The 66299-nt window shown below is 40.6% G+C and overlaps 1 protein-coding gene and 1 long non-coding RNA gene across 2 annotated transcripts; one reads left to right on the forward strand and one right to left on the reverse strand.

Annotated features, from left to right (window-relative positions):
- Positions 1-27602: 27602 nt before the first annotated feature.
- On the reverse strand, positions 27603-56932 carry LOC138065830 (uncharacterized). The gene is made up of 5 exons (XR_011138898.1): positions 56826-56932; positions 55679-56015; positions 45992-46059; positions 41985-42048; positions 27603-27732 (listed from the first exon to the last, which is right to left on the reverse strand). It is a non-coding gene; the product is annotated as an uncharacterized lncRNA (long non-coding RNA).
- MMP7 (matrix metallopeptidase 7) lies at positions 49565-54146 on the forward strand. Its single transcript, XM_009686766.2, has 6 exons — positions 49565-49807; positions 50364-50587; positions 50701-50849; positions 52555-52680; positions 53200-53361; positions 53923-54146. Exons 1-6 carry the CDS (start codon positions 49580-49582, stop codon positions 53943-53945), a joined length of 912 nt encoding a protein of 303 aa, XP_009685061.2. The 5' UTR covers positions 49565-49579; the 3' UTR covers positions 53946-54146.
- Positions 56933-66299: the final 9367 nt, after the last annotated feature.

The following is a 66299-nucleotide window of genomic DNA, read 5'->3' on the forward strand; positions in this document are numbered from 1 at the left end:
GTTAGGCAGGATTTCATTGGACTTGTGCCTTAATTGCAGCTTGCCAAAAGTAATGAATGTCAGCAAAATGCTCTGGTTTTGAGGAATTGTCATGTTGCCATGAAATCCTGTTTCAGAAAACAAAGAAACTTCATAAAATAAAATGTGATTTAATATTACTTTTCATTTCATCTTTTCATAAGGGAACTGAAAAATGTCCCAGATTTCATAAAATGTTTCCCATATCCTTTGTGGCCTGTGATTCATCTCCTAGATCTGTGGCAGGAAGATTTTGAAAAAAAATCTGGTTGCTGCTATCACTCAGTTTCTCACACCGAGGCTGATAGAGGAGATACTTCCTGTGAAAAGTGACTGAGAAACAAGAAGTGACATGACTGTTGCTAGATTAATGCATTAATCAGTGCTAGGAGTGACCTCCTGCTACAGGTATAACTGATACGACCAGATCAAACAAAAACAATAGGGCTGATATATTGAGGTTGCCAGTTTGTGCTACATAAGATAGCACTTCAGATGGAGACTACAAACTAAGGCAACAACTATAGCAGCAAATAAAATATGCTGGAGACGATTTGCTGACACAGAGGCTGACATGCACATAGCAGCTCATGCTCATGCTGTTAACCTGTCTTACCCTCCAAAACAGGATCGCTACAGACAAACTGTTTATAGGGAATGATCTCTGACCCATGACAAGTCTTGAATAGGGCCTGGGAAATGTTCAGAGGGCTGGCCCAAAACAAAATCAGCAATCTAACTGTACCCAGGATTGAGTTCTGTTCTTGGCATCACGCTATTTACTAATACTAGGCATAGCCTGAGTAGCTATCTGTCTCTCTCAGACTCCTTTGAACACCAAATCCACAGGTGCCAGAGTAGTAGCTTCCACTGAGGCTCACAAGGTAAAGTGCTTTCTCCTCTTTTCCTTCTTCTCACCTAGCCTTCTTTCTTTTAACATGTTTTTATTTAATTTTATGCCTGGAAGTCATACAAGAGAATTTAGATGACTTGGACAAGAATCTGAATCAGAGTGACAGCTGCTGCAAGAGTTTCAAGGGAGATAAGATAACAGCGGCTCACATGAAGCCACAAGACCACAAAAAAAAAAAAAAAGGGAAGAACTTGTAAAGGGGGATATCTTTTGGAGAATGCTATTGCTCACTCTAAACAGAAGTGAAACACATTTGTCTAGTGGTAGGATGAACAGATACAAGACAGAGCTGGTCCAGTAAGATTGCACAGGATCTTTTTATACACACGCAGGATCTTTTTATACACATACAGGAACATATGCATCTAGATATGTGCGCACACACACAGACACACACGCACACATGCATACATTTGTATATATACACATTTTTATGTATATATGCTTATACGTATAAATGCATGCAGATGTATATATATGCCTGCAAACAACAAGCGCTGGACACAACATGTTACTAGAGCCACAGCAATATGTTTAAGGGTGACCCAGCCATATTGCAGAGGTGCTCTGTGTGTGGTAGCTGCACTAGAAAGCTACACGCTAGGCAAATCCGTAGCCCTCTTCTATTCCTTCTCCTCCCACTCCACCTGGACTTCATCTTGGTATGCATGGGTTTACTATTACTAAAGTAACAGTCTTGGTAATGATAAATATACTGAGGATCATCTATGGAATCCTCTCTATGGATTCTCTATATGGTAAATCTGGTTTTCTGTCTGCAAGAAGGCCTTAACAAAATCAGTCCTTCACATACATCCCCATGAATCCACTCACATCACATGTTCAGATGCAAGCATGGAAAAGGATGCTTTCTGAACGTGAACCTTGTGCTGCCACATGTTATCTATGATTAAGAGCCTTGGCCTAGACCATTTTAGCAGCAGAGGGTGTAGAACAGACAGGACATTGGAGGGTGACATCCATTTCACCTAACTATAGATATCTAGTATATACCTGATTACATGAAAGTTAATCATCTACACTTTAATGTCAATGAAGAAAAACAATCACTTTGGGGGAATCAGTCATTTCATTGTAAAGCAGACAGCTAAAGTCAGGACATAAGAAGCCATCCTTGACGTCAAAACCTGCTTGTGACAGTATGACAAAAAGACTCATAGATAATCTACATTAGTGTCCTCCTTATTACTAGCCCAGTGATACAACTCTGACAGGTTTCTTGAACCTATAGAAATAAGGCCATTATAAACAAGGCACTAGCAGGCAGAACTAGAGGGCAACCTAGATACAAGGTACCAATCTTCCCAGCCGCCCCATGGCTAAAATAAACTTTACATGTGCAAAGGACTAAGCTCATGTCAAATGTTGATGCTGCTTATGAAGTTGCTGAGGAGGGTGTGGCTTATTTTTTCAAAGAACAGTCATTTCCAAAAAAACTGAGTGAAATTGTTTAGGAGAGAAAAACCTGTCAAGCTTGCCAGCCTCTAAAAGATAAACACAGTTGTCCACTGCTTAGAGCATTAGTTTGAGCCACTAGAATAACCGAGGAACAGATCCAGCATTGCAAGTACGAATCTCTAGCGCTGAACTATCAATTCAATGTCTTCTTGTGTGTATCAGCTGGAAATGGAGAAAGATCTGAGAGATAAGGTTATATTTAACAAACACAACAGGAAATTAAAGCAAATCTTGCCTTATTCCAGGTTACTATTTATCCATATTAGCAAAGGACTGTTGCCCATGCTTAACTAATTCATAGCAATATACTAAAGTTGTTACTGGAAGAGTTATACTTGAGCTAGGACTTTGTGTCTTGCAGCGAAGCTCTGTCTTTCTAGCAACGTTATTCCTGCAGAGGAGAACGTACTGCAGAGGAGACAATTACTGAAGGATGGTTTTTTAAGGAAGAAACCATTTGCAAGAGTATTTACATGTAAAAGGGACTATTCTGTCATTTCATTTGGCCTGGGGAATTCTTTCACAGAATTCCTCTACAGAATTCCTCCAGTAGTTTCTATTTTAAATCTAAGAAGCCTTACCACTGAGTATATGTTTTATATATGGATCCAAGGGGTTCAGTCTTTATCTAAAGACATCAAGTGATGGAGAATTTCCTAATTCTTTAAACTAGATGCTTTAGCACTTGAACTATTCTCTATTTATTTTCATAGAACAGTAAAACATCTTTAACGAAATCCAGGGCCGTTTGGGGCTTCAGATAGTATCAATCAGATCCTAGAGCTGTATAAGAGCACCAGTGTAGACTGCACTGGTAACACAAGAACTCATTCCACCAGTTGCATCGTGCAGCAGTTTTATTTTCATTTCTGCTGAATTGTAGCAGTCATGATATTTTCCTTCAAGTTCAGATTCAATAATTGTATCTATAACTCAATTTCTGGGAAACTGACAATTTTTATATAATGCCTTTCCTGTTTTTCAGTAACTTCAGTAGTGAGTAACTCAAGGGTTTCAGATGCAGGGCCCACCTTGCACGATGTCTGACTTTGAGTTTTCAGGAAAAGTGCAGCTCATTGATGCATCGTTCTATCTAAAGGATGAAAAAGAAACACTATTCTTTCATTACGGGTGCATTTACTACTGTCTAACACTTTTGGACTGGGGGTCCTATGGGAGAACAATTATTTTATTCTCCACTCCAGAAACACGGACAAACTAAAAACACTAGAAGAGTAGGATACATCTGACAAAATGTAGATGTCTACAATGTATATGTCCATATCTGAATTTTTCTTGTGAGGTTCCCATTAGGACCACAAAATACTTATTCCACACACCTCCAAATAGTCCAAGACACCAAACAGTCCTGTAACAAACTATTCAGGTTAAGATCTTTTGTGAACACCAAACGGCACTGAGGAAGACAGCAAGAGACTCCTTAGGGATCTCCTAACTTCAAGGCCCCAAAAGAGCAAAGAGTTTATTAGATACATACAGCAGATTCCTTCTTAACACGAGCTCCTCTTCCTCCCTCACTACTGTTATTCTCTCTCTAGGAAGATGCTGGGGAGTAATTTGAACAGCCTAGAAGCCAGTCGGATCAAACCTGAGTTTAACATAGTATCAATCATCCTTAAAATTATCTGGCCCGCTTTTAGTAGAAGGGAGACTTGAAATACTCATAAATGGTTAAGGAAATAAATAATTAAAACATCTTAAAACCAGTAAAATGATGAGAATCTCAGTAGAAAGAATGAAATATTGAATGAAATATTTTCAGAAGTCATTGCCTTTCTAAACAATTTTTGATTATTTATTTCTCTTATCTAATGAATCGAGGTCTTTCTCATCTGTCCAAATAATTTAATTGGTTTTTTTTCCTGTTTCCTAATCAAATGAGGGGGCAATGGTAACTGAAAACTGAATGAAGAGATAGATACCCAAAAAAACTCAATTAAAAAAATCCACAACTTTTCCAAAAAAACTTTTCTGGAAAATTCTGACCCATCTATCTTAAAGTCAGCTCACACTTAGTAAACGTATAAAATAAGGCAGAGTGAAAGCAATATTATTACAGCTGTTCAAACCACTAAGCAAACACATTGATTCATTCTAAAGAAACCGCATACGGAAAAGCTGTAAAATCCTCATAGGAAGTACTAAAGTCATTTAACTTGAGGAATACAGAGCATATGTATTTTCTGGCACAGGCATGGGTGATAAAATCAATTAACGATGCAACCAAATCAAATGTCTGTGCTACTGTAACTAGCACTTACTAAAGTTATTCACCTTGTAAAGTGCATTTGACTTTCCATGAAAACCAGCATTAAAAGTAGCACCAAAGCTTTCAATCTGATTTTCTATTTTATTGACTTGATAGTGACCATTTTCTTGTCTTAATATCTGTTTTCTTGACTTAACATCAACTCAGTGTCCATTTCTTTAGGATCAGTGAATACTAGTCCACTGATCTTGGAGAAATGGGCACTGAGTTGATTCTGATGAGTCTTTTCTACCTGTCCTTGAAATTTCCATTATCCTAAAACTAATGATGTTTCTTACTTGTGGTTTCTACAACTCTTTGATCAAGCAGTTCCTTATGGCTTCCTGTAGATTTTCTATTTAGCATTTAGCCTAAATCTTCAAATATTTCCTCTTCTGGCTTACTCAGTCCATTTGTGTAAGGTATGAGAATGTCTCACTGCGTTCATACAGACTACATCATGTAAACAGCACAATCCAAGTGAGACTATCTTAATTCAGTTGCATGGGTGAGGAGTAAAGACTCCCGTATGTCAATTAGGTAACCATATTAGGGGTACAGGGGAGTACACAAGTGGGAGGGTTGCATGCTATCCTGGGGGAAAGCCAGCAGGAGGAGATTGTTTAGCAGTCCTATTCCTCCTCATTCGCCAGCAAAAGACTGAAAACAGCTGCTTCTGCCCACTTGCTGATATCCCATATCCAAAGCTCCGTATTAAAAGCACTGTTTAGATCTCATTATATCAGTTGCCTCTTCTTCCCAAGCTATGATGACACAAGACAGATGGGAAAAGACTGTCCAAAGAGTATTGATGAAGAATTCATAATAAGCAGCAAAATAGATGCAGCAGTAGAGATGAACGGTGAGCATCTAACGACCACGCAAACAGGCCTGACCCTGCCAGTCAGTCCCCTGTGGAAGCAAGGAAGTTAATATAAACACAATGTCTGTTTCCAAAAATAACATCTTGTTTGATTTTTGTGAAGAAGTTGAAGTAGACTTCTGATAGAGTTATGTTAACAGGGTCTCTGAAATGTATCTGTTCAGATCTGTGCTCCTAAGTTATCACAGGATTTCACTGCATTTAATTTCACATTTGTCTCTGTTTTAATTTTAAATTGCTGAGGAAAACTTAATATTCTCTTTTGTCAGGTTTCTGCTGAAAAGCTGCAGCATGCAAAAAAAAAAATCAGGTTCCAGTTAGGAAAAAGTAGTATGCATTTTATTGCATGATTGGAAAATTTACCTTTTTTGAATAAGAGAGTCTTGCAAATGGCTTGAAACTCTCATACACATATAGCTCCAACAGGGAAGCTGCTAATTGTAAATACCAGATGTTATGTTTATCTTGGTGTAAGAGTTGCTATAAAAAAAAAGTGGTGACTGGTCCCCACAGATGTTAATAAGAAGTTGTTCGTTTTGAATGATAACAGCATTTTAGAATCAAAAGGGTTAATTGACAATGAATGTATCTGTGCTACTGGCAGCGCAGCCTGGTACACCAAGCCTGCGCTACCTGTGGCCATTATCTGCCAACAGCCCAGGTATTGACAAAATCATGGTTGGGCCTCAGAGATCTGAATGCTGGCCAGCTGTCTAACTTCAGGCTGTGAGGCAAGGTAGTGGGGCGATGGCCACCACTACAATAAAGGAGTAGTCAAGGATTTCTCAGATTGAAAGTCTACAAAATGAACAGCCCTTAACCAGTAGAAGCAATTTAGCTAAGAGCAGATATGTATATATGTAATCAAAATATAAATGACCCTGTGGTTATATAGAGCATGAAAACGCTGAAGAGATAGAAGACTAGAGAGTATCAGTAACAGCCAAGGGAACAGAGGTTTTCCTGTGGCAGGTAACAATAGCTATTCACATGCATCCAACGCAAAAAATACTCTTCAGATATGTATAGGTATCAGTTAACATCAGATGATGCTCACTGAGGTTCACAACTCACACTCTCCAACGGGCCACAGCAGGAACTGTTTCTGGGAGCTCTATCTAGTGGTGATTGTGAAGCTCTTCTCAATAACTCAACAACAAATACATACATGTGGGTTTGCCAGCAGATGTTTTTGCCTGCAGATAGCATTGGGAACATTGTATGAGTAAGGATGAGATGTGGCAAGAATGGGGTTTGATCCCAGAAATTCTTCACTAAGATTCTTCTTCATGATAGTAAGTTAAAGATGCATGACAGTGAACTTATCTGTCCTGGCCCAAACATATCACTGACATTCAACTTACGTTTAGATGAAGCACCTCAGGAATAGCTTAGTTTTGCAGCCACACTGAGCTCATCTGCAAGCCATATTAGAAAAACAGGGCAAATGCTTAGCTACGCTGACCTCCAAGCTACTGATTTACACATTTAATGGTACCCTGGCAATTCAATTTAATTGAACTGGTAGAGAGCAAGCCTGGGAATACAGGCTTGTGTTGAGCCACTCCGTTTTTTTGACTAGCATGTAATATGCATATGTAGGTGCACACTGTTGCAACAGAGTCTTTACAGTGAGCTAGTTTCTATAATCAGCATTTCCTTTTCTCCTTTTTAGGGATTTATTTACTTTTTTTCTGCCCTAAAATCTATAAATATTTCAGAAAGAGGAAAATGTGGTTAATATTGTGAAACCCAGTTCCTGGACTAGTTGCTAAAATGGTCTTCAGTAGACCATCAAATGCAAGTATAAGAAACTGAAAATTGGACCATGAGGACCAGAGACAAGGTTAATACTTTTCTGAGCTTTTCCTTTTACGTTAACATAGAGCAGGAGGAACACTACAACTCCGCCCATCAACATAAAGCTAGTCCGACAAATACGTCATTGTAGGCGTTTCAGAGAGCTTCGGTCTCACCTTAGAAACACCTAGCCCAGAGTTTTGTTACTTTTCTCCTACCTGAAGGATCCTAAAGAAATTCAGTGAGAATCCCTTCTTAAAGACCTGCATTTCCAGTGAACAGGATGAAATGTTGGGAAACCATTGCAGAAGCTGTGACTAACCCTTTCCTGATGGTCCAAGCAAAAATCTTCTAGAAAGAGAAGCTATGGAAGAAAAACCAGCCTTGTGGTTTAAGCAGTTCTGTCCAAGATGAGAAGAGCAAGTATTCACGCCCATTCAGTGTCTGATTACAAGAGTTCAGTCTGCTGCCTCTTCTGTCTGATATATTATCAGCACAACCTGTCTTCTTCAAGGAAAAGACGAGGACAGAAAGGAAACCAGTTTCCACTTCTCCATTTTAGTTTGAAAATAACTTACTGTGTGATATCTTACGAGTGAGGCTTGACAGAGTGACTATACAACTATTCAATCGAAATAATAGGGGATTTTTCATATCTCATTCACTGAAACACTAGGGAAACAGTAAAAAGTATCGATACATACAGAGTCTGGTACTATCTGTTGTCGCAGTTATTTGCATTAAACCAAAGAAAACCTGTATTTAAAAATAAGTACTTTTCACATTCCTTCCTTTCTTTGTGCCTTTGTATGCCAATCACAAATTTTATCTATCATCAGCTATTCTGGAGTCCTGTTCTGTACATAGGTTATTGAATAAAACCATTTTAAAACATTGATATAAAAATATATAGGCAATATGTAATATATAAGTGCCCAGAAGATGGTTTTCAAGTAACGCTGCTATCACAGTGAAAAACATCTTTGTTTACTGAACTATAAGCAACCAGTAGTTCATATCTATAACTCCTGTATATAGATCAAGAAAGTTGTGAATTAATTGGATATTCCTACATTTTGACCAAATCCAGCAAGGCAATATAACAGATGTTTTATCATTTGCAGCATTGGTAATTTTCTAATTAAAAATGAAATAAGATATTAAAAACTATCTGTTCTTTGCTATGCAATTTTTCTTATGGAGCTTTTCAGTGTAACTCTTTTGGGATTTTAGCATACTCTAGTACATCTGAACTGTTCAGATTCAATACCCACCCGTTGCTGGACCCGTTACTTTTATGCCTTTCAAAACTTTTGATTCAAAGAAAAGACTGTAAAAGATGGAATTCTGATTCAAACTTGCATAGTGGGAGTAGATCTTTTCCTAATGTCTAGCCCTGTGACTATGTGCTTAGGGTGCTTTTTTTTTTTTAATTCTATGACTTAACGAAATCAATAACAAGCTTAAATTATGTTGCCAGTGAAGATGTTTTGAAATTTCAGCAAAGCTGGCTACAAAAATGAATCGTCTTCAGTTTTAATTTGAAAAACGACCCCGTCCACCTCCACAAAATATTTTTGGCAAAATAAGATCTATTTTTGCTCATTAAAACAAATACCTGTGTTGTTCTTAATTTCCTCTTTAAAAAGACATAGTGCGGTCTGCTTTTCAGCTTATCCCCATTTCTGTAAAGTTAGAAAAGAAACTGTGACAATCCGCTTCACTATCCTTTTTTCTTACTTAAGCCTGATGCACAGACAGGTTATACTGATGATGAACAGATCTGTGGGGAAATGCTGGCCTTATTGAAATCAGTGAGTTTTATTGCTAATTTCAAGTAGTCAGAGGTTTCATCCTGAGGCTTAAGATAGCATGAGAGGCCTAGATTTTTGATAGCCAGGATCCCATAGCCCGGCTCCAAAGTATTTTCATGACAATTTGAAATGTGATACACCTCAAAATATCTCTCTTGTGTAACTAAAACACTTCATAATAAATCCAATATGTACATATCTTCTTCATTTAAAAAATTCTCAAGATGTGGTTGACAATAATGGCACTTATGTTATACTTGTACGGTACGAAGAAATACAATTCAAGGAAAATTAAGAAAGCACTGAGCAATTTAGCTCAGAACTGCACTGCACTGTGCCCAAATGGTCATATACTTGGTATGAGTCCTTCCCAAAATGTCTAATCTCTTTCTAGAGCGCCCACTGGCTGGTACTGCAGCTCAGCACGCTCATATCTAGAAAGCCAAGACATATTTAGTCACAGAGTTCATATTGCCACATATCAGGCATCACAGAACTGAGGAGTTTGGTATAGGCATATCTATCATTATTCTCATCTCCAATTTTTCTACTGCTGTTGCACCATATGTTAAAATCTGAGGACAAATACTGAAATCAAATAATTTCTAGCACTATCAGAACATATCCCCAGGGAAAAATAGTTTATTTGAAACAAAGGATGAGGTTCTCTCATGCATGAAAAACATGGAGCAAAAGTTTTTATCAAGAAAGATTCCTTCATAGAGATCCTTCAAATTGCCCCTACGAAGTCTCTGTTAGGGAGAGCAGCCTTCTCTTGGAAAGACCTGTCCCAAATCTGCGTGCTTATCAAGGTCAGAGAGCTCCTGGACTCTGGACCTTCACGTGGACTCTTCTGGGTCTCTGTCTGAACAGTTTGAGTGAAACGAGCGTGTTATTGGGAACAGCTGTGGATCCCTGGGGCAAAAGAACAGAAAGTATTGAATTCTTAGGTACCTAACTTGGGTCAACCTTTCAAGAGGCCTACTTCTATCCAGAAAGAGACTTGGAGCCTAGACCTTTAGAGGACTATCTTTTAGATTAATTCCTCCTTTACTGTGCCTCATATTTTGATTTGTATTCATATGTTGTAGCTTAAAGATAAACTACAGGAATAGTCAGTTTCACCTCTGCTTTGCCTACTCTTACCACTGATAATACTTCTTTGTAACATCCTGTTTTAACAACACAGCTGGTCCCATCCTCCCTGAAACTGGCCTTATATTGGCCTAAATCCACTGCTTTAAATTGTGCAAAGCAAATGCAAAGAGGCTGTAAAATGGTGATCAGTTAAACGTATAGAACCAGCCTATGAAATACACTTTGGTTCACTTAGTCCAGAGCCGTCATCTCAGGCAAACATATTGCATAGTCCCCTTCATAAACTTACCTAGCTTTTTTTTGAAGCCAGTTCAATTTTTACTCTTCTCACTAGAAAGCCACTCCACAACTTCATCATAGAAATCTAATCATTAGAAACCTATCTATTTCTTTTCTAAATTTTCCATATAATTTTCCATATCCTTCAATTTCAATTGTCTTTGTCCTACATTAGTTTTAATCTCCAAGAGGTGTTTGAAGAGACTAGGCATGTCTCATCTTCATCGCAACAATACTAATCGATGTGAGATTGTGAGATTAGCATCTGATCTCCAATGTTGTACTATTCCATTACACAGATATACAGAATGGCTCCACAGAAGCAAGCATAGAGTCTGTTCTATTAAAATTCAGAAGATTTAGCCCAGATGACACCAGCAAGGATTACACTAAACAGAGTCCAGTGGAACTCATAGAAGCTCATCTTAGTTTGTAAGGAGTGTTTGTGGCATTAGGGCAGATGTATGCTAAAAACACACAGTTATTAATTAGTTCACAACACATTTTAGACGAATCATCTTTAATTGCCAACAAACTTGGAGTTATAAAAACACCTGCAGGCTACATTTTTTTAAATTATAAGGATGTGTATCTTTACTACTACTATTATCAGTGCCGTATCATTTTCTAGCCAACACAACTTTTTTCTCACTTCTTCCCTTTATCTTTTAAGCTTCTAGGTTTCTTTGTCTTATAAGAATCTCATTTATTTTTTACAGAATACCAACATATATACTCTATATCACTTCACTTCCTCAGCTTTAAAAGTCTTGAGTGATGTTACTGCACTGGTATTTCTCCTGCTCAGTGCTGGGAAGGCTGCCACAGTGATAACTTTTGGAAAGAAAGGAAATTCAAAGGCATTTAAGGGAAGATCATACTTTTGTTACATCTCTGCAAAATTAATTTTACATTCAGTAGGCCCTAAGCACATACTACACATAACTCAGTGGTGGAGTACTGTGCTGATTCAAAGGCACAGTTAGCACCTGGCATAACTGAAAAAGTGTTTTTCTAAATACCCTTTTAGCTCATGGAGACTTCTAATTTTTTGATGTTCAGGGAGGCACCTGCCTCATGCTTTTAGACTTGGACCTGGAGTAGATATACTCTATGATGAGAATGAAAAAGTGAGTTCTTCTGGCATGCAGTGTGAAAACAATAAAACGGGGGAAGAACTACACTTTTGTGCTCAAGACTGGTTAGAACAAACCATGGTCACATTTTGTGGAAAGCGTCCTATCTCAAAAAAAAAAATTCCCCTGCCAGTACTTCATGTCTCTTCCTGACTGTACCTATACTCTAGTTCCCCGTGACACACTGTTACTTCAGCTTTTGAAGCTGTTATTTCTCCTCTACATTAATTGCATTTTCTTTTGCAGGCGTTAACTTGTACTTTGTTGCTGCTCATGAGTTTAACCACTCACTATGACTCTCCCACGCACGAAAAACAAGCATCTCTGATATACGCACATACCTGAAACACAGCACTCCCAGGTCACTTCTTTTCCTTGAGGATGTGCATATGTTGCAAACACTAAAAGGTATGAACTATATTCTACAGTTAGGTAGTCAATGCGTAAGAGCACATTTTATGTTATCCAGTGGGGCTTGTTGCCAACAGCATCATCTGGTTTAATACTAAAATACAAAGATGAGTTGAGGGATGGAAGGAACACTAATATAAAGTAATGTTTGTGAATGCGCAGATTTCATTCTGAAAGCAAACATCATGTCAAGTTTGAGAAGACCAAAAGGGGTGCCAAAGCCAGCAAATCCTTCTTGATAGGAATCTCTTTACATCTGCATCCTCAAGTAAAAGAGTACCCTTTGTTAGACCTCAGTTCTGGAAACACTCATACACAGTGAAAAGTGTATCTTCAGAGCAGTCTTGCTCTTATCACTGAAAATATGTAAGTGCTTGAAGCCAAGGAAGCATATAGGAAAGTGAAAAACATGGATCTTCTTTTAAAAATCTATCTTGCTTCTTCTTTTGTTGATAGTGCTGTAAGTCTCATGCAGTACCATTGAAGCTGAAATAGAACGGGTGGAAGTGAGCAGAATAAAATCCACTACAGGAAAGAAAATAATCTCTAATAGACACAAATGTAAATTCGGCCCCTGCAGCTGCTTCTCAAGTTCCTCACTCCAATAGATCTCCACAAATGAACATGAGAAATTCCACATCTCTGTACTGCAGCTCAGCTCCAAACATAACTCTCTGTACTTTAGTATGAGAGATACCCTCTACCCTTACTGGCTGCTGTGAAAAAACCAACAGGAAACCTTTAATAATGAAATCTTTTCCTCCTTACTTAAAAGATTTTATGAGGAACCAAGTCCATCTTGGGTTGAAATCCTGGCCCTACTGAAATCAATGGCGAGGTGCTACTGACTTTAACAAAAACATGAGAATGCTTTGCTGGATGAGATACAAGCTCTCCACAAGAGCCAGTGGCAGATACCTGGAAAAAAACGTGCAAAGCAAAGCATGTTAACAGTAGGCCTTGCCTTGGCAAAATCTCTTCAGTGTTTGACCAGCTAGGGCATGATTTCATTCATTTTGTATTGGATAAATAATCAGTCCAAATCCTCAGATGAAACTAACCTAACATTTGATGTTAGTAGTTTGGGAGAAATGTTATGTTCTTCAGAAATGGGTACAGTAAATATTGTATTACATTTGTTCTGGGAAACAGAGAGAATACATTTTGTAATTCCAGCAGAAATAGGCTTTCTGATTGACAGTTACCAGCAGTGAAAAAAAGATTTTTCTTCTAGAACACATCATTATCTTTGAATGTTAAAATAGCAAAAAGAAGGCAGACTACAGCCAAAACAGCAGAAGAAGAATGGAAAGTATAAAAGCAGATTTCATGCATATTTGGGGAAAAATATGACTCCCATTGCTAGAAAAGCCATTTAATGCATGTAACTCTTCAACATTAAAAATATTTATTTCATCTCTCAAGAAATACGGGAGTGAGGCAGATATCACTTGCACAAGTAAGAGAAGGTCCTATCAGAAGCTTCTTCATATAGATTAAATCAAATATTACTGGCATTTATGGTCTTCTCACATACAGCATTGCATATTTTCCAAGATAAACTTATTCCTTACTTATATTCATTCCTTTATCATTCCAAAGTGGTATATATATGCACACATATCTAAAATATATTTAATCACCTGGTAGTTGCAGGTGTTATTACAATGCCTGAAGCAATATTACTTGATATATTCTTCTAGCTGAATACCTATTTTTAAAAGTAAAGAGTCCAGAAAATTCTGCCATTTACTTGTCAGTGTATAGCTGAACTAAGAACAACTCTTGTTGAAGACTTCATGATGTGACTGTGCTCCAGCCTTGCTTTGGCCCTGGGACACATCCATGCAAGCGCCTTTCACGGGACTAGACTGTCTCCCCAGATTGCGGCATCCAGGACTTTTACCAGGATGGAGCAATACTCTGTAACTGGTGATGGCCTCTTGGTACTAGGAGAAGCTGTCCCATCATTGACGGTGAGGAATTCAGTTTGTTCCAAGAGCAGATACAGGCTCTACTACCATGAGTAAACAAAGTAGCATGTCTTCTGCTTCCCTCATCTAGAATACGTTCTGTTTTTCCAGGATCCAGATCCAGAACCATGAGAAATCTAAGAACTCCCTCCACTATTCACAAAGTAAGATTTCTCAACAGCGTTTCACATACCAAGGCTGCATTACACCTTAAAGAAACTAAGAGAATCGTCTTTGCAGGAGAAAATCACTGGCACCAAGAAAGAGAAATGTGCTCCACAATTTCTAAAGGTCAAATATTCATCTATGCTGCAAATAAATTAAAAGGATTGGGGTAAGGAAATGTCCATTCTATGGCATTAACTGTCATCTTGATTTCTTCCTGTGTTAACAGTGAGTAAAAATAGCCAATAGACTGCAGTAGAACTACTGGAATAAAGCAGCTGTGATCAGATTCTCCACTTTACTGACAGCCACTACAGATGTAAATCCACTAGGCTGGGTCCCTTCCAGAATAATAGACCCTGCTCCACTAACTGCTCTGCTCTGTATCACTGCAAGCAAGAGCATACCTGAGCCCGCTGACTTCTGTGGGAATTCTGCTAAACGTTGCTAAGGACTGATCATGTTCCCACCAAATATTATAGGAAGGCAAATCACATTTAGGTGAGGCAAACCCCATACTTATTTTACCTTTGTGAATATTAGGAAATCAAAACAAGCTCATTATCTAGTCACACTCTGAATTCAAAGGAAAAAGACAAATACATAGTTCTATATTTAATTACTACACGGACTTTTTTCTCTCTGGAAAAATGGGTCTAGTTTCAGTCCAGCCAGTCCCCTAATCTATAAATCATCAGGATCTTTCAAGGTGTCATAGAAGGGCATAGAGACCATATACGTCTATTCTTTCCTGCCAAGGAATCTTACCATGATACAAAAAGCCTGGAAATGCACAAATCAAAATATTTATGGCAAGATATAATGTTACAGATCTAGAAACATACATTCATTTGAAAGCTACCTTCATCTCCAGAGGAATCACAGCACTAGTCACCAACTTGGCTGAGTTGATCACCCACCCACTCACTGAAATTGCCGGTCAGTAGAGTGATACCTTACGTATTTGTTGTGTTTGTTTCCACTGAGAACCCCTGTTGTGGTTTGTGTTTGTTCTTCATTCGTGGTGAATGACAACTCACAGTATGGACAAGGAATCTCCCAAGAATTTTACATGTACATTCTCTAGGGTAAGAGGCAAAGTAGATGCAGCCTTACAAAAATAGCATATGAAATGCATCAGTTCAAAAATATATAGAATTTTGGCAACTATAAATTACATTGACTACTATTCTCCTTCATTTTGCTATATTTCATCTATAAAATCCATAACTGACTAGAGTTAAAAATCTATTGAGTTCTACAGAATCATAGAAAGGTTGACGTTGGAAGGGATCTCTGGAGATCAAAGTTCAAATCCCCTGCTCAATGTCACTTAGAGCAGGTTGCTAAGGGTCAAGTCCAGGCAACTTTTGAATATCTCCAGGGATGGGGACTCCACAACATCTCTGAGCAACCTGTGCCAGTGCTCACTCACCCTCACAGTAGAATATATTTTCTTTATGATCAGATGGAGCTTTCTGTATTTCAGTTTATGCCCATCACCTCTTGTCCTGACACTGGGCACCACCAAAAAGAGTCTGGCTCTTTCCTCTTTACAGCCTCCTTTCAGATACTTAGACATGGTGATAAGATCCCCCCTGAGCCTTCTCTTCTCCAGGCTGAGCGCTCCCAGGTCTCTCAGCCTCTCCTCATATGTTAGATGCTCCAGTCCCTTAATCATCTTAGAGACCTTTTGCTGCACTCACTCCAGTAGCTCCACAGCTCTTTTGTACTGGGGAGCCCAGCACTGGACACAGCACTCTAGATGTGATCTAACCAGGGCTGAGGACAGCGAAAATATCACCTCTCTCGACCTGCTGGCAACACTCTGCCTAATGCAGCCCAGGACACCATTGCTGGCTCATGTTCAGCATGTTTTCCACCAGGACCCTCAGGTCCTTTTCTGCAAAGCTGCTTTGCAGCTGGTCAGCCCCCAGCCTGCCCTGGTGCATGGAATTATTCCTCCCCAGGTGCAAGGCTTTGCACTTCACTTTATTGAACTTCATGAGGTTTCTCTATGCCCATTTCTTCAGCTTGTCCAGGTCCCTTTGAACCACAATCATCTGATGTGTCAGCCATTCCTCCCAGTTTTGTTTTACAGATGTGCATGGCTAAGACAGCTACATATCAGCAATCAAACCAAACCAAATTTTGTTTGTTATTTCAGCTGTAGAAATGTAGGGCAATGACAAATGTGATACAATAATAAAACTCCATTATTCATCCCTATTCAGCAAACATTTACTTACTGCATTCTCTGTCTTCCTCAGAGAGGCACAGAAACATCAAGACAAATAATAGATCAGCTCTCTTATTAAAAGCTTGCTGGATAAGCTGGGAGATGGATCTGCTCTACTTTTTCTTTAAAATGGAAACACATAAACGCCCCAAAGACTTTCAATTTCTAATGTTATGTGATATTAAAACACAAACTTTTGCAAAAGATAAACTCAAAAGGGTTTGAAATCAAATCTTCACTCCATACATTGTATTCCAGTTGGACAAGTCCTTTCCTTTGCTCTTTGTTTGACAACTGTCCTGGGCTGCAGCAAAATGCACAGCTCTCTAGACTCGTAGGAAATGCTTCATTCTCTCAGTCACATAGGAGCATGGCCATCCATCTGGTTTTGCTCCTCTCAGGCTTCCTTTTCCCTCTGTCCCTGTCCCTGCCTACTCTCCAAAAATTGCTCCTGCCTGAACATGCTTTATGGGAGAAGTGATTTCCTCCTCCTCTCTTGGATTTTCCCCTGAACCCAGAATGCTACAGCCAGGAAGGCTACAGGAAGCCTTTTCGGCTGTGAGTAATATGCAGTTAACTGATACCAACAAAGCAGGTCTTTGTCAAACTGCAAAAGCAAGGAAGATCAAAAGTTTTTTAAAAGGCTTAACTTTCAAGAAAAAACATCTTCAAGTTTCTGTAGGTTTACACATGATGTAAGATGGTTTGTCCTTCAAAACAAGTTTTCTGCACTTCATTATTGGCTCTCAAATCTAACAAGTCTGACTACAGATTCCATCCCGCTGTGGAAATGCTGGCTGCAGATAACTATTTGCAGCATGCTAGCAGCATCTAAAAAGCTGCCTCTTCAGGAGGCATATGAAGATTGTTTTTTCCTCATTTTTAGACCTTTCTGCATCTGATGAAGGTGTAAGAATGAAAGTAAAGCAAACTCTGTCTCTAGTCTTTGCATAACATGTGCTATGACTTTCAGCAGTCACTGAAGGTTTTCAAATTCATCTGCTCTCAAAACAAACAAAAGAAAAAGGATGTTGCTTTGTTTCTTCTTAACTGAGACTTTAAATAAACAGATACAAACTCTCTATTGTTAGAATCCTAAACAGTTGTCTGTCTGTTAAACGTTAATTTCAGCTTACTGTGTTGAGAAACTTCAATTGCATGCAACATATTGAGGTACCTTTTTCTGAATGAAAGGGTACTGTCACATGTTTTACAACCCCTGTAGTGTCCACACCGTCAAGCAACGTGAAAAATTTTTAAAATGCCACATTAGAGAAAAAAAGATTGAAACAAAATGCATCCTTTCAGAATTGCATGTGTGTTTTCTTCCATTATTAAAAATGAATCATAACTGTAAAAGTCACCAAATTCAAGTGTTAGGTCAACTTCCTAGCGTGACCTACTGTTATTTTTCATATTCGTATTCTAAGCACGACAGTGCTCAGGCCTTGAGGCTACACTACCTCACCATGCCTTCTAAGTTCTCATTTGCTCCACTGCCAATTAATGTTCATCCTTGTTAATAATAATTAGGCCATCAGAACAAACAGGATATAGAAGACGGGAGACACAGGCAGAATTTAGATTTGTTTGAGGAGCTTGTGGCTAATCTGGCAGTTGCTGGAAAAGTTCAGAAAGGAATGAGGGAAGGAGAAGAGATGTACAGCAAGGTGAAGAAAGGAAGAGGTTAATGTGAGATGGAAAAAGGTTGGTACAGTGTACATCTGGCAGTAGCTTCTAGTATTGGAGCATGGGGTAGAGCAGATCGGATAAATAAGGCAAAAACTTCAAACATCTTCAGGTTGCCATTGTCAAGAAGTAAGGGGCTTCCTAAAAGAAAAAGGCCTCATTCTAAGGCCACTTAGTGATGTTTACAGTTTTTTAAAGGTCAGGCCAGGCCATTCTGGAGGCAAGAGGAGAATTTTGCCTCTCATCATCATATGCATGCAGAACAGCATGCGTGAAGCAGTAGGCGCATGGATCTGTTAAATATGTCCTATAGTGGTCCAGAGGTGGTCTGGTCTCCTGGCATTTTGGGGCTAGTTACTGATTCTTTTGCAAGGAATATTGTGGCACCTTCCCTCTATCCTTTATCCTGGCATTTTGCTGTCTGATGTTTTTGGAGGCACAGGAAGGCTATATAAAATTAAGGATGTGTCTATGGAAATGGATGCAGAGCAACTTTTCCTCACTCTGAACTGGACAGGCAGATTTCCTCTTCCCATTCACAAAGGAAACCCAATAGTTATTTCAAATTGGTCACCTATGGTGTATATATCTAAAGTAAAGTGAAACATAAATCCCAGCTAAAGTCTGGCTTTTGAATATATCCATAAGCTTCTCAGTGTTGACTATGTCCAGCAGTTAAGTGCCTCTCCCATGTTCTAGCTCCAAAGGACCTCCCAATGAAGCATTTCTCTGACTAGCTTTATAGGTCTCTTTCCACCTAGCATGTGAAATAATGTCTAGGCTGCAAATTTGTGCCTAGCTTGCTCTCCTTCCCCTCTCAAAACGTAGCTTTAGTAGTAGGAACTGAAAAGTGTCTCACTCTTGGAAAACATTCTGAGCTATGCATCAGAAATGGAGGAAATAATCTCCATTCCGGAGAAAGGCATGACCCATGACTTAGTATTTTCTACCATGACCCATGACTTAGTATTTTCTACTGGTTGTCAGGTGACTGAAGCGTTTTCTATTGCTTATTTTAGGATGGGGTAAATCATTTCCTAGTGGTGTTTGTTTCTCCTCCTTGACAATGGAGATAGCACACGTGACATGGCTTACACTACAGGGAGTCCCTTACTCATAAACTTGTAGCTACTGGTGTAGCAATCAGGCAGCGGGGAAGTTCCCCATTTAACTGATTCCTGCTCATCTGCCCACCCCTCCTCTGATGGGTCCACAAAGGGAAAAAGATCCATGAAGACACATAAACTTAACTGGTATAGTGTTGAATGGCTGGGCTCAGAATGTACAGGACGTATTTTGAAGAACAAAAACAGACGAACACTACAAAAGCCAACAGAAGTGTGGAGACTACTTGAAAAATTTAAACATAACTAGCAATATCTCTGTCTATATCTTAGCAGGGATCTCCAACTGTCCATAAACAGCCAAAAAGAGAAGACAGTGAAGGTGAGGTGCTACGAGTAAAGGTGTGACATTAAACTATGCAAGATCAAGGGATTTTTCTGAGCTGCTCTGTATAATAACTGTATAATATGAAAGCATGGGAAGAGACACGCTTCTACATGGCTTCATCAGCAGGCTCAACAAGAACACAGGGAATTTGAAGATTTGTGACCCTGCATATGTGTGCTGCAGCCACATTAGTTTAAATACATTGCCCATTTTTGCTAATGAGTGTAATGTGAGGTCTAAGCCAGATGTTGCTACTGGCTAGAACAGAGCTGTCCTTTGAAAAATACCCAGCAAGACTCTACACTAGTTGTTATAAATGAGCAACTACATGCTGAAGGCAGAAGTGCTCATTTCCAGTCCATTGCTATAAATATATCAAAAGCTACAGTTTTTTAATTATAATTAATATTCCTAAATGGCTCCTTGATTCATTCATAGGAGCTATTCATATGCAAATCATTGAATACCCAGTTACTATATAATTGATGTTTGTTGTGCAAAAGATTACCTGAATTCATATGCAAAAAAGCTTGTAGATCTCTAGAACAAAACTAAAAAAAGTGATTTATGATGAAATGTTCTGGGAAGGAGAGAATGCAAAAGAATAACTCTTGTCATTAATATTAAGGTAGCAGTTCAGTAAAGTTTTCATCGTACACTGCACATAATTCTTGTGCATCTTTTAACACAAAACATAATATAATTTGATCATTTTCTCATTCAAAAGTTGCAGTAGCTAATTCAGGAAACATAGTTCCTGTACTATGAGCAATGTGGCAAGTCACATTTGACAAACTAAAATTAGTTAAAGTAAGCAGTTTGGAAAAAAAACCATAGTTTGGAACTGCGCTTTCAATAGGTCTAGGAAGAGTGAGTGCATTCATTAGCAATTTAATGGTCCAATCCAAGCACACTTCAAGTCTGTAAATAGATTATTTCCATATCAAGGTCATTTAGAACTCTCTAGTCTGGCCATATTTGTGTAACTCTTGGCAAATCTGCAGTTGAGGAACTGGGTTGGAAAATCTGAACTGAGAATGTGACTAAGCTATACGGTGGGAAATTCAGCCCAGAAACCTACCCTTTAAACTGCAGAAGGCTACAGTCCTTGCTAAATGTTGGTTAAATTAAGAATGCCTGAGAGTTCTCAAGAGGAAATTGGTGTTTTGCATGACTAGGCCATAATTCAAGGAAGTGTCTGCTTTACTGGTTAATATAGCACAGCTGCACATCCATTGAATTTTCTTGGACTTTAATGAACAGTTAATTTGCACAGAATTTCTCTTGTGTTTCCTCCTTGCTGGGCGTTTAGGGACAGTAGAAGAAGAGAAGATTGTTATTATCCTGTCATCTAATTTTTCAGTTAGAACACATGAAACTGATGTGTCCTATTTTTTTTAGATTACATTTTTCTGGAAACAATCCAGAAGCTTAGGGAGTAAATTATTCTGGAACTACTGAGTACAGCGGGTATTCAAACAAAGCACTTAGTTTACTGTGAAATGCATTTGGCTGCAGTGATTTCAGCCAGGACAACTGGTAAATGCAAATATTTTAGCAGAAATTGCTACACAGGAAAAAGTGGGTGAGTACATCAGCTGCGCTGAACTACAGAGACTCGAAATTAGGGCCTAGTGACTGGATACAACCTCAGGTTGTCCCTTTGTGTGGTTTTACTTTGGTGTGTACTATCCTTCCTGCATTGGTTTAAGTCACCATGCTGGAAGTACCTTAACAAGGGATAAGCCTATAAGACTACAAGGAGTTAAACATTCAGCCCATACATTGGCATAGCCTCTGAAAGTTTTGACATTCATCATATCTCATTTCAAAGCTAAGGGGCTGGTTATACAAACCTCAGGTTTTCCAGTCAAAATATCCAAAGGACCATGATGTTTTCCCCAGTCATATCACTTTTAAAAACTGAGTCATTTTCTTTTTTTCTAAGCATAAAGAACATGTTTGAAGGTGCAGCTTACTTCCAAGAAAAATGGCCAAATACCTCAGAAACAAATGCTACAAATACTTACTAACAGGAGAGTTGCATTAGTGGTAAGATTACTCCATAAGGTGGTAAGCACTACATGTTTGGAGCAAGTTACCTCACCTAAAGTCTTTCAGTTATACAAATTTATATTTGAACATCAGATTGTGAATAAACTGGTTTGCCTCAACACCTGAAGCGTGCAACAAATTTGGGAAGTATCCTGCTGTTTCAGTCAAATAAACTGTTTTGTCTAACCTGAAATGTTTCATTTACTTTTTTTTATTTTCAACTTTAAAAATAACTTTAGGTAAATGAAGCTGTGTAATAAAGGATAAAACTGTTTTATCTAAAAGTCATCAGAAAACACACTTTTGGGAAGAACTGAAATTATTTAATGAATTCAGGCTGAGATCACAAATTGTTCTGTTCAATGTGAAACAGCATTATTTTGCCACATTAATCATTTCCCTGGAAGATGTTCACTCATCTCTACCTTGGGCTAAGGACTCTAGCTGTTTGAAATGTATTAGAAAAATGCACCTTTCTGTGTTTCTGCACTACACTTACCTTTTCACAAGGTGTATCCATCTGTCATCAGGTTTTACTGGTAACAGGTAAAAGGAGGAAATCTGAATGGATAAAATCATTGTTTGGAGTTAATCATTGCCCATTATGTATAAGTGCTTTGTTCATCAACCTTAAAGCATATTCACAAGAACTTGTGAAACTGGTTGTGAGAAGGAAGTTCTGTTATTTGAAGTTCAGCTGGTCAGTTTTCTTCTTTTTGTTAAACACTCTATTGTATTTTTGCTTAGACTTGCAATATGAACCCAAAGAACTCATGATGATTCTCCCCTGGCTGAGGTAGATAGATACAAACCACTTCACAGCCGGAGAGGCACTCACGTTTACAGGGCAGGACCTCCGATCGCTACAAGTGCAATGCTGTTGTGTGGCCTCTGAAGATGGCTGCAGACCTTGTGGGCCAGATGCTGGTCTCATTACCCTGACTACACTGCAGGACTCTGCAAATAGCCCTAGTAAAGTTAATGAGAAACGGTGGAGTAAGAAGCTCTTTATCATCAGAGTTGATAATAACTGTGAAGCAGGCAAATCAGAGGGAAAGAGAATTTTCTTGAAGGAGATGGAGGGGCCTGCATTAGCTCCCAGCATTTAATTTGACTCCAGTGTGTTATTTTGGTTGACCACAAAGGCAGATGAAGCCCGTATAAGACAAAGCCTGTGACAGGGTTACAGAAACGAAAAGCAGAACAAGTAATAAGTGCGTCAGGTTCAGACTGAACCATCAAGTCCGTATGATGGGTATTTCTGGTCATTCTTTTAAATGTCATCGTTTGGTTTTGGAATAAACATTGATAAACAGCACTTAAATGCTTTTGATTTTCAGGATGAATCTTAGAGACTATTCTAGTATATAAACAGCTGGGCCTTAGTAACACTGTTTAGAGGTAGGTTTTCCACTTGATCTCTACCAGACTTGCTTCTGTGTATTCTGAGATCAACATAAGCCTCCCTCAGGCCAGATCACGCCCTGGCCGTTCACTCCTGTGCTTGCGCTCTCCTCATTTCCCTACAGTGTTCATATTGAGTCATGACTCACATCAAGGAACGGTGTTGTGTGTTTCAACAAGATTGCCTGAGATGTTAGGTCGGAGTGGTGAACACCACCAAGTATGAGACTGAGTGCGAGGGTTTCCTCTCTTTCTTAATCTATGTTAACAGGGATTTCCTGTGTGGTACATTCCTTATTCACTTTCCCTCAGCCAGTGTCACTGCAAAAAAGGAATAATGAAGCATATATATAAAGTATTTAATTTTTTTGCCTAAATTATTAATAGTCTTTGATTTTCTTTCAGACGCTAGATACATTGGTTCTTGTTTTGACTGTACTGATCCTCATGTGAACAACCTCTGAATCTGTCACTTCCATACAGAAATACCTGTAGCAGTTTTATAACACGGACTAAGTTTTTCAGGGAGAGCAAATAGGTATAGTTAATATGTCAGTGAGAGGATTAAGGAAATACAAACTTTCTTTGGGCTTCATGCTCCTGGAAAGCTGGATGTTCAGACAGTGACAATGATGAACAATCTCAATGTGAAATCCCTGATGTGAAGAAATGGCAGTTTTATGAAAATATACCTAAATGGAAACAGAAAATAATAATTTATCAGTGCAAGCTCTGTAACAGGGAGCTCTCCCTTTTGGACTTCATATGTACATGAGGGCTTGCTGTTCATCATCCTAACACTTCCTGCAGAACTAATACTGATTCCTTTGGTTCAGAGATCCAGAATTGTAACACAGCAGAAAGGTGCCCTCTTTTCAGATAATATCTAAAATAATTCACTGCAAAAGAAAATTCATTGAAAGAACAGAAAATCTATTCAGCAAATTGAATATGGAAGGCTTCAAACTTCTCTACAGTTACTGTGATTGTTATAGCCATATTTACATACCTCACATCTTTCAAAATTTTATGGAAACATTAACTGATATATGTTCAAAATATGCTTGTACATTAATAAATTGAAGAGGGAGAAAAAAAGACTATCTACAGTGTGCAGAGGAGCTCTCCATAGTCTGTATCTGCTCTAGTCTGACTATAATTTGAAGCTATATAGCCACCCCAGTATTGCCCTCTGCTTGGACCTCTGTTATTCACCAGTGCATTTGCTTCTACTTGAACCAACTTACTAGGAATCAACCTGAGCATCGCTTGCTGGTACTGCACTGTAAAGACACATTTTCCATTTAATACATAATATCTGAATATATGCTTTGACTTTCAGAAGTACTAGTCAGAAGAGAGATGATGATGCTCTAGCAATATATCTGTTTACTTTGTCATTGTAAAAAGCCAATATGATAACACCATACAAAAGATCCATAAAGTGAAAGAAGTTACAGCTGGGTTTTTTTTGCAGAATGGACTGAAGAATAAAATAGCACTGAATGTAACTCAAGAGCAAGGACCTTTGACTCTGTTAGTTGGCACACTGCTATTATTCTCACCCAAAGAAAGTATATTAAATATGTTTGAATGGGTACTTCGCTTCTGAAAGCTCAGACTTAAAAAAATGTTTCCTGAAGCCACACAGTGAGTCAATATCCTTCCTGGGTCAACCTCAGTTGACCAAAGTAATTTGACCACTAGGCAATGCTATTTTAGAATGGTTCATTTCATGATTGCTCCAGAACAGAAGAGGTTTCAAAGCATGTGGCCAAAAATTCTATTTTTCACCTCTGTCTATTAAGCAGAGTGTAACCTTTTCTTTTTGATGTGGATAGACTTTGAGCGGTGGTCTCTACCTTTGACACCTTGATTTTAGGGTGAAATGTACCATTATCTTGAGTCTGCAATGAATTCATGTTAAACTAAAAGTTAGAGAAGACATTTAGTGTCATACAATACTTAAAAGCAGATTACAATGACCGTTCAGGATTTGCTGAAGAAGAGAAAATACTTGCAAGTCTTGCACCCGCCTTATATCTGCAGAGAATTCCCCAAAAGAAAGGGAATCTCTAACTGGTTTGGATGCACTTAATACTACCTGTATGAAGTTATAAAAAAGACAGAACTTGCTTGACCAGAGAATAAAGCCTTGAATGTTACCAATTTGAATATTTGTCTGTTACTAATCATATTTTCTGAACTTTCCTTACCTGCAGGACATAGGATTAGACCAGGAAGAGGTGAACCAAGTAGGCAAAACATCTCTGTAAAACTCAGGTGATTTCAAACCTCTGAATTTTGGGCAGCTGCAAAGTGGAGATACTGATATCAAGATAAACTTTGCTTCTAAAGGTGTTTGCTTTTCCTAAGTCTTTTTGTAAATCACATGTCCAAAAGAATTCTAAGAAATGTAACAAGAATCTTCATGCTATGTCATCTTCTTACGTAAGCACTGCTAAACAAGGAAGAGATGTTTCAGTCATACGGGGCATGATCCCCAAAAGAACTTGCAGTGCTACCCAAGGTAAATACTGAAGCACAGAAATAAGCATGAAAGTTCTTAATCATAAACTGTCCATTACAGTCACTCAAGTACCAAAAGGACCCTAATATTCAGCATGAATTTTATCCTGGGAGTCTTTGACGCACATTAAATAAGTACACCTCTAAATCAAATAGTTCCCGCTCCCAAAGCAGTGCCCACAACATGCCAGCCTGAATCCTACCTTTGTTCTCCCTCTGGCTGCTATTCTCTTTCCTGCTGCGTTCTGCAGAGCACACAGTTCTGCAGAACCGGGGAGAGGATGCTCTGCCTTCAAATACTTCAGGTATACAGGTTAACTTCCACCAGATACAGGGTGAAGAGTGTGGCTGGAGCCAAAGAACAGTTTGGTCTTTAAATTATACCATGACTTTAAAAGATTTCTGAACTGAATTCACAGTGTGTGTCTGCCACGATAGAAAGGAATCCTCATAAAAAGGAATAGTTTAATGGGAAATCATTTGAATTTGTTATGTAAATCTTGGAACTCACACAATTCTTACAAAATATTTAGAAATGGATATGTGCAGTATATGTAAAAGAAAACTCTTAAAGGGTGAAACTCTTACCTAGTCTCAGTCACGTGATAAATATTAGTCATCTCACTCAGGTTTAGTCATATAAAAGTTTGGTGTCTAGTCTAGACTCCCTAAATGGCCAGTAGTGACAGAAAGAGAGAGGTCAAGTGGGTCCTTCATCCCACCTATTTTGGCACTTACTGTGGAATGGGATGATTTGCCTTTGGAAGTGATTGATTATTGCTATTTCACATAGTCACAGAGTCACAGAATAATTGGGATTGGAAGGGATGCCTGGAGATCATCTAGTGCAAACCCCCGTTCAAGCAGGGTCACTTAGAGCAGGATTCCCAGGATGGTATGCACTTGGGGTTTTTATATCTCCAGGGATGGGGACTCCACAACATCTCTGAGCAACCTGTGCCAGTGCTCACTCACCCTCACAGTAGAATATATTTTCTTTATGATCAGATGGAGCTTTCTGTATTTCAGTTTATGCCCATCACCTCTTGTCCTGACACTGGGCACCACCAAAAAGAGTCTGGCTCTTTCCTCTTTACAGCCTCCTTTCAGATACTTAGACATGGTGATAAGATCCCCCCCGAGCCTTCTCTTCTCCAGGCTGAGCGCTCCCAGGTCTCTCAGCCTCTCCTCATATGTTAGATGCTCCAGTCCCTTAATCATCTTAGAGACCTTTTGCTGCACTCACTCCAGTAGCTCCACAGCTCTTTTGTACTGGGGAGCCCAGCACTGGACACAGCACTCTAGATGTGATCTAACCAGGGCTGAGGACAGCGAAAATATCACCTCTCTCGACCTGCTGGCAACACTCTGCCTAATGCAGCCCAGGACACCATTGGCCTTCCTGGCCACATGAGCACATTGCTGGCGCATGTTCCGCTTGTTTTCCACCAGGACCCTCAGGTCCTTTTCTGCAAAGCTGCTTTCCAGTTTGTGGATCCCCCACCTGCCCTGGTGCATTCGTCCTTAGGTGCAGGCCTCTGCACTTCACTTTATTGAACTTCATGAGGTTCCTCTATGCCCATTTCTCCAGCCTGCTGAAGTCCCTTTGAACAGAAGCATAACCATCAGGTGTAACAATGACCCCTCCCAGTTTTGTATCATCGCAAATCTGCCGAGGGTGCACTCCATCCCATTGTCCAGATCATTAATGAAGATATTAAACACTATTGTCCCCAGTATCAACCTCTGGGGACACCACTAGTGATTCATCTCCATCTGCACTTCATGCCACAGATTACCACCCCCTGAGTCTGGCAGTTCAGCCATTTCTCAGTCCACCTCACTGTCCACTTATTTAGCCTGCGTTTCATCAACTTGTTGATAAGAATGTTACTGGAGGCAGTGTCAAAGCCTTATTAAAGTCAAGATAAACAACACCCACTTCTCTCCCCTGCTTCATAAGCCATTCAGTTCTTCATAGAAGTCTATCAGGTTGGTTAAGTATGACTTCCCCTTCATAAATCCATGCTGATCCAATCATCTTCTTGACCTTCATGTGTCTGGAAATGGTTTCCAGTAATAGTTGCTCCATCACCTTCCCAGTGATCAAGGTGAGACTAACTGACCTATACAGAGACAGTACAGAGAATATGATGACTGAGATTTAGAAAACTAATTTTCAGATGGCTAAAGTCAGATGACTAAAATATTTCAATTAGATTATTCCAGCTCTTCTCTTCTGAGAAGTTCCCTTCTATTGAACGAATTGCATTAGTTGCAGTGGCATAAGGCTACCAAAATATGCATTAGAAACAAAATCAGAGATGCACATTGTAAATATGATAGGGCATAATGGGGCAAGTTGGAATGAGGGAAGGAAAGAGCATGAGGAGGTGAAATCATGACGCATTCTTGCAGAATTGGCCAGGAGACAGACACCTTCAGAGAATCAGTTTACCACTGCACTCAGAAATCACTGCCTGGCAACTCTCTATTTTGGAGAAAAACAGTCTTTACTCAGACTGTATTCTTTTAATTCCATAGAACCCTAAATGTTGCTCATCGCACAGCTGGGAATACAGGAGCTGTTGACTTAACACATATCAGAGATTTGAAAGAAAGCCAGTTTAACATGGAAGGAAAATTCAAATGTTATTATTCTCTGTGTTCAATTTACAGTAGTTTCTGGTTGAGTTGATTGCCTAATTCCAAAAACTGCCAGCTAAATTCTAAAGTGCACTTTGCTACAGCATAGAAACTCTTTCTCATTTGATGGCCCTCATGTGGTAAAGGGTCACATACACAGATAGGAAGAAGCAGGAGAAATAGGAGGTGGCATTCACTTAGATAAAGAGCAATTTTAAGCAATGGGATACGTCCCACAAGCCAAGCAGTGCAGTTGATGGAACAGTTTGGTTTGCTTTCTCAAAGTGTTATAGAACATAGCACAACACATAGCTACAGATTACTACAGAAATGTAATTTCCTTTGACGATCCTCTTTTTACTTTCACCAAAAGAACAAATATCATATAAATTCAAACCCAGTTTGACAGAAAAAGTAGACTCAAGTTAGGCTCTTCAGCCCACACGGAGGTCTTTAAATAAATGGACTGACTTGTAGAAGGTACCTATTGAAATTAACATATATTTGGCACACAAACTACTGTGAACATGAGGCAATTTTCCTATAGAAAAGGTAGGACACTCCAACTACCAGTCAATACACAAATGAATCTTTGAAAGCAATGGAAGATTCTACCTCATTTTCAGAGTTTTCCAAGAAGGGAGATTGGTCCAAAGTGTCTGAAGACACTTGAGGTAGGGTTCAGTTCAAGATTAAGCTACCAGAATGTATCTGCATGTGAGGTAGGTATTTAAACTCCTATTACAGTCAACGGAAATCTAGGATTTGTTTCAGTTGCCCATAAACGTACATAGATTTAGATGTTTAGTGCTATTTGAAACTCCCTTGCCTCCAGCCTGCCCTGGCCTGCAATCAGGGCTCCAGCACAGCCACATTCTCCATGCTCTGGAGTCATTTCTGCCAGCCGTCCATGGGTGCCTCAGACCGCAGGACGTCCCAGGTGGCATTAGACATCTATCTATCCGCAGAAAACTGAATCAATTCCCTAATCAGCAAAGTCACTGGAGCTTAGAGAGGGCTTGATTCAGTCATCTGCCTTCTACCAGTGAAATCTTTCCACTGACTTCCATGAGCTTTGGATCCTGCCCAGAATGATGATGTGGCAAACAAGGAAGTGTGAAAATCCCAAAACACTCGCATGCTAACAATCATGCCATTCAGCAAGCGTATTCACGCTGACCTGCAGTCAAAACTGGTTTTTTTAAACCAAAGGTTTTGTACTGTGTTATACCAGAGGATTGAAGAACAATCAGTTTATAAGAATTCTTTTAGAAAGAATTTTTTGCTTCCTTCCATTTTCTAGCTAAAGCCAGGAATAGGTTTATCCAGATGGAAGGTTTAGGGTTATTACACGTATTCCTAGTAGCAGTCATTCATCAGCCTCTCTCAGTTCGCCATCCACATTGCTGCTGCATCTGACCAAGATACATACATTTCTTTTAAGTACTCATCGCTGATACATTTCTCTCCTCTCAACCCCATTTCCAGATGTGTTCATAATTTCAGGCCAAATTTGGCTTTCATCAAGGAAATAACTGCAGCACTGGTACCCAAGAGAAATGCAGACAAAAACATAATAGAATTCAATGACAGAAGTTAAAGATTGATTTATTTCAAAGGTGATTTGGGATTTTTTGGATGATCCACCATTAGTCAAGCAGGAGGATTCTCTGCCAGGTGAACTCTTCAAATCAGAATGCTGAAACTTCTAAAACAGGTGCTTTAAAATACAAAGACAAAATATATGAAATTAACTCTGTAGAACCTAGTAAAAATTCTTTTTCTCTTGCTATGAAGAAAATGAAAATTAGATGATTACAACTATTACTGATTTTGGTCTTAAAACCTGAAGTCTCTGTATGCTTGGTTTATTACAATATATCACCAAAGACACAAATTAATCTTCTGCCAAACAATAAACTATACATTTCTTATGAAATCTGAACTATACTTTCAAATCTGATGTTGAACCTCATGTATTTTTGTTGTTGTTGTTGTTAGGATATGACTTGTTCAGTGCAGTAGCTCATGAATTTGGCCATTCTCTTGGGTAGGAGCACTCCAAAGATCCAAATTCTCTCATGTGCCCAACAAATAAATTGTTCAGCTTAGAATGGGGAATTCTACCTTCCCCATGATGATCTGATACAGTCCTTGAACGGCAAGTTGCACTGAAATGGTTCCCTTGTGAATAGCAAGGCTTCAGTCCCCCCCTGGAATATGTCATAGCATAATAACATGCATTCTAGCCTAAAATTTGATGAACAATTAACTGAGGGCTGGAAGGAATGGTATAATTATAAATAATTGAGATACATGAGTGTCTTTTAGCTATATTAGTCCTCATTTTCAAAAAGATCCCAAAAGTATACTTAGCTAGAGAGACAAAACACATATGCCCTCTGTAAAATTAGCTCAAGAAGAGCACCTTTCATTGCATAACATTCTGGAACAAATCCAAACATTTAGAGACCATTTCAGAATTTAAAATAGTGACTTGCCCTGCAATGCAGTGGTTGCAAATACGTGCAGATGTTCTTTTAAGTATTCAGTTGTGGGCTTTTGTCGTTGGAAGTGACTATTTGGCCTCAAAGAAAACAAAAGAAACAATAAATCTAAACCGGTATGTATTAAACACAAAATAATCCTGTTCGCAATGGCAATGGTGGCAGGAGCAAGACAGGCAAGCATGGTTTAATGTTCACCTAGCTCCATCATTCAGATTAGTAATTTCCAGAACTGTGAGGGTCCATTGAATGACATGGTATGCAGATTTACTACTCTTGGAAACTTTCGAGGGATCTTCATTTCTTCTTGTAGTCAGTGAGAGGGAAAAGTGAGTGATGTTCTATAGGACTAGGATAACCTCAACTTTACTCCAATAATGGAAAAAGTAATAGTAATGAGTCTTTAAGCAAGGCTGCCCTGTCTCGGACATATTGCTCCATTTTATACTTGATTTGTGAATGTCTCCTTTGAACATTTAATCTCAGGTTATATAAACACTGGATTCATTGTTTGATGTTTTAAAATAGAAGTGTGGCAGCCTGAATATCCAGTTTGTATTCTAAGGGTCCTTGAGCTTTACTTTAAGCTTAAACAACATCATCTTTAGGAGATCAGCAAGGCATATCCAAGAATACTCAAAGGAGAGAGACAGATTTATTCAAAGTAGTGGTGTTTTTCTTTATGTAGGCTCTGCAGGCAAAGGTAGTCCTTAGAGAATATAGCTATAGAAGGTGAGAAAATACAGTTCAAAAACTTATCTTGGGTAAAAAGACTGAAAAAAAGCTCCAAATGGGCCTCTGAGTGAAATAAAATTTATTTATTTGCAAATTATAGTTCATTTCAAATTCTAAGTTTTAAAAATGTATAGGCATATGTACCTGTGTTTTTGTTGAGAGGTCCTTGAACAAAAAAAGCAGAGAAATCTAACATTTCCCTAACTTTTGATGCAGTGACAAGTTTTGCAAATGACCTGTTTTCACAGAATCACAGAATCACAGAATCACAGAATGGTTGAGGTTGGAAGGGACCTCCGGAGATCATCTAGTCCAACCTCCCTGCTCAAGCAGGGTCCCCTAGAGCATATTGCCCAGGATCACATCCAGACGACTTTTGAATATCTCCAGCGAAGGAGACTCCACTACCTCTCTGGGCAACCTGTTCCAATGCTCTGTCACCCTCACAGTGAAGTTTTTCTTCAGGTTCAGATGGAACTTCCTGTGGTTCAGTTTCTGTCCCTTGCCTCTTGTCCTGTCACTGGGCACCACGGAGAAGAGACTGGCCTCATGCTCTCAACACCCTCCCCTTCAGACACTTGTAGACACTGATGAGATCACCTCTCAGTCTTCCCTTCTCCACCCTAAACAGGCCCAGCTCTCGCAGTCTTTCTTCATAGGAGAGGTGCTCCAGTCCCCTCATCAGCTTGGTAGCCCTCCACTACACTCTCTCCAGTAGCGCCATGTCTCTCTTGTACTGGGGAGCCCAGAACTGGACACAGTCCTCCAGATGTGGCCTCCCCAGGGCTGAGGAGAGGGGCAGGATCACCTCCCTCCACCTGCTGGCAACACTCTGCCTAATGCACCCCAGGAGACCATTGGCCTTCTTGGCCACAGGGGCACATTGCTGGCTCATGCTTAACGCGTTGTCCACCAGCACTCCCAGGTCCTTCTCTGCAGAGCTACTTTCCAACAGGTCAACCCCCAGCCTGTCCTGGTGCATGGGGTTATTCCTGCCTAGGTGCAGGACCTTGCACTTGCCTTTGTTGAACTTCATGAGGTTCCTCTCCGCCCAGCTCTCCAGCCTGTCCAGGTCCCTCTGAATGGCAGCACAGTCTTCTAGTGTGTTAGCCTCTCCCCCCAGTTTAGTCTCATCAGCAAACTTGCTGAGGGTGCACTCTGTCCCTTCCTCCAGGTCATTGATGAATATATTGAACAAGACTGGGCCCAGCACTGACCCCTGGGGGACACCGCTAGCTACAGGCCTCCAGCTAGACTCTGCGCCATTCACCACAACCCTCTGAGGGTTCCAGCCAGTTCTCAATCCACCTCACCTAACCCACACTTCCTGAGTTTACCTATGAGGATGTGATGGGAGACAGTGTCAAAAGCCTTGCTCAAGTCCAGGGAGACAACATCCACTGCTCTCCCCTCATCTCCCCAGCCAGTCATTCCGTCATAGAAGGCTATAACATTGGTCAAGCATGATTTCCCCTCGGTGAATCCATGCTGACTACTCCTGATCACCTTCTTGCCCTCCACATGCTTAGTGATGACCTTCAGGATGAGCTGCTCCATCACCTTTCCAGGGATGGAGGTGAGGCTGACAGGCCTGTAGTTCCCTGAGTCCTCCTTCTTGCCCTTTTTGAAGACTGGGGTGACATGGGCTTTCTTCCAGTCCTCAGGCACCTCTCCTGATCTCCAGGACCTTTCCAAGATGATGGAGAGTGGCCTAGCGATAACATCCGCCAGCTCCCTCAGCACTCGTGGGCACATCCCATCGGGGCCCATGGACTTGTGGATGTCAAGTTTGGACAAAAGATCTCTAACCTGATCCTCCTCCACCAAGGGAGAGTCTTCCTCTCTCCAGCCTTCCTCTCTTGTCCCCAGGGAATTCCAGACCCTGGGGGCTGGCCTTCGCAGTGAAGGCTGAGGCAAAGAAGGCATTCAGCAACTCTGCCTTCTCTATATCCTTCGTCACCAGGGCACCCGCCCCATTCAGCAGAGGGCCCACATTTTCCCTAGTCTTCCTTTTGCTATTGATGTATTTGAAGAACCCTTTCTTCTTGTTCTGGACATCTCTTGCCAGATTTAATTCCAAATGGGCCTTAGCCTTCCTTGTCGCATCCCTGCACACTTTGACAACGTCGCTGTATTCCTCCCAAGTGGCCTGTCCCCTTTTCCACGCTCTATATACTTCCTTCTTCTGTTGGAGTTTTGTCAGGAGTTCCTTGCTCCTCCACACAGGTCTCCTGCCCACTTTGCTGGACTGCTTACTCAGAGGGATGCACCAATCTTGAGCCTGGAGGAGGTGATGCTTGAATATCAACCAGCTCTCCTGGACCCCTCTTCCTTCTAGGGCCCTGTCCCTTGAGATTCCCCTAAGTAGGTTCCTGAAGAGGCCAAAGTCAGCTCTCCTGAAGTCCAACGTTGCAATCCTCCTTATTGCCCTGCTCCCTCCTCGTAGGAGCCTGAACTCCACCATCTCATGGTCACTGCAGCCAAGGCTGCCTCCAACCTTCACATCTCCCACCAGACCTTCTTTGTTTGTTAGTACAAGGTCTAGCAGCTCACCTCTCCTTGTTGGCGTCTCCACCACCTGGGTCAAGAAATTATCATCAGTGCTCTGCAGGAACCTCTTTGACTGTGCCTAGCTGTGCTGTTTTCCATCAGCAAAGTTCACTATCACTATACACAACACCTTGTTAACTAACATGTTATTGCACGCCTCAGATTGTCACCTAAATGTTTCAAGAGCACATTCTATGCTAACGTATTCATTAGCCAATTATTAAACTTTAGACCAAGTAAATAACCTCTTCATAGTTTCTAGACCATTGTCAAGCTGCAGCAAAACTGTTGCTGTCAGCATTCTTGAATATCTTTCAGCAGTGAGCACATTAATTAAATCTGACTAGATTCTCTTAATACTCAGTACTTTTTAAAACTTTATACAAACAAATTAGTCCTGATTTTAGCAAAGAATTCAGAAATTAAATTTAGGAATGGAAGCAACTCTGCCATCACTCAGGAAAGCACTTAAATCTCATTAACTTCAGTGAAACTTAAATGTGTGCCTATGTTCAACAAATTAGTAGAAAATACATAGGTCAATTAGTACAGCACAAATCTCAAGCAAAGAGATCCTAGCTTCTGGCAGAGCTTCTTAGCTAAGGATTTGCACTCAGATCTTATTTTTAAATGATCTGCATCTTAGAGGCATAATAAGCTTGTTTTTTCCTGAAAACAATGTATGGACATAATATGTATGGATATGTATGAAACATATGGACATAATGTATGGACATAACGTATGGACATAACATATGGACATAATATGTATGGATATGTATATGGACATAATATGTATGGACATAAATATAATGGTAAATAAAAATTCCATCTGAACCTGAGAAAAAACTTCTTCACTGTGAGGGTGACAGAGCATTGGAACAGGTTGCCCAGAGAGGTGGTGGAGTCTCCTTCCCTGGAGATTTTCAAAACCCGTCTGGATGTGATCCTGGGCAACATGCTCTAGGTGACCCTGCTTGAGCAGGGAGGTTGGACTAGATGATCTCCAGAGGTCCCTTCCAACCTAAACGATTCTGTGATTCTGTAATCCCATGGAACTTCTGAGTATTATTCTAAATAGTGGTGAGTGAATTACAGCATGAAGAACAGTTTAAAAATGAGATATATTGTTGTTCAGGGAAATTTTAAGCACTTTTTTTCTTTAGGCATATATGATTCAGAAAGTACCAAATAACAGACAGTATGGAGGGTTTCCTTCAAAATTAATTCACACAGGTTAAAGCTCAAGTTGATGTGGCTTATGAAATCACCAAAAAGAAAGAAAGCATATCTTTTGGTGTTCACTGTATTGGTGATATCCACATCACCATAAACATCCAATAGAAATAAAAAGCTTTTTTCTTATTCCCACAGATGTGTAGATACCTTCCTACTGCTGTTTTTTCAGTGTTTTTTTCAACTCACCTTCTTATTTTCAGAAGTTTTGAATGCACTCCTATCTGATTTTTTACAGCAGTAAGAGATATTACTTTGCTTCTAATAATTGTAGTTTAAAGGTTAGTTTGAATTACTAGAACAAAAATCACATTCAAAGCAGCTAACTTGTTTATTCTAGTTCCCTTTGTTTTATTTCTTAGCCTGTCAGGCTTTCTGCATTTATTTACATGCCACTTGGATACAGGAGGTGGGGTTTTTCAAAGCAACCAGCATTGGCCTGTTTCTGCTGAAGTCAATACTAAAATACTCTTTGATCACACTGGGACAAGTGGTGTCACATTTGAGCGCTTTTGAAAATCCTACCTAACAGAAGGCACCACAGAAAATGCCATTTGAATTGTATTACAAATAGTAAGAGCACCTCTCCTACATCAATTTTTCTCGTTATATGGTTTCCAGGTATGAAATATTGGATAGTTTGACCACGGAAGTGTCAGTACAGTCCATACGTGAGTGTGGATTTTCCCACCACTGTGACTCATGTTTATCCTGCAGCATGCATGAAGAGGATCAAAAAGACCTTGTTCTTTGTGAGACATAAATACTGGAGGCACTGTGCCTTACTCTTAATTCCTTTCCAGTATAACTGGCAACATAACTGCAAAGTGTGCAGGCAGTGCTGTGGCACAGGAGGAGGCACATACCAGGTCATAAAGACAGAAGTATTCAGAGAGAGTATTGGTGGCTGGATGAATAAGGCTTCCCATTTTACCAGAGACTATGTCAGCCATACCATGTCACAGTTCATAACAAAAAAATAGTAACTTGGCCAGATGTCTATGCTTTCCTGCAGTGATTACACAGCAGTTCACACCTGGATCAACTTTAGTATCAGCATATAACATTTTTTTCTGTGAAGGAGTTAGTACCATCTAAATATATGTTACATACTGCACAACAATCCAGAATGCAGAAGAATGAAGGATTCATATATATAGAATGAAGGATTCATATATAGCAATTTCTGCTCCTGCCAGAAAATACATTTTCTTGTTATTGGCTATTGCCTTATTGACTATATTGACTGCTATTATCCTGACTACATGCACAGTGATCTTACTGATATCTTTTCATCCGGGTTCATATTTCCCTTTCCTTCTACCTCCCCTTTAGGTGAGAATATTTATTATTTACTCTTGGGAAGGGATACTTCGGTAAAATGGATGAAAGGCACCATGACATCTCTACAGGTTTAAAGTCCTGAAATTTAACAGAATATAAAAGAAAAATCAATATTCAGAGTTTGGTCCAAGTTCTCAGTGACCCATGCTTGCATGTAAGCTCTGGCCTATTCTTTTTTAAAGATAGACTGGTGTTTTTGTAAGTGGGTTTTCATCCCCGTTTTGAAGTTTTTCACACCTCTGGGGCCAGACTGTGTAGGTCACCTCCGCACAAACTTTTCCTTCAAGCCCTCAGCACTTCTGCATACAGTGAGGCAGACTGTCTTTACTACTGCAGGAATGCTCCTTCCAATGTATAAATTAAAAATCTAGACTAAAGAGTGTAGTTTGCTTTTTGCAATTTTAGACCTAGTTTTAACGCAAAAACGAATACAATAATGTTAATATACCCTTGTTTATTTGCTAATAAATAATAGTATGGGAATAGCTACAGATTGCTCAGTAGAATCAGCTGTTTTCATACCATTCTGATCTAGCTCTTTCTAGAATAACTAGAAATACACATTTTTTATTCAGTTTTGATGAAATTCACAAAGCAATGGAACTGGGGTAAAGAAATCCAAGAAGCTTTGCCAGGGATTGAAGGCGATGCAAATGCAGCATTGAATGGGGCGATGAGTGGCAAATGTAATGTTAGGCCAAAGTAAAAAGTTTAAATGCAGCATTTCCTTACCTGTACACTTCACTTTGCAGTAGATACTAATTAGTTCCATCAGTTAGGCTACATGTATCAGTCCTGCCTGTAAATTATTTTCTTTATACTTGAAACAAAATTATGGTTATTTTAGAATGGTTATAGGGTCATAAAATGGCAAGCAGAGCCTGCTGAGACTACTGGCATGCAGTAATCATCACTACAGATCACAGAGCAAAAAATAGATGTTCTTCAGCCTTTTGCTTTTTCTTCATATTGGTTTGTGGTCAAGAAAATCAATGCTGGCCTTGTTCCAGCACACCCATCATTTTTCCTAACCTCAGTAAACGTCATAGTCCAATACATAGCTATAGGAATTATGAGCAAATAAGATTAAATTAATATTTTTTTCTAGATTTCACTTACTTTTTTCCTGGTTCTCAAGAATATGCAAGGAACTACAAAGAGAAAAAAGTCCTGTTTTCCATATAGGCTAATGCATGGTTTCGACGTTACTGTTCAGTCTATCAGAAGGATCAAAAGGATACAGTCAGCCTGTAGATGTTCAACTGAATACTGAACATTCCTTTGCAGGCATGCAACTTTGAGCATATACATATTTGTATAGGGTCTTCCAGTGTACCTACAGCACTGCAAAAACTGATATATGAGAGGTATATCTGTTCAAACAAATTAGCACCTGGAAAATCTCTCTTGCCATTGTAACTTAGATGTAAAACTCAGACACTTGAAATTCTGGCAATTCTGCTCTTGACTTTTTAAAACCCAACATGACACTCGCAAAGGTAGCTCCAATTTTCCTGAAAGGAGAGTTTTGCATAAATGACTGCTGTCTTTTTAACCTGTTATTCTTAAAAGTTTCCTGTAATGGAGATGCTGAACTCCTACTATTGCAATGCTCAGCCATCCTCATGTCAGAATGTTTTTTCCTAACTGCCAAGGCTAAATCTTCACTGCTACAATAAAAGCACATTATTTCTTCTCCTATCTGCAGCAGACACTGAAAACCCTTCCTTCCTTCCTCTTTACTGCTACTGCTTATGTAGATGTGGAATAATATCACGTCTTTCTTCGCCCTCTCTTCTGTAGACTACGCAGCCCCACTGCCTTGACCCCTTCCACATAGTTCACTCCCTTGATAACATGCTTAGTGCTCACCTCTGTGCTATCTTCAATTGGTCTCTCCCTTTCTAGATGTATGATAAGTCTCTTTTGTGAGAGACTTATCAGTGCCCTGTGGAGCAGAAAGATGATTTCATTTGTTTTACTTCCAGGATGATGTTTGCCTTTTTCACAAGAGAATAACATTTTTTGTCTCCCATTCAGCTTGTGATCTACTATTAACCAGTTCCTCATTCTGTATGGTAATGTGCAATATTTAACCACAAGCACAGCACATGATTTCAACTCCTTTTTAAATTGCAGCCTGTTTTCCTGGGTCTTGCAGGCCAAATTATGTGTTTCCAAACTAAATGTGTATCATAGTGTACTTTAATGTGTACCTCCAAATTTCAAAGGCTTCACCACTTCTACCTATGATACCTTTACTTAAATTAAATGTTTGATTCAAAATAACGGATCTAGTTGATTTTGTTTCCTAACTCCAGTATTTAAAATCATCTTTTTGAATGGTTATGTTTGTAAATTCTTATTTCTAGTATTAATCATTTACACAGACCACTAGAAACTGATATTCCTCGTGTTTATCCCAAATATGGACATATAAACAATAACTTACTAGGCAAAGCCTCAACAAAACAGTTACTGCCCTCAGTATTTTTCAGGCTCCCTTGGGTTTCTGACATGCCTGTGCAGAATGCCAACATGAAAACCCTGTTCTCAGCCTAATATATGGGAGAACAAGCTATGGAACTCAAGTTTGTTTCTAAGAAAATAAAACAAATTACTTTCAATGAGATACTAATAAAAATGATCCCAATTTTTTAGAAAAAGGTCAGAAGGGATTTGGCTCTCAACATGTAAGAGACAAATATGTTTTTTCTGTGATCTCTTCCTTCAATATATAGCATTGAAACAGTTGTACCAAATTTCCACACACCTCACATCTTTCTAAGGATAAATTTGCTACAGCATATGTCTGTTATTTCACTCTCACTTTCTACAGTGATCATAGATTCACTTATTGCTATAATTTCAATTTTAATAGTACTTGATCTTTTCAGGCATCTCAGAAGCACTGAACTAGGCAAATATATATTATGCCTTCTGCCTCTGCCAATGTCCTTCAGATTGAGTCCGCCTTCATCTGTGCAAGTTGAGCTGAGACTGCTCAGCAGTAATCACCTAATCAGGAAACTACAAAAAGCAGCAAGTAGGCCAGTTAGTGCAAAAGCTAAAAGATAAGGTGGGGGCGGGGAGGAGAGAATAGTAATTGAAGGATCAAGTTGCTGTAATAAGCCATTCAGCCAAGTGACTAATAGAGTAAGAACAAATAAACTCTTGTAGAAGAGTTTTGTTAGGAAAAGGGTTACTGATATGCTGTGGTGTCTGGAGAAGACAAGGCTGAAGTCATAACCCAGATTTCAGTGTGCTGTCTAGATCCATTGCAATCCTGAGTTGAATTAGGTGTGTTATGGGAGAAGGTGGAGGTAATAGTACCAGCTAATACAGAAGATTAAAACTGATTAGTCTTCTGTGCTTCGTGTCAGTTCTTGGGCTCAGAGAGGATCAGGAGAAGTGCCAGAAGCCAATGTCCCTTGTTCTGGAAAAAGGACTGAGAATATAGAGAAGGGCTAAGAGTGAGAGTATCTTAGGCAAAGTTAGAGTTTGGGTTATATGTGGGGGTATGCTACTGTACCTTGTTTAAAAAAAAAAAAAGTAAATGAGTAAAATCTCTTCTGAATTTACATTTGCTTTCTTTTCACTTTAAGTTGCCATTACAAGACAAAGATGAAAAGAATTAAGACCCATAGGAGTTCATGAAAGTTACAGTAAAAGAATTCTGGGAAATATCTTACTGCAACAGAGTCTGAATTCTGTAGCATTATAAAATACACTATAAGCTATATATGATGGGCCACCCATCCATTCGGTCCCTTAGAGAAAATTGTCAGCCATAACAGAAACAGCTGGTCAAACATTGATCCAAACTATTGCATCAAAAAAGACCTCTAGTATGAGCATGTGAACTTTGCTTGCAAACAACAGCACCTACAAATCTGGCTTAGTGGGCAAACATAGAGCTGTTCTATGATCTGCTGCTGTATTCTTGTAATTAATTTAACTGACCTCAGTGCTTTAGATCAGACATACCAAATGAAAGTAGAATGATATGAAAGCTTTATTTCTTCTCAGGAAACTATGTTAATGACTAAGGCAAGGAATGATACTATTTAACGATAATTCTAATAATTCTACAAATCCTGGGGTCATGAAGAATATGATGCACTTGTTCTTTTAATAACAAATTGTCATGGCAAAATTGTCTATATTAACCGCAAGAAGAGCCATTCTTGCTTGCAAACTTTTACATTATCTAAGTGACTATTTTTTTTCTCAGTAGTTGGGAAGACATCATATTGCACAATACAGCACCTGTGACAACCAATACAGTCTAACGTCCTTCTGCTGTGAACTAGATAGAAAGCCGAAAGTCATTCCTGATACTACAACTCTGGTTTCACTGTACACCAGCAGTGAATTTAAACTAATTATAAATTACAGAAAAACTACTATATTAGGACTTTACAAAACATACAGAGGGCTGATATTTTTTCTCTTTGTTGTGGTATTGTCACTGGCAACTACAAAAGAGATCTATTACCACTGCTATGGAGTCAAATTCCTTCCACCCTTTACACAGCAATAAATGACAACTACACACAGGGCAAGCCAGAGTAACAGCAAGGCAAGGTGGATCCTGTTCAGATAGGGGAGCAAACAGATTTTAATTGGAAAAGGTACTATATTTGATGCAAAATATTGCATCATTTTCTATTCATCAGTCAGGTTAACTAGACTAGTTTCCTCCTCCACTTACATTACCCAAAAATGTAAACGTGCATTATGTAAAAATGCAAACTATGAGGCTACGGTAAAGTTTTGGGACACAGAGCCAGGACTGGAGAGAGTCTTCCTTTAATGTGTAATCCTCTTTTGTTGCACATTAATGTAAAGAACCATAAAGGATTAAAGTACACAAAAGCTGATTGTTCCTGACCTGTGGTCAGCCATCAGTCAGTCAGTAATTATAACTGTCTTCATAGAAAATGTAATGACATCAAGCTGATTTTGAAGGGCCAGGATGTTGGGTGTGCCTCTGTCAGCGTTCTATTTCAGATCAGGAGTGCGTTTTTGAAACTAGTCTCCTGACTATCCCCACTCATCACAGTTTGGTTCACACTGGGGAGCAGTCTGGGCATGAGTGAACTGGATCCTTTCGGATGGTACTAAGCCAGAAAGTGCACCTACCCACTGATGGATGTTCATCCCACTGGACCAGACGTTGAGTTGTCTGGAGTAACCCTGAAAAGCCCACCAAATGGATGTCCAGGCCTCAGCACCCACTGATTCACCCTCCAGATCTACTCTCATTGCACTACTTAGGTAGACTTTTGGCAACCCAAAATTGTGACACAAAATTCCCTCTTCCCTTTTTATTGGCCTGAAAGATCTCTAAAACCTACCTACATCCTGTTTTAGATGGTCTCTGTGATTCCTGGTTCTGGCCAATAGCGTTCTCAGGAACGGCTAAAACAAAGAAAAAATTTGCTTCTTAGAACAAAGGAAAATGAGAAGAAAGAGACAGGAACAAGGTTAGTGCTTCATTTGAGTAACATCTTGTCTGAAGTGGAGTTATTGCCCTAAAAAAGGCAGGAGACTGTATTTGCAGGAAATCATGAACTGACATTTAAACATTAATTTTCTAGATGAAAACCACAGTATCTGCCAAGTGTGTGGATTAATGTATTTATTTAGCTTTTAATAAATTAGATACTGTCAAACTCCTGCTAAAGCCTATTGCAACACCAGCAGGTCCCCAATTATTATATACATTTCATATACTATTGTAAGATACTCATTTGTCAAATATTTTGGAGGCACAAGCAGCTCTGAAGCATTGGCAAATTGTTAAATAATTCTGAGAGGAGACCTGAGGGGAAAAAAAAAACAAACTGAAATGTAGAAAAGCAGGAAATTGGAAAGGTGGAAGGCCTAAACTAGACAACAGATAAGAAATCACAAAGCAAATTCCAAAAGAGAGGTGAAAGGTGCTCCAGTGCTCTACAAATAACCATCGATACAACAGTGCAAGAATGTCTATAATGTGAACTATTATATCTTTTGTTTTCAATAAGAAAATTATTTTTTAACAGCTAATTGATCAGAACTGCCTTTAAATTATACATCCATCATAGCAGACTGAAGAGAATTGTTAAGAGGTCTTGTGGCTATATCAGTTTATATTTCTTCTCTCAATTTTGTGGAAAAATCTAGGATAAATGCATCACAGATGGAGTCAGGAGCACTTCTATTAAAACATGCTGAAATGATAAGGATTTTTTTTTACAGCTAAGGATGACAGTCTCTGGGTGGAAATTATCACACTTCAGGTGTCGGTAACGTAAATAACTACTTCTAACTAATCAGCTAAATGTTCTTTATAGCAGATAGAGATTAATAGGCAGTTGCACGTCACAACTAACCCATCCTGTTTAGGAATCTAGCTAGAAGTGTTATACCTCAGTTTCAAAGAAATAGAGAGAAAAATATTTCAAATAAATAGTACAAACATAAAAAAACTTGCTGGGAAATGGTTTTTGTGTCCCCTGAGGTTTTCCAATGTCAAAGTCAAAATCTCAAATTGTTTTGAAGCAAATAATCTGAAAAACATTATAAATTAGGTCAACTGATACAGTTTGCTTCAGCTTTTATAATGCTCTGTATTTATTTTTGTCATGAGCAAACAAATTCTGAAACAATCATTTTAAATTGGAAAAAGGAATATTTTTATTTGGTAATGTCTACATTGATTATTTTGGCAGCTTCAGAAGATATTTTGCCACACTGCCACTGGCCTCCAGGACCTGGGAAAGATGCAGGCACATCTTACCAGCAAAAATAGAGAAATTTTTCATGTCCTTAGTCACTAGACTTTCTGTCCCACTGAGTGGTACAACCACAGTTTCCTTAGTCTTCGTTTTGCTGCCAATGTACTTATTGCCCTTCACATCATCACTAGTTTCAACTCCAGCTGAGTTTTGGTTTTTCTAAATCCACCCCAGCATGCTTGGAAAAAATGTATGTATCCCTCTCAAATAGCTTATCCCCGTGTCTTTCTTCTGCAGGCTTTCTTTTTTGCGTTTGACTTCACTCAGTCCCACTCATCCATGCTGGCCTTCTTCCACGACCGCTTGAACTTTCACACATCAGAGTGGAGTCCCATGGCTAAGCCCAATCTGACTGAACAGATTCAGACATAAACAAACCTCAAATTGAATTCAAACTCCAGGGTTACTCTCCCCTCGCAAGTATAGGCCTTTGATTCTGCTGCATAACAGACAGTTTGTGTAAAACACAGTAGAAGGATATGCCCTCCCAAGAAATCAGAATATACTTGAAGAGACTCAGAACAGTATTTTTCTTATAACGCTAAGCCATCTCAGTACTTTTTATTAGTATGTGATTGAATGGACTTCACTGATCTTCTAAAATTTCCTCTCTTCCCTTTCCATTTGTTTGTGATTTGCTTAGTCACTTGGAGTCTGGTTGAGCAACCACTCAGGCTAGTAAGCAGTTACACAAACAACTGTTCCACTAAAGTTTAGTGAGACTGTTGGTTTGACTCACTCTTTACCACTTGAGACCAAGTGGTCCTTTTTTGGTTGTGCAGTTTTTCCATGGTGCCAAAATCAAATTGCACCATTCTGCAAAATTCAGCATAATTTGCTTTGTCTGAAAAGAGGTTGCAGCTTCTCGTCTAGGAAGGAAATTTTTGGTAAAAGAATATTTTAGTGGTATAACTAAGTTTACCAACAAGTAGGTGTTACTGTCCACATACTTGATTACTGAAAAAGAAAAAATAAAAGTAGAACAAGAACTATGAAGTCCTGCCTGGGAAGAGACAACAGCACAACATTTGATTTTTTTCAGAAAAAGAATTTGGTCAAGATAGAATTACTGGCCAAAACTACACAGAGCCAACCCAGAATAGCATGCTTCTCTGAGTTATGGGGGAATCTCATTTAGTCCATTGACTTTTGCACAAAGCAGAGTTATTTTAGCAGAGAAATGAGGAGATAGGGTGATGGATCCTTTTGTGCAGGCACTCAGAGCCTCACTTAGAGACCCAGGATCAGCTCCTTCCCTCTTATAGAAGAAGGACCCATCCCCCACCCAGAGGAGCTGCCTGACCAACAGGCTATCAGCTTTCCATTCACGAAGCAGTGCCTATCTATGAAAAGAGCTGAAGTACCTTAGATTTTTTTCTGTAGCGATTTTTCCAAAAAGCATAGTTTCTTTTTTTTTTTTGGCCAGCCATAATTCTAGACAGAAGGAATCATTCAGAGACAATCATACCTCTCAACTTCTAGGGGAAAAATTTGTGTGAAAAAGAATTGACCTATCCATGCACTTAAAGCTGATTTTATTTTTTTCTCTATTCTCTTAGCAGAGTCTCAGCTTCCTTTAATAAACATGGGGTAAATCTGCACCATTCTTATGCTGACTGCGTTCAAATTCAATCTCATAACTTTCATACTACAGCATAAACCCAAGTCGTATGTCTGTAATTCCTCCAGATGTACTTTAGTGTGAGTCAGATCAGAATGAAGTCTATTATCTCTTTGGTGTTTGGGGGGGCTGCTTATTTTTTTGCTAGAAACAGGATTTTGCAAATCATTCTAAATGTACAATTTTGAGTTAATTTTATTTATGTTCCTAATACTTTTACTAATGACCTGTGCACGTCCTTGAGGTTCAGCGTAGGTAAAGATACAAGAACATAAAGTCTCGCTGTCTCTACCCTGTCTTTCAAACCTCGGCCTCAGTCATCACCCAAGCCCAAGCTCACGGTGCTGTCCCAGTCCAGTACGGATGTGTGCAGATCTTCAGGAAAAACATCAGACATTGACTGCTCCTTAGTTTGGGCTCCAGCAAATCTTTACATTTACTGTGAACAGATGGAGCATAGTATGCCTCTCCATACTACCACAATGTACTCTGTCTCCCCTTACAACACCATGAGATGACTAGTTTTGCATGGGACTCTGCTTACCACAGAGATTTGCTGTGAGACTTGAAGGCACTCTGAGATTACTTTAGTCCAGGTACTAAGTTAAAGATTTTCTACATGAAGGAATATGGTTTTGGCAGGACGAGACATCCACAGGGCTTTAGATTGCATCTTGACCCAGTACTTCAAAGGCAGGGTTGAGCCAGACTTCAATGAATGTGGACAATCAGCTACAAAAAGGTAGTTCATACATGAAAGCTAGCTGGATGAGGTTATGGCACGGCTCCTGTCCCTGGCTAGGTTTGGCTCCATACTGCAGTGAAATGCAGGTGACCAGCCTTCTACCCTTTCCTCTTCCCGCTATCCTGTGTCTCGGCTTTCGGTGGAAGGAAGTAGTGCATACGCCCACAGGTTGTACCTTATGACCTCAATTTAAATCGAATACAGCAAATTACTTACATGGAAAATTCTGAGAGATCCATACATGTCTGTCACCTGGAGGAAAGTGAGAATCCTGATCCATGGCACTGGTTAAGGAAGTAGATAAATTCAAACACAAAAGATGTTAGACCTAACGCAGGTAGATAACATTTACAGGAATGCAATTTCCTTTGTAGCTTATTGCTCAAGACGACTATTGTAAAAACTTGTCTCTGTATTTACATCTTTTTGACAAGCAATTTCCCAGTTAAACTATTCTAGAAAAAGTTTTTAAGGTAATGTAACTGTAGACACCATAGATGGATGGTTAAACCCACAGGTTGAGATATGTTAAGCCTGACTGTTTAATTACTAGCAACTGAAGCGTGTTAGTTCTTGTCACACTGTTAGCGCTGAGCCTGAACGTCTAATACCTTCCTCAGGCTTTTTCTCCCCTGAACCTGTGGGGCATGAGGTGCACCCCGCTGGGAAATGGCTCAGCGCACCTGGATGCAGCCAGGCAGGAGGGAGGAGCTGGACTGCTGCTCTGCAGGGACAGGCTGACGGCTGGCCCATGCCTGGCCTTGAAGCCATGGCAGATGCCCCAGACTGAAAAACTGGAGTTTTCCTCCCTCAGGCAGCCTATGAAAGGGATACACAGCCCAGAATTCAATAGGGATACAGACCCCCTGGCTCCTCTGAAGAGAACCCCCGGAGGGGTATAATCAAGGGAAATGGCACACAGAAACCATAGAGATGTGCCTCTATCTACTGTCTAGGTCCCTGCCAAGAAAAATGGCCAGTAATAACCATCAGAGGACTCCAGATTTGTGCTGCTCAGAGGCAGCTTTGTATCCAAAAGGAGCACACTGCATGGAGATGAGATGAGAAGGAGAACGAACGCTCATTTTCTGCAAAAATACCAGAAACTTCAAGTTCTGAAGCAAGTTGTGCCTCACTGGGTTTAGCCTCAAGTAACTGCCATGTAAAAGAAGATTTCAATCTGCAGAAATAGTTTTCATGTTTGAAGGGGTTTTTTTTCAGTCAAGTTAGATATCCAGATAATAAAACTTAAAGAGACTGGATATCCTAGAGATGATACGAAGCCAGAACTACCTGGTTTAGTAGGTGCTTAAATATCATATTGCATAATTCACAGATGACACAAACAAAACACTTCCCAGGAATTCTGGCCGTTCCTTTTGCTTGTTATTCACAAAGACGTTTGAGCAGCTCTTGACCTACATTAAAAGGCTGTCTTTCCTGTTGGCTTCATTCAGGTTGGCCAGAATCCAGTTAAGCCTCCTGTCCGAGTCAAATGACCAGCAAACAATGATCATTCACCACTGAATCATTCAGTTCTACTTCACTTTTTCATTCTGCTATAGAGCACAAAATGTCTGAAAGAGGCTCAGATTTTAGCTTGCATGCCCATGTGTGGTTTTCTCTAGACCATAAAGGATTCTCATAGGACAGTTTGGTTAAGCATCCTTATTCACAGCAGGATTAGTCACCTCAGAAAATGTCACGTTGTAAACATTTCAGTGGCAATATTGTGAATCTTCTTAACAGAATTTTACAGCACAGAGCACATTTTCACGGTGTGGCTATGGCAACCCCTATTATTAAATATCTGTAACAGCTTTTGTTCTGACCTTTCTTGAACCTTCTCTACCCTTTTTCTACACAGATCAAATTGTTTGACATAGGGACAGGTTCTCTGCTGAAGATGAATGATGTGAGACTAGGATGCTTGGGCAAGAAATTATTTTCCTGATCTACAACAGTTTTTGTCATTCTAAGTCAAGACAAAAAAATAAAGTCTGGAAAATTCACACAGGTAAGAAATGTGAAAATCAGTATCTATTTTGATCTTCTTATTGGAATTATTGATTTCCATTGATTTTGACCCAAAGAAATGAAATTTCTTTTCAAGGAAAGATTTTTGGTTTAATATCTTCTTAATGTTCATTGAAACCATCTCTTTTCTGCAGAAAGAGAGGGGAGCTAACAAATTCACAGCAAAAAATAAAATGGAACATGATGTCCTTTCTTTCTCAGTAAGCTTTAGTGCTTACACAGAGTTCTCCTTTCTTGTTTTGCTCATAGTCCAGTTAAAAAAATTGAGTTGCTCAATAGTCTGTCAGCGGGAATGGGGCTCTGATGGCCTTCAAATTCTTCTTGTATACGTGAGGAAACAATCAGTACTACACTTACTCTAGAGCCGTGGAATTCAAAGTGCTGTAAATGCATCCTCATCTGTCCTGCCGTCCAGCCCCTGGGCCAGACACTACTTACTATCACAGTTAGATATCAAGTCCATTGTTGAGGAGTAACCTGCATCTAAGAATAGAAAAGCTTTTTTTTATCAAGCTTTAAAATTTGGAAACGGATAAATTTCCTGTAGGCCTATCAAAAATATATTAAAATGATCACATCAGGGGTGTCTGAGCTGGTTTGGATATGAAGTGGAAGCCCCATACTTTGAATAACTGTATAATATGCTACTGTTAGCGTACTTCTGTTCTGCATGATTAGCAGCATTATTGTATAAATCATATATGAAATCAAAAGTCTTTCTCTTCACATCAAACAGTAGACCGGACTTAAGCCAGTAAACTCAAAAAGCCTTCCACACATGCTTAACTATATCCATATGAGCTATCCTAATGTGAGAAACAATGACAGTCTATTCCCATTTATGTACCCTTTCCTTTCAGATTAGAGGTAACCTTGTCACAAAACTGCACCTCCTGAAAGAAATCACAGGCCAAGCTTTGGACTGATGTTTCTAATGCTCAAAAGCTATCACTTTCAGTGGTGTTTGGTGAGGTGCAGCTGAGACCAGTTTTTGTCTCACAGGACCAGGGAGGTTGTGGCTGTCCACCTCAGCTCTGGTTTACTCCTCAGGTGCTTTGTGGAGCTCCAGCAGGCTGCACTGGTACAACTGAAAGTAGAAGATGACTCCACATATTTTAGGGTAAGCTCCCTTCTTTTTTTCTAGTGGAAACACATTCTTGATTTATATCTCAATAAATCTAATGTAAAGAGAATCTCCTCAGAGACCATCTCATTTAGGATAAAAGACATAAAGGCTTCCCACAACCTCCTGTTTCTAGCGGTACATTTAAAGAGCTCCTCTTCTGATCTCAGTGAAATCAGCAGAAACCTCTTTAACTTCAGTGAACTGGATTTCCTGAAGCAACAAGATTCCTGACAACAGAACTTGAGTTGAAAATTTAGCTAGGCAGTCTTAGGCTCCCTAGGAAACGTCAGTTGTTTCAATGACATAACACTCCTATCCATCTCATCTCAGCCTCTGCATAAGCCAATACAGGCAGACTGTCTGGCCAAATGTCTGTTTTAAAACATTTGTGTATAAGGAACTTTGGAGGAAGTGCAATAAGAAGAGATTGTACTGTAACTGTATTGATGAAGTTATAGAAATTGAACTTCCCTATACCCTTGTGGTTTCACTGCTGCAATAATAAGAAAAGAGAGCCAAAGCTGGCTGCTAGCTGTGACATGACATCAACAGGGAAGTCAACAGGAAGATGTGTTTAACATGCCTTCATTTACCTCTTAGAATAATGATGCCACTACAGTAACACCACCAAAAAATGAGTCATGCACGCGATTGCCACATGCAGCTCTCAGGATCTATATAAGCATTACAGCTGTGGTCTTGAGAGACAGCAGATTGAACACTTTTGGCTTCAGCAAGGTTCCTTTGCAAGGCTGAGCACTATGCAATACCTCTTTCTTTGTGCTGCCCTTCTCCTACCTCAGAGTCTTGCTTTTCCGGCACAACTTAAACCACATTCATGGAACTCCATAGACTTGGAGAGTGTAAAGGTATGTTACCAGTGGGACATTGTAGCTGCATGGTGAATAACCTGATTTATTTTAGATGTTTGACCTAACTACCCCATTTCTTTCATTTTTTTTTATATTATCTTACACTAACATAACAATTACAGAGACATTCACAAACTTTGCAGAGGTGATAGAAAACAGCTTAAAGTTTCTGACTGGCTTAGACTCCCTGAGTCTAATTCGCTAAAGAGGCAAAGTTCCAAACTAATAAATTAAGAGAGGCATGATATTTTTAAAACATCTCAAAACATTATATATGCTATTTTGGAAGGTTGTGGATATGAATGCTCCGCAAATTGCATTTATTTAAAAGGACTGCTTTCTTACAATGCCTTGATGTTATTGCAATTCTTTGTATATATGCTACTCTATACTACAGAGAGTTAGCATTTGGTAAATTGAAATGGGAAGAAAAAATGCAACTAACATTAGCCATGATTGCAGGACAATGAAACAATACAATCAAATATAAAATGCAATTAGTGAAAGATCACAGACATACATACTAATTTTTATTTTCCTTTTCTTCTTTCAGACATATCTTGATAAGTTCTTTCCACTTCTTAGAAAAACAGATAGCCAAAGCTTAGAAGAGAGGATTAAAAAAATGCAGAGGTTTTTCCACTTGACTGTAACTGGAACATTAAATGCAGAAACAAAGGAAATTATGAACCAGCCCAGATGTGGAGTACCTGATATAGCAGATTATAAAACATTTCCTGGAAATCCAAGGTGGAGAAACAAATATTTGACTTACAGGTCGGTGATGTTTCAGGTTTTACAGGGAAAGGGGTTGTTTAGTACCTAACTATGAGGGAGTCCTTTTTACCTAAATGCCTAAATGTCATTAATCTATTTCTTTTTGCTGCCAGGATTGATAATTATACACCTGATTTACCGCAAGCAAAAGTGGATGAAGCAATAAGCAAGGCTTTCATGGTATGGAGTGATGTGACTCCACTGCAGTTCAAAAGAGTTTTTCGGGGAGATGCAGACATTGTGGTTGCATTTGCACGTCGTGGTGAGATTACTTTTGCCATTTTTAAAATACAGTGGTCCATATTTGACTTACAGTTTGCATTTTTATAGCCAGAACTTTAAGAAAGAACAAAGAATTATTAATTTAGAATTATTCTGAAGTTCGCATAGAGTTTATCTTCTCTCTATCACGCCATCAAATTTATATATTATGAAGTAGTTTCGCCCCCATGAAACCATTAGACAATCCCTTGGGAGTTACACCTGTGAAATGGAATTCAGCTCTGGAATGAGACACCTAAATCTAGATATTCAGGGCTATGTCTGCCTTGACAAGTAGTGCAGACTAAAGGGAACAGATCTGTAGAAAAAAATAGCTGGTGCTGAAGACCCAGCATCCACAGGACGCATATTTCGGTCAGGTTTCTTTCCATCTAGCTCTAATGTGGTTCCCTGGACTGAACAATTTTTGGCAGCTGGGGTGCATTAGGTTTGGACCTGAGCATGTTCTGGCTGAATTTCTTCTAGAAAGAATCCCACTAGTGCATTCCAAGACTGCACCAAGGTGCAAGCCAAAGCATGGTAAATGCAGGTGATCAGCAGAGTCACTTCAAAAGCTCACTTGTGATCCAAACTAATACACAAATGTAGACATACCTTTTACTTGTGCCTGGCATCTAAGCTAATTGTACTTGGTCAAACTAAAAGCCTACCTAAAACTCAGCTGATTTGTTCTGTAGCTCAATTAACTACATTTACTAGATGTCCATCAACTATAAGGGAAAATCAGACACCTTCCTCACAGGCAGACAACTGCAAGCAAACACCAAAGCATTCTGAGTTCCTGCTTCGCTCATTGGAAGCGTATTATATTGCTATGAAAACTCTACTAGTGTGCCAGTCTAAGTGAAAAAGGATCCTGCAGGCTGAAATGGGCTTTAATCCCTCTTGTCATGCCCTGGGACAAGATCTCTTCTGCCTGTGTTAACTCTGCCCCAAGGCATCGTCATGCCCACTGGTCCTTCCATGTGGTCTGCGGGAAAGGACACGAAATGGCATTCAAGAATAGAATAGAATCAGCCAGGAGGGTGCCCCAAAAGGGAAAGGGAATTTTCCAGAGCTGGTACAAATATGTTGTCCTGCCAGCTTTTGCACTCAAGATAGCAAATGGTAATTTCCCACATGCACTGTCACAGGTGTATATAACAGACTATACCCCAAGGCTAGAGACGAATTGACCTCAGCTCTTCAGGAGCATGGTTATTTATCCTACATCCTTGGCCTCCACTAAAATCAATGCAAGAGAAGTTATCTACAACTAAAGCTGCCCAGCATCTTCCAACGGTGAAAACTTTCAGGTCCTTATACCATTGTCAAGCCTTAAGTGTTATTGCTGAAATAATCCCTGAATGCTGCCTCAAAAACACATTTCTGAAAAAGGTTCAGAAAAACTGTTCAGCTGTTTCTGAAACATAAACAAAATGAGGCAGATTTCCAAAGGGAAAAATAGTAAACAGTTCTGCAAGTAAGCCTTCATGATCATATGTAAGTTCTGAACTTAAGTAAGTCATGAATTTGAGCAATCCTTGCTCCTTGGTTTTAAAACCTTAACTTTCTGCTATTGTAGGAAGCTTTTTTTAAGGAATGATAATGCACAACTAATGCAAACAAGTGACACAAATCCTGCTGCTGAATTTAAACATTACAACTGATGCCATCTGATGACATTTCTTTCTTTTCAAATGCAGAGCATCGTGATGGATATCCTTTTGATGGAAGAGGTAACACACTAGCTCATGCATTTGCACCTGGAAAAGGGCTAGGTGGAGATGCTCATTTTGATGAAGATGAAACGTGGTCGGAGTACAATCATGGTAAAACCCACACGTGTGTATGAAAGGGGGGAGAGTAAATACACATTTCACAAGAACACAGCCATAGGAAATGCTTTCCACAACACTTCATGTATTTCAGTACCAACTTCTTTCTTTCTTTTCAACTACATTTCTGAAGTGCTTGTGGTTCCTTAGCAGCTACAGAATGTCTGCTCTGTATGGATTTTAAAGCACTTTTCAAATGCTAAACAAGGACTATGACCTTCTGTTTTCAGCACAAAGTATGAAAAGTTACAATGACTTGCTTGTGGGAATAAGGTTGGCTAAGAGGACAGTTGAAAAGAGATGTGGGGTCTCTGCATGCCTATTCACGGCATCAGCAATGTTTTTTATTAAAATATTATAGTTAAATAAGAAAGTCCAGTAAAAACTATCAGAACTCCGTAGTTTAATTGCAAGGGAACGAAAGGTGCAAATTCTCCTGCTTATTCAGATTCTCTGTACGCTAAAAAGAAATGCCATGTCTTTAGCACCTTTTTCTATGCTTCTGTGCTGCAGGAGTTAATTTGTTCCTTGTTGCTGCTCACGAATTTGGTCATTCTCTGGGACTCGCCCATTCAAACGTCCCTGGTGCTCTGATGTATCCTACCTATTCATATGTGAACCCCAAAACCTTCCGGCTTTCAGAGGATGATAAGCGAGGAATTCAGAAGTTATACGGTAAATTCACGATGAGATTTGATTTTCAAGACAAAACCCACTGGGTTACAGCTTTCACTACTCTCCCTGATTGTGAAGGCCTCCTCATACTACACAGATGAAGTAAGGGGAGAAAACCTGGGGAAAAAAAACATTCTGATACACTCTATCCACTACCATTTCCGTATTGCAGCTCATGGAGCAGCAGTGCAGACAGCCTGGCTCACTGACTTCCTCCACACCTGTGCATTGCAGAACAAATTCTGTGGACCTTGCTCTGTAAATAAAGCCATTTAAATGAGTGAGGCTACTGGCTGAGTGATGCATTGCTCCCTATGAAAATGAGACATACTGTCCCACTCACCAAGTTAACGGGACAGCTCAGTGGAGGTAGAAACTACTCAGCATGAGAAACGGGGTAGAATTGGAACTGACCCCAGAGTGTAAATTTTGCCAAGGGTACTTCTCTTTAAGCATCACCTTCCTCAGGCCACGCAAGAGGAAAACAATGAGAATAAAATATAATTTTCTGAAGTATCCCTTTCCAGTATAATATATTTGTTTTGTGTTTCTTTCCAACAGGGCGCAAGTCTGCAAACTCTTAGAGAGAGTGATTCAAAAAACAAAGAATTCACATCTAGTACTTGTGGGCGTTCCAAAAATATTTTACTCCTCTGGATAATCAAAGTGGTAAACTCCTGAACTGCACATTATGTCCCTGATTTTTTACACAGATTTATTTACACTTTATATAATTAGATTTGATAATCAAAAATAAACAAAAAAACTCCCACGGCATTTGGATATTCTGTTGTCTGATGTATTTTCTTGGGGATGGCATTTCACTGGTGGACTAAATGACTCCTGCACATGCAATACCCTCACGACAATACCCTTTTGAATAGAGGCTTGGGTGCCTAAAGGGCCTGCGTACACCTACTGCTAGAATTACAAACCATGTTCCTGGCTTCCTTCTGGCTCCCATGTGTGTCCCATCCCTTTTCAGTCCCTCCTCAGAATCACACTGTTCTTTCCGTACAGCTCACACACAGAAGAGGTGGTCTTCACAGCCCTTCCCTCAGCATAGGCTAGGCAGTTTCCTTACAGGGAACAGCTTCTCAACCTTATTCCCTCCATGGCTTGCCAGAAAAGCAGGTTTAAGAAATAGTGGACTAGGATTCCCATTGTTCATGTAATATTCAAACAACTCTCAGGTACTTTGTAACAAAAATAACAGAAATTCTCCTTCTCCCTCATTTCTTCAGTTTTTCCTCAAATAAGCCCCCACTCAGGATTGGGCAAGACAAAAAAGAGCCAGAAATGCCCTGAGGCTGATATTGCAGACTTTGGAAAGCTAATCCCACCTTGCCAGAAAACAAAAACAACCACAGACAAGCATAAACCTGGAACTACTAGGATGACCTCCTAGTTGCTTTGAATGGTTGCTAGACCTGGGCAGTTGTCCCTGAGGACCTAAGCTACTGTCTGTTCCTATGTGGGATGGCCTGTCTACCTTCTGTAACTGAAGAGATGAAATGACACAGAAAAATGCATTGATGTCTGTCAAATCCTAGGACAGGACAGCCATGCCTTCCCTGGCTCCTGAGCAAAGCATCACCTGAGAAACCTGAAAGCCTCCACTGGAGAGGATGGGAGGGGCTGATGAAAATGGCTCACTTTGCACACAAGGACTAGTCTACAGACTATGCAAAGACTGGGGTGTCTTTGCATATCCAGTAAGAAAAACTCTCATGGGACCAATGGTCCCTGCATTAGGAGTTTTCTGTGCTCCCTTATGAGGAGAGAAGACTTCTACCTCAGCAACTCTGCCAAATGTGTACAAAGGTCTAGTTCTCAAGAGCTTGACAGCATTTCCCAGACTCTATCCAAAAGCCATTTCCAAGCATCCAAGCCATCTCCAAGAAGTCATGCCCAGGACCAGGTTTGGTGCAGGACACCTATGAGAAGGACGTCATCTCATGGTCCTATGGGATAGGAGGTGGTGTTGACGTTTTCCCCAGTCAAGAACCCAGTGGAAAGGAGGAGGGCAATTTCATCCGACCTGTACTCAAAAGACTCATGTCCTGCTCTCTCAGCTGCTGGACATATGAACTTCATGGGATAATATCTACTCCCATAACGCAAATAAACAAGCATCAATGAACTTCCCATGGTAGACCTAATCATCAGTCTAACTTTTCACTAGTTTCTCACATTGAAAAGTGTTTTAGAGGGGGAATTGTTACACACATCAAACCAGCTAGAACCCTCCTACTTTTTAGTTCCTAGCAATTAGCACTAAGCAGAGCTGAGCTATGTGCCAGGGGCCCAGCCTTACCTTGAGCACTAATTCCACAAGGCTTCTCCTACAGAGACTTCAAGCATATTACCGCCCTCTTGGTTTTCAGAACTGTTTTCAAAAGGCAGTCTTCATTTCTCACTCAGTTCAAGTCATTTCTATGCTGAATGAAGAACAAGAAAGGAGTTTGCTTTTCTTTAAATCAAAGTTGCTGTATCTTATCTTGTAGTTTTCCTCATTTCCTTTTTTCCTTTACTCCTCACAGCTTGTTGATCTTCATCTTCTTTCCCCTTTAAGATATAAGCTCAGAATACCTTTATATCTTCAGCAGAAGACACTCCCATTCTGCATAGTCCAAACACCTCTCACTTTTTTTCTGGAAAGCAAGAAAAAACAACAGCAGGTTGTCTGAATTTAGTTAGCATAAAAGAAGTGTCTCACTGTCTCCTTTGTAAGCAAACACTTTCACATTCCCAGGTTGTGAGATTAAAACTTGGAAAAACAAATGATTGCACTTACGAGGAACACACACTCTCTCCAACATGACCCAGCTTTGTCTGCAAAACTACATCCACGGGCTACATGATAGCCCAGGCTATCATATAGTTGCAAGAGGAATTTCAGGGCTATACTGTTTAACTCTCCGTAGTGCTAGAGCAGACACGCTCATGTGGCTAAGTGAAGTTTTGAGTGGGTTCTACATCTAATCTATAGATCTCTTTTCCTTACGGGGAAAAAACATAAAGCAACAGGGTCTTTCAAAACAAGCAAGGGTTTATTGAATACAATTGCTGCCGCAAAATCGGACTTGACTGGTGACTCTGAACTCCCAAAGAGAGGGTAGTTTCATAAAACCTCCAGAAGCAGGAATTTCATTCCTCCCAAACACTACCCAACCAAGGATGTGGGGATGCTACAAAAGCCTACTGCTCAGAGGAAACATGGGAGGCTGCATCCCACCTGGGGATCAAATGATGTCAGGAGATTACTCCTCTTTTAGCTTTCAGTTCTAGCTCCCTAGAACTGCAAGGCACGCAACAAAGGCTCTAAATCTTTCGGAGTCAATTCCCCGCTGTCATGTTGGGAAAATTACAATTTGCTGCCTTTCTTTCTGGTCTCTTCAAATTACTCCCCTCCCGTCCGGCACTTTCCCTTCAAGGTACTATAGCAGAAAAGAGATCTTTACCATCACAAGGGATCCATGTGATCCCCACTGCTCTCTGAATTACTCTGGAAGTGCCTTTAGCAATTGCAAAGCAGCAACTCCATAGTGACATCCTTTGTAAGGAGAGGAATCAACCAGCTGGAACAGGGAAGGAGAAAGAATTAGAGCTCCAGGCCTACTAGAAGAATAGCACTTTATTCCAGAAAAAAAAAAAAAAAAACCTCTTATTCTAGTCCCTCTGTCCTAACAATATCCACTAGATGTCCCCTCTTTGATTGTTTGGGTGAAACTCAAGAGTTCACTTTCCCTAAAATAAGAACATGAATTTCACTACTTCCATTAGTGTGATACACTAAAGAGCTTGTTAGTGGAAAGGTTTAGGGAAGAGAAGAGTAGTTAGAAAAAAATATTCTCAATGCAAAAACCAGTCCCAGGTGGTAGGGTGACTTACGTTAGTCATCCTGCTGGCTGAGGCATCCAGCGTGTCAAGAACATGTAAGCACACGCTATGGAGTGTAGTTCCTTTCTTCCCCTTAGAAAGGTTTTTCATCTCCTGTGAGAGAGAATTTTGAAAATAACCCCATCAGTTACTGGCCATATTTCTTCCATAGAAAGCACAGATCTCCTGAAGTAGGAAAAATTACTCCTAGACCTAGCAGAGGGTCAGATCCTAGGCTGTGGTAAAGGTTATGCAGACTAGGATTAGTGAGATCCACTGTCTGTTTGGATGATCAACCAACTTGGTTAAGTTGTGTCTCAGAAACACCAGGTGCTCAGTGGACCCAGTTCTGTTTTCACAGCACCACAGCAAATGCCAGGAACGACGTTCTTCATTGGAGTTATACTCAATTACAGTGTTTACAGGGCAGCATAACGGGCCCAAGGGTGAGGAGGAGCCACTTTAGGATTTCTGTACAACTTTCTCCTTCTTTCAGCAGCAGCAGTTCCCTGGGCCTCGTCAGGGCTCACTCACTCACGGGAAGCTGGAGCCAAGGGACATTGTCTATTAGCCCATAAGATTTCTATACTCTCTGAGCAGCCCTAAGCATTTCTCACACACCACTATCACATAGATGAACACTAATTTTACTGCTGCTTCCAAAGGCAGCATAGCAGATTGCATAACAGAGGAAAGGGTGTATTCTGTCACAGACGCAGGCTTTCCAGTTAGAGAAAAGGGGGAGGGCTGAAAAAAAAAAAAAAAAGGCATCACAGTGCATAATGACCTGGAGGGGTCCTGAGAAGATGCCATGCTGACAGAAAGTACCCTGCTCTTTTAGCCAAGGACTCCACAGGGAATATAGCACAAAACAGAGACACACTGTGATCTTTGTTGAGCTCTGCATTGCGTCACTCACTGGCATTTCTCAGATAGAAAACAGACATAGGAGACAGATTTCATCATAGACAAGACTGTGCAAGATGTTAGGAAGAGTCATTCCTAAGGACAGAAGGGATGCCTGCAGGACATGCCATACTGAAAAGTGAGAAAGGCATGAGAACAAATACTTCACTGGAAGGAGTAGATTCATTTTCTAACGTACAATTCATTTCCATATGAATTGAGAAGAATAGGCTAAAACTCCAGAGGTGTATTCCTAGGAAGACTGTCTTGACAGTGGGGCACATCTGAGAGACGGCTTCCAGTGAGCACATGAGCTGATCAACCTGCAACAGGGCCAGCACAAGGTGAGAGCAGAACATCCTTGTGTCTTGAAGGAGGCAGCAGTGCCTGGCTACCATCTCCAAAGCATGTGAAATACAGTAAGGCACAGAGGGCAAAGGTACCACTGACAAGCTGTCTTGCATCTCTTGCAGAGTTCCTGCTGTGCTCCACATGCATACAGAATCTCTCCTTTGGGAAAACAGCTGTTCCTGGCACACCTTACATCCAACACGCTCCTTACCCTGCTTCCTAGATGATGGGAGAGACAGACATGGAAAAGAAATGGAACTCAGTCTTCTGGGACAATGACACATAGACACATCAAAACAATAGGAAACGGCTGGCTGGGACAACCTATGGGTTGGATAGGAAAAGGAGAAGATGGTCCACGCGGTCTTCCCTGTTCCTGTACCCTAGGGCTCCTCCTGCTATTTGTGAGCAGGTGCGTGCAGCATTTGGGGTTCTCAAGGTGCTTGGAAACACTCAGCAAAAGCCTAGGGCCCCCTCTGGCTCATAAGCCCAATGCTGCTGTGCACTCTAGAAGAGAAGGTGCTGCTTTCTGCAGTCAGAACCAATGGCTTACTGGCAGGAAGCTCCAGCCTCCATCAGAGGGAGCATCCCAAGACCATTACTTCTCCCTTCAAGCATTTGTAATTGAACTATGCAATATCTGCTTCCATCTAGTGGTACAGCTCTGCAAACTCTGTACTGGCTCCACATCTTGTAATGTGTTTTATCTATTTACAGCAGTTCCAAGAATATATATCACCATTAGGGGAAATTAGGGACAAGAACAATGCTAGCAAGGGGCTGCTGTCTCTTCCTTCTTCACTTTATTCTACTGCATTCAGTGTAGATTTTTATGATATCGCCAGCACATACCTGAGGACCTCTAAGTGCATTAAGTTACTTAAATTATTTGTTGTTGGAGTTATTAAGTAATTTAAACAGCATCTGCTATTTGGAAGGCATTATGTCTCCTTCCTCTTTGCTACAGAAGGAGAAATGTGTAATCAAATAATATTTTGTTTGGATAGAGCTTTGAATTTTTGTTTGGTTGCGCTACTGCCCCGTTAAATAAAAAGGTGGTTAAACACAGGTTTGCTATTCCAGATAGTACAATGAGCAACAAATGAACTCTGGCTTAGGAAAAAAAAGCGGTGACATTTATGACGGTCCTTTGACCATCCACATAGAAAGAATAAGCTTTACTCCTACTGGAAGAAAATCATGGTTCCTACCCTAGAGAAGCTTTCATTGGAACTTTAGCCAGCCATTTGGGTATCTTGAGCCCGCTCCATCAAACATGCGGTGAAACTCTGAGACCACAAAGTTGATGTACTTATGATTAGAATTCTATGTAAGAGGTGCATAGGATCTGTAGGCAAAAATTAGTTGTAATTAGATAAAAAGTAGTTTTAATTCAGCCTATATTAGTAATTCTATCTAAGTAGAAATACTATCGGCTGTGTGATCAAAGACTAAGTCAAAATGCACATGTTTGGAGAATTTTAATTGTACCATTTATTATTTTTTTTTATCTTTAGAAGCATTTTTCAATATATTTGTCCTGTACAAATTCATACATACAGATATATGTACAGAACAGACTTGATTACTATAAATTGAAACAAAATCACAAGTTAGTTATTCTGTTCTTTTGAAAAGAGGACAGGGCTAAGATCCAGCGCTTTCATTAAACAGATTTTAAACATTTATTATTTTAAAAGAATTTGAAGCACTTGATAACAGAAGGCATCAAAAGAAGTGATGAGGGTTACAGTTTCCTGAGTCATCAGAAGTATTGCAGAGAGAGACCTTATCTCTTCTTGTCTACTTTTGCCAAATACAGCAGAAACATCATTTTACTTAAAGCACTAGCAACTTCCACAATTTAACTACATTCATGACTTAACCACTGGGAGGGGAGGTTCTTATTAATCCCCTACAGTCTTCTAGTTTTAAGCTATGACTTTCACCCTTTGTTCATTTTAACCTCTTTAAATAACTTCTCTCCTTTCTTTCAGATATTTTTTTAATTACTGCTTCCAGTATTATCTCCTCTTTTCAGTAGTGACTGTAGCAATTCTTGGCTATGCTGGAGTAACACACGTTCATATGTGACTTCAGTCCTTTCTTTTAGTCCATCAGAACACTCAGTTAAGGAGAGTCATCTTTAATCCAGAGCTTCCCTGTGAAATGGGTGGCACTGTGTCCATGGAATTAGTTTCCTCTGGAACCCCCAAAATTTAAAACATTTCATTATCCAGAGAAAGTCAGATGGGAGGTTACACTGGGCATAAAGGCACCTTCATTTTGTTTTGATTTAACTTATTCATTTCCTCGAGGAATAGTCTACCAAAAAGAGAAGTAGTAGTGAAAAAAACATAAAGACAGACTATCATGAATGAAGTGAGCCAGCTGTCACACTAAGAAATACACATTTGGTTCATGTTCTCTGCTACAGGATGTGGTGCGCCAACACATGAAGTGACAGTATGTCCAGCTCTAAAGTTTATGTAGAAGCTTTCAACTCTTTTCATTTTCTGCATCACCATGCTTGAAAACAGAAAAGTAAAAATATAGATCATGTCATGAACAGTATATGCTTCCAGAACTTTGTTTCATTTTGCAATGAGATATTTCTGCACACAGTATTAATGACGATATTCAACAGAACTTGTCTGATTTAATTCTTGAGGAGATTTTCAAGTCTGGTATCGAATTATGTTAAGCTAGGCAGTAAGGGATTTATATGAGAGCTCGTTTTTAAAAAGGAGTGGGTGCTGAGCAGAGGAGCCAGTCAATACAAACCCCTGTTCTAGAAAGTATCTGTAATCAGTACATTTTCATTACTGAATTCATTCTGAAATTTTTGCTTTTAAATATTTTAAAAAATTATTGCCCTAGCTGATGCTAAAATGCCATATTATGCCATGCTGTTATACCCCTAAAATGGTATGACTGACTCAAGAAATGTGATTACATGTATAGACATTAGTTGTTCATATGTGATAAATAAAACCATAATTAAAAAAATACATGATGATTTTACTAGGCAAATTTCCTTCACTGGTTGACAGTTGCATATTTTAAAATCCTAATCAGAAACCAATTTAAATGATTCAATATATTTATTTTCTTCATGCAATCGACTTCTGAGTTAAGAAAATGAGGTTTAGCATTTGTAGTTCCTTGTTGAAGCAGGCCTATGCTTCATTTTAAATTATATATAACAAAAATTCACTATACTGTTACTCCTTTTGCCCCAAACAATTAAATATTATTTATGGTCTTATACTAACACTGTGGAGTCTTGAGGGGGAAAGGAGAAGCTGATAAAAAAGTCTAGGTATTCCTTTTATCTTATAACCTGAATATTGAAAGTATTCATGGTTCAAACACTGACTAAACAAATCCACAGAGAAAAAAATCCATTAAACTAGTAAGTACAAAGTCTCTACCCCATGGACTTCCTGACCTCAAAATCACTTAAGGCAAAGACATTTTTCTGGAGAATTACTACTCTATGCTTGTCCTATTTTATATCTTTGTCTAGGTGATCCTTGTCAGAGACCAAACACTGAGCTGCGCAGATCTTTTTTGGACCCAGTACGGTTGTTCTTACGTTTGACTCATTTTTCCCTTTTACAGGATATCTCCTTAAGTCCAACGTACTTTTCCAAGCTTCTTTGCAAGCAGTACACTAACTAAATGCTCCCTCTTACACCTCTTTTACAAGGTTAAAGTAAGAGCGCAGCTCCCAGAGCGCAGCCAACAGAGGCAGCGAACAGACGCAGCAGTTTGCGCAGCAATTCGCGCAGAAGGGCGCCAGAAGGCAAAGAAGGCACCTCTCCATTTTGCACACTTTGCACAGTGGTGTGTCCTTCCCCGGGGCATGGTCATGACACGCCGCAGAGCACGTTCCCCAGTGGCTGCGGGAGGTGCTGCATCGGCTGTGTCTGAGGCCTCAACCCAGACAGACCCTCTGACAGCAGATGCAGCTCTGCAGGTGTCAGGCTGCGGGGAGTGCCTGGGGCCTCTCCGCAAGGCCTGGGCTGACAGACAGCTCTCCTGTGTGAGGTGTGCTGTGGTTGACCAGTTGCGTCACCAGATAAAGGAGTTACAGGAGGAGGTTAGTAGGCTGCGTAGCATCCGAGAGGATGAGCGGGAGATTGACAGGGCGTTCTCGGAGACTGTTCAGCTCCGGGAGTCCCCTGCCCCCACTGCAGCGGAGGTGTCAGAGGGCTCAGCACCATGTGTAAAGGTGCATCATAACGCTGTTGAAGAGGGCTGGAAGCTGGTGACCTCTCGTAGAAGGAGAAAGGCTCTTGCTCCTCCTCAAGACTTACCCTTGAAGAACAAGTTTAGCGCCCTCCAAGCCGAGGAGGAGCTGGGCATGGCTCCAAGGGAGGCAACTGGCCTGGCAGACCCTGTGCCATGCAGGAACCCCCGGAAGAAACGGTGAGTGATTGTTGTGGGTGACTCCCTACTGCAGGGGACAGAGGCACCTATCTGCCGACCTGACCCCTTGTCCAGAGAGGTTTGCTGCCTGCCAGGGGCTCGAATAAGAGATGTTGTGGAAAGACTGCCAAGGCTTGTCCATGCATCTGACTACTACCCTCTGCTGATCTTCCATGTGGGTGCTAATGACACGAAAGGCAAACTGGAAACCATCAAACGGGACTTCAGAGCTCTGGGAATGGTGGTTAAGGGTCTGGGAGCCCAGGTGGTTTTCTCCTCAATCTTGCCTGTGAGGGGAAAGGACAGGAGGAGGAGTAGACGAGTTTTCCAAGTTAACAACTGGCTGCGCCGCTGGTGTTGGCAGCAGGGTTTTGGTTTCTATGACCATGGGACCCTGTTTGAAGATCAACAGCTGATAGGGAGTGATGGGATCCACCTTACCAAGCGGGGCACGCGTATCTTTGCCAACAGATTGGCCAGCCTGGTACGGAGGGCTTTAAACTAGGCAAGATGGGGGAAGGGGAGTGGTATAGTGGCAGGGGAGTCAGTAAAACACCGCTCAAGTCAGGATGCCTCCAGCGGGTGCATACAACCAGGGGAGACAGCATGCAACGTGGCTATGGAGGATCCTCTTGCACCTCTCCTGGGAAGCATGCGTGCTTGACTGGCTCTCTCAAATGCCTGTATACCAATGCACGCAGCATGGGGAATAAGCAGGAAGAGTTAGAGATCTGTGTGCGGTCGCAGGGCCATGATCTCATTGCAGTGACAGAGACATGGTGGGATAGTTCACATGACTGGGATGCGGTCATGGATGGCTATGTGCTTTTTAGGAAAGACAGGCCAGGAAGGCGAGGTGGTGGAGTTGCTCTTTATGTGAGGGAGTAACTAGAATGTATGGAGCTCTGCCTCGGGGTGGATGAAGAGCAAGTGGAGAGCCTATGGGTAAGGATTAAAGGGCAGGGTAACATGGGTGACACTGTTGTGGGGGTCTACTACAGGCCACCTGACCAGGAGGAAGCCATCGATGAGGCCTTCTACAGACAGCTGGAAGAAGCCTCACGATCACAGGCCCTGGTTCTCATGGGAGACTTCAACCACCCTGACATCTGTTGGCAAGACAGCACAGCTAGGCACAAACAGTTAAAGAGGTTCCTGCAAAGCATTGATGATAATTTCTTGACCCAGGTGGTGGAGACGCCAACGAGGAGAGGTGCAATGCTAGACCTTGTACTAACGAACAAAGAAGGTCTAGTTGGAGATGTGAAGGTTGGAGGCAGCCTTGGCTGCAGTGACCATGAGATGGTGGAGTTCAGGATCCTACGAGGAGGGAGCAGGGCAATGAGTAGGATTGCAACGCTGGACTTCAGGAGAGCTGACTTTGGCCTCTTCAGGGACCTACTTAGGGGAATCTCCTGGGGTAGGGCCCCGGGGAAGAGGGGTCCAAGAAAGCTGGTTAATATTCAAGCATCACCTCCTCCAGGCTCAAGATCAGTGCATCCCTCAGAGTAAGAAGTCGAGCAAAGTGGGCAGGAGACCTGCATGGATGAGCAAGGAACTCCTGGCCAAACTCCAACAGAAGAAGGAAGTATATAGAGCGTGGAAAAGGGGACAGGCCACTTGGGAGGAATACAGGGACGTTGTCAGAGCGTGCAGGGATGCGACAAGAAAGGCTAAGGCCCATTTGGAATTAAATCTGGCAAGGGATGTCAAGGACAACAAGAAGGCCTTCTTCAAATACATCAATAGCAAAAGGAAGACTAGGGAAAACGTGGGCCCTCTGCTGAGTGGGGCGGGTGCCCTGGTGACGAAGGATACAGAGAAGGCAGAGTTGCTGAATGCCTTCTTTGCTTCAGTCTTCACTGCTAAGGCCAGTCCTGAGGAATTCCAGACCTTGGAGACAAGAGAGGAAGGCTGGAGAAAGGAAGACTCTCCCTTGGTGGAGGAGGATCAGGTTAGAGATCTTTTGTCTAAACTTGATATCCATAAATCCATGGGCCTTGATGGGATGCACCCACGAGTGCTGAGGGAGCTGGCGGATGTTATCGCTAGGCCACTCTCCATCATCTTTGAAAGGTCATGGCAATCAGGAGAGGTGCCTGAGGACTGGAAGAAAGCCAATGTCACCCGAGTCTTCAAAAAGGGCAAGAAGGAGGAGCCAGGAAACTACAGGCCTGTCAGCCTCACCTCCATCCCTGGAAAGGTGATGGAACAGCTCCTCCTGAAGGTCATCACTAAGCATGTGGAGGACAGGAAGGTGATCAGGAGTAGTCAGCATGGATTCACCAAAGGGAAATCATGCTTGACCAATCTGATAGCCTTCTCTGACGGAATGACTGGCTGGGGAGATGAGGGGAGAGCAGTGGATGTTGTCTCCCTGGACTTGAGCAAGGCTTTTGACACTGTCTCCCATCACATCCTTGTAGGGAAACTCAGGAAGTGTGGGCTGGATGAGTGGACGGTGAGGTGGCTTGAGAACTGGCTGGATGGCCGAGCTCAGAGGGTTGTGGTGAATGGTGCAGAGTCAAGTTGGAGGCCTGTGGCTAGTGGTGTCCCCCAGGGGTCAGTCCTGGGTCCAGTCTCGTTCAATATATTCATCAATGACCTGGAGGAAGGGACAGAGTGCACCCTCAGCAAGTTTGCTGATGAGACTAAACTGGGGGGAGAGGCTAACACACTAGAAGACTGTGCTGCCATTCAGAGGGACCTGGACAGGCTGGAGAGCTGGGCGGAGAGGAACCTCCTGAAGTTCAACAAAGGCAAGTGCAAGGTCCTGCACCTAGGCAGGAATAATCCCATGCACCAGGACAGGCTGGGGGCTGAGCTGCTGGAAAGTAGCTCTGCCGAGAAGGACCTGGGAGTGCTGGTGGACAACAAGTTAAACATGAGGCAGCAGTGTGCCCTTGTGGCCAAGAAGGCCAATGGTCTCCTGGGGTGCATTAGGCAGAGTGTTGCCAGCAGGACGAGGGAGGTGATCCTGCCCCTCTCCTCAGCCCTGGGGAGGCCTCACCTGGAGGACTGTGTCCAGTTCTGGGCTCCCCAGTACAAGAGAGACATGGCACTCCTGGAGAGAGTCCAGCGGAGGGCTACCAAGATGATTAGAGGGCTGGAGCACCTCTCCTAGGAAGAAAGATTGCAAGAGCTGGGCCTGTTCAGCCTGGAGAAGAGAAGATTGAGAGGGGATCTCATCAACGTGTACAAGTATCTGAAGGGGGAGTGTCAAGAGGATGAGGCCAGCCTCTTCTCCGTGGTGCCCAGCAACAGGACAAGAGGCAGTGGGCAGAAACTGAACCACAGGAAGTTCCACCTGAACCTGAGAAAAAACTTCTTCACTGTGAGGGTGACTGAGCATTGGAACAGGTTGC

Source organism: Struthio camelus, chromosome 1 (genome assembly GCF_040807025.1).
Source record: "Struthio camelus isolate bStrCam1 chromosome 1, bStrCam1.hap1, whole genome shotgun sequence".
Taxonomy (NCBI): domain Eukaryota; kingdom Metazoa; phylum Chordata; class Aves; order Struthioniformes; family Struthionidae; genus Struthio; species Struthio camelus.

Coding starts and splice junctions, on each gene's coding strand:
- MMP7 (XM_009686766.2), top strand. CDS start 49,580: ATGCACGCGATTGCCACATGCAGCTCTCAGGATCTATATAAGCATTAC. Junction 52,681..53,199: donor GTGGTCGGAGTACAATCATG/GTAAAACCCACA, acceptor TCTGTGCTGCAG/GAGTTAATTTGTTCCTTGTT. Junction 53,362..53,922: donor AGGAATTCAGAAGTTATACG/GTAAATTCACGA, acceptor TCTTTCCAACAG/GGCGCAAGTCTGCAAACTCT.